The 72,089-nt window shown below is 38.2% G+C and overlaps 2 protein-coding genes across 2 annotated transcripts; both read right to left on the reverse strand.

Moving 5' to 3' along the window:
• Positions 1-2,361: 2,361 nt before the first annotated feature.
• On the reverse strand, positions 2,362-26,946 carry LOC307163359 (uncharacterized protein; the record flags this gene model as incomplete). The annotated part of the gene is made up of 8 exons (XM_079879389.1): positions 2,362-2,479; positions 2,661-2,959; positions 4,896-4,998; positions 15,649-15,953; positions 19,720-19,822; positions 20,126-20,162; positions 26,531-26,691; positions 26,812-26,946. The coding sequence occupies 8 exons, from the start codon at positions 26,944-26,946 to the stop codon at positions 2,390-2,392; spliced, it is 1,233 nt and encodes a 410-aa protein (XP_079735515.1). The 3' UTR covers positions 2,362-2,389.
• A 33,001-nt stretch (positions 26,947-59,947) lies between these two features.
• On the reverse strand, positions 59,948-62,546 carry LOC307163361 (uncharacterized protein; the record flags this gene model as incomplete). The annotated part of the gene is made up of 4 exons (XM_079879391.1): positions 62,479-62,546; positions 61,615-61,751; positions 60,093-60,221; positions 59,948-60,004 (listed from the first exon to the last, which is right to left on the reverse strand). Exons 1-4 carry the CDS (start codon positions 62,522-62,524, stop codon positions 59,948-59,950), a joined length of 369 nt encoding a protein of 122 aa, XP_079735517.1. The 5' UTR covers positions 62,525-62,546.
• Positions 62,547-72,089: the final 9,543 nt, after the last annotated feature.

Consider the following 72,089-nt stretch of genomic DNA (forward strand, 5'->3'; position numbering starts at 1 on the left):
TGTAGTACATGTTTATGATTAGAAGAACATTAGAACACAATCTAAAAAAAAAGCTTTTTAAAGCAGAAGTTAAAATCACAAAATTAAAAATAAATAATTACAAAAGCAGAGTATACATTTTAACTGGTAAGATGAATCTGAGCTTAGTAATTGACAGTATATTAGCCTACATTTGATTTACCCCATTACAATAGTCACTTTACAGTTATTGCTATCATAAAAATATACACACAGGTTTAAAATTCTAAATAAGGCACATCTAATGTCCAAATAACAAATATTTTAGTATATATATATATATATATATATAATGTACTTTATTATGTCTTTCAATTCAAACACATTTAACACAATTATACAAATTGACAGTTCCTTTAAAGACGACATATTTTCCCCCAATAAATATTCCTTATTTTTCCTTCAACTCTTTTTCTTTTGTGATAATACCCACCAACACATAGCCTAAAAACACACATGATTAGGCAAGGCAAGGCAAGTTTATTTATATAGCACATTTCATACACAATTAGAACAATAACCAAAAAATACATAGACACTTTAAGGGGGAAAAGACAAAAAACAATAAATAAATAGTAATACAAATTTAACATTAACATATTTATATCAAACTCTTATAATGACACATAATTCCTAATAGTTATTCAAGTAATATTATTTGAATATCAAATATTCAATATTAAATAAGTAAATAAATAAAATAACAAATAACTAGACATAAAAGGGAGGGAGGGTTATATAAAAATGTAGTTAATGTAGGCTAATATATATTCCTTTATTTTATGGAATATTCTTTGATTTTAGAGTTGCACATATCTTTTCAAAATGTATACATTTGCTCTTAATTTAATGTTATCCTCTCCATAATGTACTTTAGAAACTAAATCTACTCATTTAAAACTGGGGATTCTTGCTTTCTCCAAAAAAATATTGCATTAAAAGCTGTAATTCTCAGCATTCTAAATAAGTATACATCATCTTTATTAAGTAGCATAGGTCCTATACCCAAAACTATATTTTGTATCTTTATATATTTAGTTTCTTAAAAAAAATCTTCCCTGAATTATAGGCTACTTCACTGAAGTACTTCTGTTCGCTAGAAGTTCAGTGCAACTTATCCAACATCCTAAAGATAAATTATTATAATTAGAAGATATTTCTAGTGTTATAAAATATCGCATATTAATTTTCCAAGCAAAATGTATATTTTAGTCAGAATTATTGCGCTCCTATTTGGCGCGCATGCGCGCAGCAGCGCTCGTTCAAGATGAAGATTAGCAGCAAAATGGATACATTTGCATGACTTTCGAACATTTACAGATGGAGAATATAACTGTAAAATGTAAGTTTTGCACTGAGGGGGAAAAAAACATGTTACAAACGCATAAAACAGCACAAAATATACGCTGTTTGATGGTGGATCGATTTGATCCACGATCGACCTCTAGGGCTGCTTAAGAAACGCGTGCACACGCAATTATCTAGACTAGATAAACCTGGATCAAATTAGTGAGATTGCGTGAGCTTCAATTACCTTTTATGGAACCACTTTAGCCCCAACTCATTTCTTAGGCTCATTCAAGTCCGGTTTTGGAGTTTAATCCCCGCTTTTCTAAGCGTCTTTTATGGAACAGCCCCCTGATCTAATTTCATGGCTCTTTTGCCACAACAAATGTGCTTTACAAACACACAATTATAGCAGCCAGAGAACATTTTATATTACTAAAAGGTCAAGGGTCAAGAGTCCAACTAAAGCAAACGCTAACCACCATCATGGTGACTTTAAAATACAACTATTGATTTCATTAAAACAGAAATTAAATAAAGTCAGTCTGGTCAGTAATAAGTGAAGCTGGTAATGCTGTTTGTGGAGTTGTTTAATCCTCCTCTTCACAGATTTAATGTGCTGCCATGCATGTCACATTTTTTCACATCATCTGTCTGACGTTGGAGCTTGATGCCAAACAAACGTTGGGTTTAGATGTCAACCTGACTTTCATTTTCAACCAAAATATGACGTCTGACTGACGTTGGATTAGTTGGAGTCCAACGTCTTCCTGACATCAAACTGACGTACTGTGCCTGCTAGGAAAGTGTCCAGTAAAGCATAATGATATGCGGGGTCTCACACACAGAGCCTAGGGGCCCGACCACCTTAATCCGCCCCTGCCTGTGGCCTAGACTTATAAAACTGTGTGTGTGTTAAATTGTTTAATATTATTTATTTATTGTACATTAGTCCTTGTATTATTGTACTTTTAGTCCTTCATTTCCCACTGTTCATTGTGTCTGCTTCTCGTTGTCTTGTAAATTTTGAAACAGTAAAATGAATAAAAGCAAGGATACCAGTGCTGTGAGGTGTTTATTCAGATCAAACAGAATTCATCATACATTTCAAAAGCCACATACAGATCACGGCTATAATTACAATGAAAATGACCATGCACACTCCAAATTTCACCTAGAAGAATAAACAGAAAGTATTTATTGTGAAAACTTCTGTGACCTTTATCCTAATTTTAAATTAATTTAAATCATTTTTGTCATAATATAGTGTGTAATCCTGTGATTTTCACATGTGAGACATTAATGAGTATCCTACAACATGATTCTGTATGTGAGGTCGTGTCGATCTACTGTACCTGCTCGGATTGTGGCGTTCCGTATCTCAACTCCGTAACAAAGTGCTCACAGTTGTTTGTAAATGCACCATATGGAATTATCTTATCCACACGGCTCTTTGCTTCTTTCAGAATATCTTCAATGGGACGAGGCTCACGCTGATCATCCAGAAGATTGTTGATACGGTATTTATCTCCGTCATGCGCAACCTCAAGTTTCTCTCTCTTCACTTTTGCCTCTTTTGATATTAATGAACGCACATTGCTGGAATTCCCACTGCTGGAACTCCCACAGCAGGACCCAGCATCGGCATCGCCGGCTACAGAGAAAGAGATGGAAAATTAAAAGCAATCATGACTCATGAGACTTGAATGGAATAAATGTTTAAGACTCAGTAAAAGTTCAGCTCAGTTGAGCATGTGCACGGTCACTTCCTGGTGTTCAATAAGCCAGCTTGGGCATTTCCTGTAATGGTCACCAGCTGGAGTGCCTTTGAGAGCCACCAGAGGGCACTCCACATAAGACTATTATCACTCACAAACTACATTTCCCATAACTCACTGCCTGGACTCATCATCACTTATCACTGATTGCATTCACCTGTACCTCATTCACTGATTGCATTCACCTGTGTCTCATCATCCTGTTAGTCTCAGTCTATTTATACCATGTTCATTCATTCACTCACTGCAAAGTCTTGTTTAAAGGAGAACTCCGGTCAATTTTAACATTGAGCTCATTTTTTTGTACATTTGGAGTGCTGTCAATACAGAGAACAACGACAAAAATCGGTGTTGCCTACACCGAGTTATTCTATTTTTAAAATTTGCACCCTGTTGACTTCAATAGGGCAAGTAGTAAGCCTGCTTTTTAGCCTCTTAACATCCTTTAAGTGTCATTACAAGTGCACAGAAAATGTGAGTGATTCCTTCCGAGTGAACACGGGTGGATCTGACTGCAGTAGATGTTAGAGATATTAATAAAAACGAAGTTAATTCAGCCAGCGCTCATACCTTTGTTTACATCCTGTTTTCGGTGGAAGGCCATAGTAATCGATTGTCGAGTTCACGCGCATAGGTTTAGTTACCAATGATCACGCGCGTGAACTCGACAATCGATTACTATGGCGTTCCACCGAAAACAGGATGTAAACAAAGGTATGAGCGCTGGCTGAATTAACTTCGTTTTTATTAATATCTCTAACATCTACTGCAGTCAGATCCACCCGTGTTCACTCGGAAGGAATCACTCACATTTTCTGTGCACTTGTAATGACACTTAAAGGATGTTAAGAGGCTAAAAAGCAGGCTTACTACTTGCCCTATTGAAGTCAACAGGGTGCAAATTTTAAAAATAGAATAACTCGGTGTAGGCAACACCGTTTTTTGTCGTTGTTCTCTGTATTGACAGCACTCCAAATGTACAAAAAAATGAGCTCAATGTTAAAATTGACCGGAGTTCTCCTTTAAGTGTTACACTGCAATTCTGAGCTGTTTCTTGTCTTTTGGTTTATTTGGATTTCTTGCCCTGTTCCCTGGATTACTCTTTTGCCTCTGGTCCCTGCCTGTTTTGTTTGTTTCTTTGTTGGTTTGTTTGGACTGCCTACCTGTGTTTTGACCTTTTGCCTGTACACTGGATTACACCTCTGGATTACCCACAATAAAGCTGCGTTTGGATCTAAACCTTTGTGTCTCGGAGCCAGTTCATAACATTTCCTGTTAGCTGTCATTCTGGACTCGCTGTAAATCCACACTAAACCATCAATGGTTGATCTTTTAATGTTGTGTTTATATTGTAATGCAGTTAGCACACGTACGTTATTTGCCAATAAACCAGATTTTTTTTTTTTTTTCCCAGGACTTCAAATGTTGTTTTTAATGTGATGATCAAAACTTTATTTCCTCGTCCATCTGAGATGAGTGCATATTTAACTGCAGTGTGTTGATGAGAAACTGATGGTCGAACAGAACTTTGCTGAGGAGGAACACTGAGGAACGTGTCTTTTTATGTTGTCTTGTGTTTAAATAACTAAATTAATGCTAGGCCTGAATATATTTAAGTGACTATATTCTGATTATGAACTAAGTATTACACTAGTGATGCTGTTAAAGCTACAGACACACACCAGAGGTTTTCCAGCGGCTCATATTATTGCAGAAGCTCTTAAGATCGTTCCCGGCATACGGTCAAACGGCAAACATGTAACGGCAGTGTGTAAAGCATGTAAAGCGTGTAAAGCATGTAAAAACACTCACAGGCTGAGCCCAGGTGAATCACATCTCCATTGCCGACATACACAGCCCAGTGGTTAAATATTCTAGGTCTGAGGAATTCAATGAGGTCTCCAATCTTCAGAACCTTATCATATAGGAGAGACATCAGTCAGTCAGGCGTAATATTTAAAAAAGATACAGAGACATTTAAATCTGTCATAATATAATATCATACTGTTTATCTAGAATAACACAATACCATTGAACTTGTGAATAGATAAAACAATAAGAAAGTGTTAAGTTAGCCTAAAAGCAGCTTCTGTACACATGACATGAGCTCGTTTCAGAGGTTTATAAGTATTTAGCTTTCTGTTCCCTCAGAGAACAGGGTTCATACACATTTTAACCAATACTTTTCCATGACTTTTCGGCACATTTCCATGACTCTGTATTCCTGAAAATGTCAGTCGACATTATAAGAATAAAAATATGTGTTAAAGTTTACCTTCAGAGGTTTAACAATAAAATGGATGAGAATTAATGTGCTTCAATACAAAATAAACATTTATTTAAACACACACAAAGTGCGAGATCTTTGAAGGACACAGGATAAAATACATGTAACAGTGTCCTGAAAAAACACAGCTACTGCTAATTAACAACTAACTGGGCAGTAGTGGAGACTGAACAGTGAATCCACAACTAAGAGTTTAATCTTTTTTAACCCCACTTAAGTTTACAACGCATATGGAGGACATAACCTTCCCTTTTTAAACACACACACACACACACACTTTTTCATTTCTGCAAGCTTTTCATCAATTTGCTTGTCAATGTTGAACAGAGCAGCTCTTTTTTCCTTTGCTGTCCGACAGAAACTGTTTGATTTGGAAATGAACGTTAGACTACTTGTTTTTCCTGCTTTCTCTGACAATTCATCAGCAGATTGTTCGAGGGCAAACACATGGTGGCCCTCTTCTTTTTCAGACCTTGGAGTTCGTCACTAAGCTCCTTCCGCTTTAAGTCTACAACATATCCTGTTTGACACTCTTTTGTTCATCAAGGTAGCCATGATATCTTTGCCTGGCTCCTCCTGCTGACAGAAGCAGCTCTTTTGTGATGGCTCCATTAGATACGCCTGCAACAGACCTGACATGGTCAACAATGAGCCTTTGAGCTACCAAAGACAATTCCTTCTGATTCTCCACAATTAGCTCTTTATTTATTGAGAATCCTCTCTCTACACTTCCCTGTCCATGAGACAGGACAAGTACAACCTTCACTACATCCCACAGTCTGGAGAAAGAGGGGTTGGTCCCCATTGCCTCATACAGCAGTGTGTCCACACGCTCTGCTTTGGGGTCAAAATCCCTGAATTTAGTCTGCAAGTTAGCCCAATCCCAAAACTCCCAGAACTCTCTCATCACATCATCACATACAGTGTTGTTTAAATGTTTAGCCTCCACAATACTGCGTAGTACTATCATCATTTGCCTAACACACTGTTCCTTAGATTTGGCCATGTGTCTCGGGTCAAAGCATTGTAAGCATCTTACTAAGCTGTGTTTCACAGGAGCCTTTGTCAGCAGCTTGTCAAGAAGAGTCATCAGTCCACTGTCCAATCCTATCCTATAGTCCCTATAGGGACTGCTTATCTGAAACCTTTTTAGTGGACCTACTTTAGTGTAGAGTCTGCAGTGAACCCAAGGTCAATTTGAGAAGCATCTTTGTGCAGGTTCTTCTGTATATGGGTCATTGATGAATAAGGTTTTTAAAAGTGCAAAAAAATATAATGGAGATATAACTATATTTGAAACCATTTTTTAGTTTTCCTAGGTGTTAACAATAAGATTTTGTGGTTTGGACAATCAATTAACACTGTTTTTGTCATTTTTTACAAGATGGACAAAATTTGTCACCAAAAAAGTCATTCGGTTTAACCATGAATATATCTACAATTATTAATTTTCAGATAATTATTCATGAAAAAAAATGATTTGACATTGATGTTGAGATAGTATATAGTGTGTACCACAGAAGAAATATTAAATAAAATTATCACTGATCTCATAAATGTAATCATTTTATTGGACTACTCTAAACACTCCAACATATTCAAGTAAAACATTGCACAGGGAAAGGAGAAAAGGGGAAATGTAAAAAAAAAAAAAAAAAAATCCTAATCCTTATATTTGTATTATTGTAGTTCCTTTAGTTATTAAAAACAATATTATTCCATTTAAATATTTACTATATCAGTTTTACCGAATGACCAAGGCCGGTTATACCGAATGACCATGTCTGCTGCCCTTGACATTATGAATATTTAAGATAATAAACAGACACAAATAGCTTCAAAAGCACATTTTATTGTTAATGAAATCGGCTATTAATGTAAAAAAAATACTTCAAACATTAAAAATTTTGATAGTTTTATCAAGGGTAGTTTAAAGCCACACTAAGTAGAAATTGTGTTTTTGTCAAACAGCGACCCCTAGAGTCGCTGTGGAATACTTGCACTGTCGTAAATATATTATAGTATAACGTGTGTGTCCTGGGCACTGACGTCAAACTGCATCCGGGCAGAGTGGGGAGGCTGTGCGTGGGGTTAGCTACACCCAGCTAACACCTATAAAATGTGCACAAGAAGCCGTGAATACCTACTCTGTAACTGGCGAGTACATGGTCGGCGCCATAAAACCGAGCAGATCCCTCTTAAGGGGTTTAGGGTGTCTAAGGCACTGGCAGCAGGGTGCCGGTTGGTGTGAGCAGCGAGGAACCCACTAGTTTGAGTCAATGGTGCAAACACAAGATGGTATGCGGATGAACCACAACTATGGTCAACGGATGGCGTCAACAGCAAGTAAGATGCTACTGCGGGGCAGCCTCCTCACCAACCTTGTTTGTTGCACGTCTGTGCACCACGTGGTAATCGGCGTGGAGGTCCAGAGAGGCAGTCTGGTGGGGGCACGACGCCAACTGCCTTTTTCACTGTGCAAGGCGTCTTGACTGGAGGCGTATGTGGAAGCCCTGTGGCGATGAGGGGAACGCAACATCAGTAGGCTGAAGTAGCTGGGAGCTGATAGCGGAAACCTTGCACACAGGCGGCTCATAGCTGATGGTCGCAGCATCGCTGAATCCTGAGTGCCAGTGGGCTGAGGCAGCACTGTGAGTGTCTGGGCAGCCCTTTTTAGGGAAAGCACTGCCTACCCCAGAAGGGGAAGCCCCTAGAAAAGGTGGGGTAAAAAAAGCGTGCTCAGAATATATCCTGGCTGGTTTACCGCTACCAGCGGGACTTCACCTCAGCGGTCGAAACAGGAAAAGTAAAAAGTTGATTGTTGCGTCATGGAATATCCGCACTATGCTAGACGGAGTTTCCAGACCTGAGCGGAGAACAGCTCAGATTGCAAAAGAACTACAACGATATAGAGTGAACATTGCTGCCCTTCAAGAGACCAGGGTTGAGGGTCAGGGTCAGGTGCAAGAGGAAAACTACACCTTCTTCTGGGTTGGGAAGACAGAGGGAAGGAGAGACGCTGGTGTGGCTTTTGCTATCGACAACAAGATCAAGCTGACAACTCTGCCAACATTCGTCTCTGAGAGGATGATGGTTATATGTGTACCAATTGATAACAACAGGCATCTGACCATTGTCAATGTGTATGCCCCAACCATGACCTACCCAGATGAGGAAAAGGAGGCATTCTACCAGGAGCTGACAACGATTGTAAGCAGAGTCCCCCCACAACACAAGCTGTTAATTGTGGGTGATTTTAATGCAAGGGTGGGAAGTGACTGTGAAACCTATGCTGGAATCATTGGAAAGTTTGGCAAAGGTAAAAAGAACACCAACGGAGACCTCCTGCTTAACTTCTGTGCTCAACAAGAGCTCTGTCTCACGAACACCTTCTTCAGTCAGCCAGATAAGAACTTCTTCACATGGAAACACCCACGCTCTGGACACTACCATCTGTTAGACTACATTGTTACCCGTAGGAGCGGGCTTCATGAGATCATGTGCACCAAGGTCATGCGTGGGGCGGAGTGTTCTACTGACCATTACCTTGTGAGGTGTCAGATTAGGCACAAGATAACCGCGCCAAGGAGAAAAACTAATGGCACAACCCCTAAAAAACTTGACCTTGGAAAGCTTGCAAATGAAGAGCACTGCAGAAGACTGGCTGAAACTGTGTCATCTGCAGTAAATGGTGCAAAAGTCAAAACAGTAGAATCAGAGGACATTGAAGAAAAATGGCAGGCACTGAAGAAGGCAGTCTATTCTGCAGCAGAAATGACCTTAGGTCACCCACAGCGTAGGACTCCTGACTGGTTTCAGGAACATGATGAGGAGATCCAGAAGCTGCTGGATGAAAAACACCTCCTGCATAAGCGACATCTGCAGGAAAACTCTAATGGGAGTAGGGCTGATTTTGCTGAGATCAAGGCCAAAGTACAGAGAGAGGTGAGGCGAATAAAGAACGACTGGTGGCGTAGGCAGGCAGAAAAACTGCAAAGCATGGCTGACAACCATGATTATCATGGATTGTTTACAGGGCTAAAGGCCATCTATGGTCCAAGGAGCAATGCAGTGGTACCTGTCAAGTCAGCAGATGGAGGAAAACTCTACACTGAACTATATGAGATTCAGAGTAGATGGAAAGAGCATTTCTATAATCTGCTAAACCAGCAAGGATCCGCTGAACCAGATGCCTGTAAATGGCTAAAGGGACACCAGAGTCGTGATGACCTCTGCTATGAGATCACTATGGAAGAGCTTGAGAAAGCCCTAAAGGCCACAGCAAGCCACAGAGCACCAGGGGCCTCATGTATAAAACTTTGCGTAGATTTCATCCTTAAAGTGTGCGTACGCACATAAGGCAGAATTTGCGTACGCACAAAAGTTTTCAGATTTATAAAACCGTCCGTACGACAGAACCTGCGCAGAATTCACTTTATAAATCCCAGTCAGCGGAAGATTGTGCGCACATGCGTCTCCTCCCCGAAATAACCATATATGGAGCTTACAACGCCTAGTTTTACTATGCAGATCCTCATCTACATATCATTTGCATATGATTATTCATCCACGTGATAACGTTTAACGGTACAAGACACATTACATTAATAAAATGTATTGTATTTGCCTATCCTTGTCTTGTTTTTGAATACATAAATCAAATAGTGTAAAATTTAATCTTATCCACTGGCCGAATAGTATTTTTAATTGATTTATATTTTTAATGGAAACAGATAGGCCTTGGGCATTATTTGCACGAAACTATTTTCTCAGACAATCTGGTATCATGATAAGCAATTATCTCTGTGGTTAAAACATTAAAGCACGCTACAGGAAAACGTGTTCAAAAACATCGCATCCACAACAAACATTTCTATTGATTGAATTTGAATATAAAAAATGTTGTAACTTCTCAGTAATGATTTCATGTTTAAGTGTTCTCCATTAATTTGAATGGCATATTTAATCTAAATGTTTATATCATAAGTAAAACATAGTTTATATCAGAAGTATTTTATTTATTTAAGCTGTTATTTGCGTCAGTTTCACTAAACGGCCCAACGCGCTCGCTGGCGCGGACATTTAAGAAGGAATGGATATTTGCTTCAAGTGACAGGTTGGTGAGCGAAATTATATTTGTATTATCTTGTATTTCTTTAGATTTTCTGTCTAAAAGTGATCTTCTGCAAGACACCAGTGCAGAGCTATAATGAAATAGAGTCTAAATTTGATTAAAATCAATGAATCCATCAAACTCCATCATAATCATATCATAATGATAATTCAGGTTGATGCAATTTGATTTATTGGGTGATGTAATAGGATAATTTAAAAGTTTTTCATTTTAAATAGTTATTGCTATTTGGGCCAGTTGGTGTCGCAAAAACACATACTCTTCTAAAAGAGTGCGTACGCACGGTCAAGAGCATCCTTACGGTGCGCACTTATTTACGCCAAGTTTATTTTTTATAAATCCCGATATGTGCGTGGAAAATTGCGTACGCATATTTCTATGTCCATTTTGTGCGTACGCAACGTTTATACATCAGGCCCCAGGTCTAGATGGAATCCCCTCAGAGGTGCTCAAGAAAGGAGGAAGAGTACTCAGATAGGAGCTCCTGAAACTTTTTAACAGCTGCATTGTCCATGAGTGTGTACCTCAGGACTTCAAGGATGCACTGATTGTCACAATCTACAAGAGAAAGGGAGACCGAGCAGACTGTGGAAACTACAGAGGCATTTACTTGTTAGCCATTACAGGCAAAGTTCTGGCTAAAATCATACTCAGTCGGCTCAAAAGCATTGCCGAGCAAGTCTTACCAGAGAGTCAATGCGGCTTTAGGTCAGGGAGATCTACCACTGATATGATTTTTACTCTACGGCAGCTACAGGAGAAAGCAATGGAGCAACATCAGTCTCTCTTTGTGGTGTTCGTAGATTTCTCAAAGGCATTCGACACGGTCGATCGAGAAACTCTTTGGAAAGTCTTACCGATCTATGGATGCCCCGAGAAGCTTGTTAACATCATCAAGCAGTTTCACACAGGGATGAAAGGACAAGTCTTCATTGGTGGGGAACCCAGTGAAGCCTTCGAAGTTAACCATGGTGTGAAACAGGGATGCGTGCTTGCACCCACGCTTTTCTCGCTATATCTCACAGCTGTGCTAGATTCAATGGGCCTTGATCTGCACAAGGGGATCTTTATTCGCACTAGAACAGACGGCAAGTTTTTCAACTTAGCCCGACTTAGAGCAACCACCAAGACCAGAGAACTATGCATCCGGGAGCTGCTCTATGCAGATGATTCTGCTCTCGTGGCTAACAACACTGAAGACATGCAACATATAGTAGACCGGCTTTCGTGGGCAGCAGATTTGTTTGGACTGAACATTAACATCTCTAAGATCGAACTTTTGTACCAACCACCACCAGTGTACTCCAACAATATGAGAGAGCCACAGCCAGTGACGGTGCATGGAGTGCCCCTGAAATCTGTCAAGGCCTTCACATATCTGGGCAGTACAGTGACCTACACAAACTCCTCAGATCTAGAAGTCGAGAGGAGAATTCAGTCTGCTACCAAGGCTTTTGGCTCTCTCGAGAAACGCCTCTGGAGCTGTCACGACATCTCGTACAGCACAAAAGTGAAAGTCTACAATGCTGCTGTACTTCCATGTCTGCTCTATGCCACCGAGTGTTTAACGCTCTACAGCAGGCATATCAAAATACTTACACGAGTTCAGCTACGTCATCTACGTGCCATCTTACACATTAGATGGCAGGATCGAATCCCAGATGTAGAGGTAATCCAACGAGCTGGCTCTGTCAGTGTTGAAGCCCTTATTACATCATCACAACTGGACATGTGCGCCGGATGAGTGACAGCCGACTGCCCAAAGCAGTTTTTTACGCAGAGCTAAAAGAGGGCAAAAGAAGCCGTGGTGGTCAAAAACTGCGTTTCAAAGATGAGAACCCACATGAGAGCTTGCCTACAATAGCCTCCAATCCAGACAGTCATCGTCGATACACGACGGACTGCCGATGATGATGATAGTATAACGTTTTTACATGATTGCAGCTAAATCACAAGTAAATAGTCTATAGTCTAGGCCTACTGTATAATTTAATTTGTGTTGTTTTTATTGTAATGTAAACATTACAAAATGCCAGATAACATCAATAAAGTTAAATGTACGGCGCATTATTTCATAACATTGGCCGTTATGATGTCATTAGACATGATTATTGCAATTTATCATAATAGTTTGCAAATTGTGCTCGTTTACACTATTAACAACCTCTACATTAGGCTTATTTATGTCCTGATTATGTGAGATATTGAAAACTTTCTCATGATAATCGCAGGAATCAACATCAACAGCGTCGTCTGATATTATCCCTCAGGACTACGTGATAAATACACCTCACAACACCTGAGTTCAGCTGGCAAACTAATTTGTGAGGCATAGCTATCTGATTTATCAAAACGATTCCATTTACACCTGGTCACATAAATGTATTTTTTTGCGAAACGGATTTAAATCCGATCTTCAATTCTCACGCTAATGCAGATTTAATGGAGTGCACGTCACCGAAAGCAACAGATATGAGCTGCATTTGATTGATCATCAGCTAAAATTTCAAAATCAAAGTCCGCAATAAGAGAGAGCAGCAACAGCCCTGGTAAGATCACTTCGTTTACTTTTAATGATGATGTTTGTGTGTTAAGCGTCTGCGACTTACTTTCACTTTGATTTGCGATAGTTTGCACGTTGGCTTGATGCAGTTGCTCATCTGCGGTGAAGCGTGTTCCAGGAGTGTCGTCATATCTGGATATAACATATAGCCTATAACACGCTTTTTTTTTTCTTTTTTTTTTTAGCATTTTTGGGAGGAGTACAATTTACATATGTGGTTTCAACAACCAGATGCATTTACACTTGTCCAGTTTCGTCTGGAATGCGTCTCAGATCTCCTCCTGAAGTGGTTTGAGGGATCGGATTCAAATCCGTCTCGAATGCGTTTCGGAGGGCATTTACACCTGGTCTTTTCAAATCGGATAGCTATCCGATCTGAGAAAACGCATGAAGTGGCCAGGTGTAAACAGCCCCATGACAAAAACATACGCACGAAAGCCGGAAAACAAACGCTGGTTGGCCTCTCACGTCCACATTTGAGGAAGTGGTGGGGGAAGTGACGTATGCCGTAAAGCAGTCGAATTTTGTAGTTCTTTTTGTGCTCGGGTTACTACCCGAACCCCGAAGTTACGCAGTGCCAGTAAAAGTGATACAGACCCCGTCAGGCTATGGCAGACGTGTCATTCAACCTATTGTAAGTCGATGTACCATCACAAGGGTTTTGGAAATATATTATGAAGGTTGAAAAGTTACATAGTGTTGCTTTAATGTTTTAAGGGTAGTTGATAGTTTTATCTATAGGGTATTCAGCGTGGTTGCTAGATTGTTGCTATGCAGTTGCTAAAGTATTTGGGGTGGTTGCTAGGATGTTGCTATGTGGTTTCTAATGTACTCTGGGTGGTTGCTAGGGTACTCTGCTTGTTTGCTAAGAAGTGGTTTGGCCGCGGTCAGTGATGCTACTCCAAAGGCTGCTTGCCAGTATGAAATAAACCAACCCCAATGCCTCTATGACATTCGGATTTGAAGATATCCCTCTCTGTTTGGGTCGCTAGGGTGTGGCTTAATAGCTTCATGATGATCTTGAAAGACTGATTGATTGCCTGAGTAAAATGAGCCCACCCCCTTGTCTCTATGACACTGTGCTGCAAAATCATGTTCAATACAAAATCCCTATGCAATTTACCATAGGATAAACATGCACAATCCAGGTTTTTTGGGCATTCCCTTCACCATAATATGTCTATGGGGTACTTTCAGGCACCTATATTATTGAATATAATAATATAAATAATAAAAACACTTCTTTCGGCGAGCATCTGTTCTTTTTTTAACAGGATCAGCATTGATCCTTGCCCAGAAGTGAGCGGCTTTTTCCTTATTTGATAAAGGCATCTGCAAAGGTAAAATTTAGTCAAAATTATATAATAATATACTTTGCACATTTTCTATTAATAAAATGTTGTATTTATTTATTCCAGATATGTACAAATATGACCAACATACATTGCTGTCATTCGATACAACCAGTAAGTCATTTCACGAGTTCACACTTACATATAATTTGAAGGGGTAAAGTTTAATGCGTATTTGGCGTGCTGTCCGGCGGGAGGGCTCCGAGCTCGGAGTTCGGCCCGAACCCAGAGTACTCCCCCCGTATGTAAGTGTTTAGGACTAGAAGTGTGGAGAAGGGGTGGTGGAGGGATGCTGCAAAACTGTCAATGGAATGAGGTGAGACTGCTGAGTATATATACACCTCTTACCATTGATTGCTGAGTGCTCTCCACCTGTGTTAATTATCTGAATGTGCTCCTCCCGAACCTTGTTAATAAAACATCATTTGTTATAACCAAAATTTTGGTTTAACCGAATGACTCTTTTGGTTATAACGAATGACAAAATCTTCACTCAATGCTAACAGGCTGATATCTAGCTGCCTAGCTTGTTAGTTAGCTAGCTAGCTACCAAAAGGACTATCAAACATTTTATATTTAGTAAAAGTTTTTAAAATATTACAACATTATCCATGTTTTATAGCAGTTGTACCGAATGACCTGATATTTGGGGACATGTGTATGAGCAAGTGAAAACATGAATTTTTCTAATAGTTAAGAGAGAGTTAGTTACTTTGCTTCACAACCATGCGGTCCTTTGCAGGTGTCTGAATGATCACATCCTGTCACATAATATTGACCTCATGATTTGAACCAAAATAGAGCCCTTTATATTGGTTACACCGAATGACATCAATGAAAATCATTTTTCCGGACATTCTTTCTCATAACAAAGCAACGACTTCTACACATGATTTTAATACCATTTTTCACTATGTTGATATATAATGTTATAAAATCATGCCAGAATAAAAAAAAATATTAATTTATTCAATTTTAAGATATTTTAATCACAAATGAAATTGCTGTATTGGCCTTCGGACAGTTAAACCGAATGACCTTTTGACACTTCAAAATCTTTAAAATACCTTTATATGTATTAAAATATAATTAAAACCTTTTGGATTCAGTAAAAGAGTTCAAGTTGTACTACCTTACATACTTTGGATGTTATATATTTGTTTTTTTATTATTATTAAGGCCTTTGGACAAAAAAATGACCCGTCAGGTCATTGACCCATATACTGTACCTGATCAGATTCTGACGTTCTGTATCTCAACTCCAGAACAAAGTGCTCACAGTTGTGTGAAGGCAGATTGAGTGGACGTATCTTTCCCACAAGGCTCTTTGCTTCTTTCAGAATATCTTCAATGGGACGAGGCTCACGCTGATCATCCAGAAGATTGTTGATACGGTATTCATCTCGGCCAACCACATCCTTAAGTTTCTCTCTCTTCACTTTTGCCTTTGATGTTTCTGAACCCGCACAGCAGGGTCTCCCACAGAAGAACCCCAACAGAAATTTGGCAAGCCAGAGAAAGCCGGACAAGTCGGCTACAGAGAAAGAAATGGAAAATTAAAAGCAATCATGACTCATGAGACTGGAATGGAATAAATGTTTCAGATTCAGTAAAAGTTCAGCTCAGTTGAGCATGTGCACGGTTACTGTAACTGTTAGCTGTCATTCTGGACTCGCTGTAACTCCACACATAACCATCAATGGTTGATCTTTTAATGTTGTATTTATATTGTAATGCAGTTAGCACACGTCCGTTATTTGCCAATAAACCAGATTTATTGATTGCAATAAAAACGAAGCTAATGGGAACGCTGGAATAAGAAACACGTCTGTAATTGAATACGCACATGCAACGCTTTTCCAGGACTTCAAATTATGTTTTTTTTTAATGTGATGACCAAAACATTATTTCCTCGTCCATCTGAGATCGTCCACATTTGTGTAAAACCGAACGTTTCAAGATGTAGGAAGTCCAACATTTAATAGAAACACTTTTATTTACAAATAAAAAGACAGTAATTCCCACTCTGACCAGCAGGAGAGGAGCATTTACTGGCTCATATTAGCCGTTTCCAGTCATATTTTCACACTCAGATATTACCCTCATATTTAGTGATTGAGTGACACAGAAAGCGAGCACGGCTCCGTCGCTCTATAATCACTGAAGCTGTCAGTCAAGCTCATGATTTCAGCACACTTGTGAAACTCACATTCTGTTCAGTGTAGGATTGAGTGCGAAACAAACACAAATGAATCTTCCAGGTGATTTGTTCAAACGTAACTCCACACAGAACTAAACATTCCAAGCCCCCATCACCCATCCCGGCTCCAGCCAGTCTACCTAAGAACTTTTATGAGCCTAGCTAAAGGAAGAACTTGTCAATGTGAGATAGCTTGGAAAATAATGATTGGTTCAGAGATGGCACAACTCCGTGCTCTGTCAAGATACCAGCAGATGTTGCTGGACTCCACAACATTCCAGACCCCCTCCTCCTTAAGGACCTCTGAAGGACCAAACCAGAGTTCTCTTCTCTTCAAACCAGAAAACCTTTTTTCCACAACAATACATAAAATCATCCAGAACAGTTTTCGATGGACTTATAATCAAACATCATGCAACTACATAATCCTGTGTTGTTTCTACCACGTACAGTACCAGTCAAAAGTTTGGAAACATTACTATTTTTAATGTTTTTGAAAGAAGTCTCTTATGCTCATCAAGCCTGCAGTAAAAAAAAAAAAAAAAAAAAAAAAAAAAAAAAAAAAAACAGTAATATTATGAAATATTATTACAATTTAAAATAATGGTTCTCTTTTTTAATATACTTTAAAATGTAATTTATTTTTGTGATGCAAAGCTGAATTTTCATCAGCAAGTACTCCAGTCTTTGGTGTCTTATGATCCTTCAGAAATCATTCTAATATGATGATTTGATACTCAGTTATTATCAATGAAGGAAACAGTTGTGCTGTTTAATATATATTTTTGGAATACTTTTTTCAGGATTCATTGATGAGTAAAACGTTAACAGCATTTATTCATAAAAACAGCATTTATTCAAAATAAAAACATTTCTAACAATATAAATCGTTACCATCACCTTTTATCAATTTAACGCATCCTCGTTGAATTAAAGTACTAATTTCTTATTAAAAAAAATAGTTATTGTTCCCAAACCTTTGAACGGTAGTGTATATTGTTACAAAAGATTTCTATTCTAAATAAATACAGTTCTTTTTAACTTTTTATTCATCAATTAATCCTGAAAAAAGTATCTCAGGTTATACAAAAAATATTAAGCAGCACAACTGTTTCCAACACGATCATAAATCAGCATATTAGAATGATTTCTGAAGGATCATAAGACACCAAAGACTGGAGTACTTGCTGATGAAAATTCAGCTTTACATCACAAAAATAAATTACATTTTAAAGTATATTAAAAAAGAGAGCCATTATTTTAAATTGTAATAATATTTCATAATATTACTGTTTTTTTTTTTTTTTTTTTTGTTTTTTTTAACTGCAGGCTTGATGAGCATAAGAGACTTCTTTCAAAAACATTAAAAATAGTAATGTTTCCAAACTTTTGACTGGTACTGTATATGCATGTTTAATAAGATTATATCCCATGTAAGTCATTTAATGGTTATAACTGTTAGATGTTTGAATGGAAGTGTGTTGTGTTTCATATCAGTATGATCGTATGCTCGTGATTCAAAAGATGGCTTGATTGAAATCTGTGTAAAATGTTTCGTATTCTTATAATAGTAATGATATCTAAACTGTGGCCTCTGTACTCTCTATTAGAGCTTAGAGTAAGGAGATCCCAGATAACGCATGATTTACGATGAGACAAATAAAGCCAGTGTCTAATTGGTCCGATCTCTTCAGGAGGTGGGACAAACTTTTGAGTTTAAAATCTTAGACCCGAAACAAAGCTGGCTCTCTATCGCTCTCTATCTCTGTGTTCTCTCTTAAGAAACTCTCTGCTATCACTCTCAAGAGGGAGCAGAACCAAAAATGCAGCGGGAGATGAAGATCTACACCAGACCAGTAACCATGTAGAAGCGCAGACGAAATAACCCACATTAAGATCAGAAGAACATGGGTTAACAGCTTCATTCAAGTCATCTAACTACTCTCGTCTCAATTTTCTTTCTTTTCTAAGTTTTCCTTTCTTTTCCGTTGTGAGTCTCGGTTCTAAGTTAAGTTTTGCGGCAAAGTTTCGTTCCACGATTCGACAAAGCCAGCTTCAGGCAAAGACTTTCGATCCAGCCGCCAGCACACCACGTGATTGGCCGCCCCAGACCCAGGCACGAGGAGACCAGCCAGCGAACAAACTCGGGAAACCCCTTTGACGCCGACCAAAGGAATTCCCAAAAAGGAACGCAAAACGAGCAAGTAACCTCCAGACTCTTAAGCTGAACTGGTGTATTGATATATATTAATAACCTGTTTAAGAAACGATAGAAGGGTTAAATTAATGATTGATGGTTCGTTCAGGTCATGTCTTACAAGTGCATATAGAAACTTGGGATTTCATCATCTCACTCTTAAACTCACTCTTAAAACTTAATCTTTCCTTACTCTCTTTCTTTCTGCAACGCATATGAATGTGTGTGCGTGTGTTTGTGTTAGATATTAGTTTTATGTGTCAGAATAATCAATAAAGCCTTGTTTGTATTTTAAAGAGAAGTGTTACTTGTGTTATGTGCTTACGAATTTAATGTCTTGAACTTCGATCTAAGTTACCTTGCTAACTATAGTGTTTCACTATAGTTCGGATATTTATATCCGTTGCAGAGCTGATAGTTACAGCCAGTTCAAATGAACCGCGAACGAGTCATTTGCTCGGTTGTAATAAGTGACTCTTTCGAATTCCCTATAAATTAATTCATTCCTTTGAGCTAAATTGACGAATCACTACAAATTACAAATATCTTACATCAGTGATTAACTAAAGTGCATATTTAACTGCAGTGTGTTGATGAGAAACTGATGGTCGAACAGATCTTTGCTGAGGAGGAACACTGAGGAACATGTCTTTATGTTGTCTTGTGTTTAAATAACTAAATTAATGCTAGGCCTGAATATATTTAAGTGTCTATATTCTGATTATGAACTAAGTATTACACTAGTGATGCTGTTAAAGCTACACACACACCAGAGGATTTCCAGTGGCTCATATTATTGCAGAAGTTCTTAAGATCGTTCCCGGTGTAACCGAATGAATGAGATGAGTGTATGGTCATATGGACAATAGCATGTAAAGTGTGTAAAGTGTGTAAAACACTCACAGGCTGGGCCCAGGTGAATCACATCTCCATTGCCGACATACACAGCCCAGTGGTGATTTCCATACGGTCCGTAGATTTCAATGAGGTCTCCAAACTTCAGTTTCTTATCATACAATTCAACAATAAGAAAGTGTTAAGTTAGCCTAAAAGCATCTTCTGTACACATGACATAAGCTCGTTTCAGAGGTTTATAAGTATTTAGCTTTCTGTTTCCTTAGAGAACAACTTGTGTAGTTTTTAAACTCTTTCAAGCTCTGTTACCGTAGTAAAGCTGCTTTCCAACAACCCTTGATCAATGAGCAAACAGTCTTTTATTTCAGAAACATCAGCCCAGAAAAGATCTATAAGCTGAGTGATGCTGTCTTTCACTCTCTCCATACGATTGAGTTCATTACAAGATACTTACCCTTTCCATGGCGAACTCCTTCTGCTCTTCTTTAATCCTGTTAGAAACACATGAAGCTTTTAGACACACAGGGGCAGGTCCTTAAATCATGAATAGTCAGAACTTTCCTTGCTGTCTCTTGCAAAGTACTAGAAAACACAGCCAATCTTTGGGTCAGTCCAGCTAAACGAAGCGAGCGAAACACAGACGCTCCAAGTGTGGAAATGCCCTGAATGTCTTTTATTCTCATATACATTTATTTGTGCACTGTGTTAAATCACTGTATATCCTCAGAACATTAGCATCAACTGTTGTTTAGTGGGTTTATGCAGAAATAGGCATTTATAATAGGCATTTATTCTTCTAGTAAGTAGTAAACTCAGAGTACTCGTGTCTCTGCACTGTCACTGTTAGAACACACTCTTTCTCTGATCATCTCTGGCAGTAAATGCCCGTCACAGGAGTGTTAATGTGTGTGTTTCTCACGGGTTTCTGTTTGCTCACACCCTGATTCTCCTTAACACATTTAACTGATGATGATGAAGATGATGATGATGATGATGATGAAGAAGATGATGATGACGATGATGATGTACAGAATCTGTGCTGAGAGTCAGATTTTTGTAATTGTAATGGGGTCTTGTAATTTTCATTAAAAAAATTAAGGTGATAATTAAAAATCTTGTGTATATTTTATTAAGAAGATTGTGGTTCAGTGTTGTATAGAAAATAAGAACATTTCACTAATAAAACCAAAAGATTCATTTTCCTATTTTTTTTTAGGGAAACAAACACAGTTTTGTGTGGAGGACGAGAAATGACTTAAGTATAAATAAATAAATAAATAAATAAATAAATAAATGCAGAATTAAATAAATAAATAAATAAATGTTGAAATAAATAAGTAAATAAATGCAGAAATACATAAATGAATAAATAAATGATTAAATTCTGAAATAAATAAATGCAGATATGCATAAATGAATGAATACATAAATAATTTTGTCAAAAGTATAATTTTCAATTTTTTGTACCATTTGTTTTATATTATACTTTTGTCTTCATTGGTTTATGTATTTCTACATTTATGTATTTCTACATTTATTTATTTTTACATCTATTTCTGCATTTCTACATGTATGTATTTATGTGTACGTATGTTAATAAGGTAGGCGGTCCTAACCTCTCCCACTGCAGGATTGGTTCAACAGGATCGGTATCGTTACGGCTGTGCTACTGCGGATACTGTGTGTAAGCTTTCACTTCAAAGAAATTCTCAGAGCTCAAGAAAATGGTTAACTATCAATTTTGTTATCCTGGGATTTATGAAATAAATAAATAAATGCTGAAATGATTAAAATGATAAATAATTGTAATATTCACCTGTGGAGCACTCTGCGGGAATTATGAAATGTTGAGTTGTGACACACTTTATGGGTTTTTGATTTATGTATTGGCTAAGATGGGTTACATAAAATCAAGAAATATTCCACTCTAAAAGTGATGAATAAACAGTGAGATTTTAACATGTGCTTATATATAATAATCTGTATCTGAAGACGTCTAAAACATGTATGCCGTTATCCCTGCGTGTGAAAGGGTTGATCCAGAGATTCTAAGACTTTGATTTATGTTAAATAAGATAAAGCTTTTGTTCATTGTGTTGAATAAGAATGAGATTGGGGGATCAAGTTAAATAGAAATTGATTTGAACAAGCACATAACAGACATATCACAGTGATTTTAGTTTCTAGTAAAAGACAGAAGGAATTCTTTACCATTTTATTATTATTTTATTAATAGACTGAAGTCTGTTCAGTGAGACGCCAGCAGAGAGAAGAGTTAGTGGGTGATCGACTCTTCTGCACGGAGAGAGACTGATTCAGGAACATTTCACTTCAGACTTTTCCTAAGGACAGTTTTGCCAGGCGTTATGAGGCATGTTGCTTTGTTCATCAATAACTGCTATAATAACAGTTTGTTTCTGTGTTGTGCTAGCAGAATATTTAATCATACAATATACTTAAGTCAACTTAAGTAAAAAGATTTTTTATAAAAAAGCATATTTCACTAAAAAAATTAAATACATTGTGTCATAGACTAAATAATTTAGGGGATTGTACATGATTTATTCAGGTAGATTGCATGAAAGAAATCGAGCCTTAACTACTCAAAAATAGCATGTGCAATATTGTTACCATATTTTTTTATAGTAAGTAGCACATGGCATTTTTGATACTTATTTGTCATTGTCAGTGATATTCGTTAAGTTATAAAGGTAGCAGATCGCTTTTAAGACCCGCATACAACTTTCCTGTTCTCCTTTGCTCTCTTTTATATCAAGCTTTTCATTTCATTTTCTCACTCTCTGTGTTTCCCTGACCTTGTTCTTGTTTCCTCTCAGATTGAAGAATTTAGTTTCAGGGTTTCATTCAGTTCAGTTTGTTAGGAACATCCAAATATCAACCAATGAATCAGTTTCCTAAATGACCAGAAATTAAATTCACTATCACAATTGAATATAAATTCACAATCTATATGTCTAATAAAGGTTTATATATAAATTTTTTATTTGATAATTGATGTCAGATATTTACAACTGTAATGGTATCCTTTAAACTTCTCCTTTTGTGGCCCGTAAAAGAAAGAAGGGCATAAGGCATTAGAGAAACACAGGGGTGAGAAAATTATGACTTTAATTTTAGGGTGAACTATCTCATTAATTTTACTATCCCTCCTCATTTTAGTGAATTGGTTCATTATATAGTTCATGTACAGGAACAATTCACTGATTCGTTAAAGCCCATGTTGCAGGTTTTTTTCTTTTTTCAAAATTAATATAACCTTGTATGAAAATACCATATGAAAAGTAAATGCAGGATTAAAAATTGTTTTGCAAGACATAAGGGCACAAATTTAATAGAAAACGTGACCGTTTCCTTGACCGTGCTGAAAAAGCGCTTTTTTTCACCATCGCGTCATTTGACGTCACATGAGGGAGTCGTTTGGCTCTGCGTTCGCGCTCAGTGCAGAGTAGGTTGGTGTTCAGTTGGAGCGGTCATGATTCAGTGTGTTTTCGGTGCTTATTGTATTTCAATTAATCATCGTCGTGGTAAATGATTGTGAATTATGGCCTGTCAGGACACCGAGTCCACAGGTTTCCGAATAAGAAAAAGGACGGTGCAATCTTCCGTGCCTGTGTGCGTTTTGTGCCGGGTAAGAGACGGGACTTCACTTCTGCTTCTGCTTTGAAAAACGCGGTAGTGTGTAGCGTTCACTATAGACCGAATGATTATAATCCCGGCGATATGTGCACACTGTCCCAGCTCCTTCATCGGGTCGCCCGGTGACGGTCCGCCGTCAGCATGTGGTTCGGCCGCCAGCGGGAAACATGACGCTCACGGATCCGTCAGAGTCAGAGATCACTTATTGTAGGCTACATCTGTTTTACAAAATGTGCCTTGTCTTAATTTAATTCATTAACATATCCTACATAAACTTGTAATGTAATGCATTTATGTGTTTAGTGATGCAGCCGACACTTATTATTATTATTATAAATATATTATGTTCTATAATTCATTTTCAATCTGTACAAACCGACTTTAATGTTTGTGTTGGCTGTTTCTACATATAAAGTTTTTATACAGTAAGACAGTTGTGATTGTGATCATTTTCTTTATTCATCGTCACCAAATGGGTCAATTCAAAGCCTTTATAAAGTCCCTCTTCCTCTGGAAACTGTCTCCTAATGGCTGACACACACAACACATGCAGGTATGGGTCTAAGTACTAGCTTTGCTATTGCCTGATACATGATGATAATAATCTGTACAGTATTGTGATCTGAGCATAGTGTTATACATATCGTCGGCTAACGTGAATATATCTATAAGCTAACACTGTTCTCTCGCCCTGTTCTCCTCACACCACAACTCACCGTTGTTCTGTCTAACCCTGGCCTGTCCTGCTCACTTGGCTTCATATCAGGCTCATAATTATATGATATCATCATATATCAATTATATGAATTATATATACAGGGTTTCTGCAGGGTTTGATAGTCAAATTTAAGACTTTTTAAGACCTTTTTATGACCATTATGATTGAAATTTATGACCTACGCGAATTACTAAAAATTCATTAAAATTCCTTTCAAAAGTTTTTTTTTTTTAATTGACTTTCATTGAAAGTAATAAGATGTATTATTTAAATGCCTAAAGACAGCTCCAACGCCTTCTTACCCAGTGTGCAATATGCTTGATACTGGTTATTTGCAACAGGCTTGAGCCAACTAGGCTACTAAACACACCATCTTTGAGCCATGGCTCGTTAAATGTACACTTTCCCATTGTGATAGACCGGGAGATTTCAGTTAGGGCTGGGCAATATGGCCAAAAACAATCATCACGATAATTGTTTTATATTAGTCAATATCGATAATTATCACGATAAATGTCAAATCTTTATTTCTTTCAAGTTTAAAGGCAGACTGTTGCTTCTAAGTGAAAGTTGTAGAAACCAGAGCGTTAATTGTGGTTTTAAACTAACTTTACTCTTTATTGTCAGAAAATATAATGACAAACACTTGCTAAAACAGGTGAACATTTCACAAATCTGAGGTCTAGGACATTCAAACATTTGTCATTTGTCCTTAACAAAATAAATATCTTTATTGATATTTACTTGGAAAATAATTACTTAGTTTCTGCATGTGCTAATAGGGGTCAAGTCTTGAAACAGGTTTGTGTTGCCTAACTTTGATGGCACGTATCTTCAGGAAATGTATGAAAAACAGTAGCCTAAATACATTATTAAATACTGTAAATATTCCATGAGTCCTTTAATACATTATCAGCACTAATAATATAATAAAATTCAATATGTATGTCCCACATGGTGCAGTTAATATTACTAGGCTAACGTTACAGTAAATCCATGGTAAATGATGGGAGATTGTAGACGGAAAAGCCTTCTGGCTGTATCGTTGTGCAGAGATTCTCCTGTTGGTCAGCGCTGTTTCATCTGCCTTTAAACTGGTTTAAATCACGGAGACAGTGTGTTCTTCGCTGAACTCAAGCACTTCTCACTGGATCTTGTGACCGAGACCGATCAGAGTAAACGCATCAGCTCTATTGAGCTCGCGCTGCGCTGCCGTTTGGACTTTGAGCCGAGCGGGTAAATGGTCCGTGTGGCGCGCGTTTCAAATGAGCGTTCCGCTTTTGTCGCATTTAACCTGTGCATTTAACATTATGCCGCCAGCGCATTTTCAGGGGGAAAAGGCAATGGTAGAACCAACGAATGAACGAGCATATCAATTTAAGACGTGGCTAAATGAAATTTATGACCTTGTATGGAAAATCCGGACGTTTTTATGACTTTTTATGGCCTAAAATTCTTATTATTAAATTTAAGACGTTTTATGACTTTTTATGACTCCGCGGAAACCCTGTATATATATCATACGAGTAAACATTTAAGCTACAATTCCCCCAGCTTTCTGAGCTGTCATTGACCGCTCTCCCTCACGTTACGTCACTTCCGGTTCGGCGGTTTTCAAATGCGGAAGTAAAAATTTCTCACAAAAACGACTCCAGAAGCCTAAATAGCGTTTTATAAGTATATGTTTATATTTAAATCTAGTTCCTACATTATTTTTCTATACATTGGCTTACTGGGTACTCTAACCTGCAACATGGGCTTTATGCTGTTTTCCAGTATTTATTGTAAATTTATGGGCAATTTAATACTGTCAACCTAGTAAGATCTTTATTACTAGAGTAAAACTAATCATAATTTTATTATTTAATTATTGATATAGAGGAAGACTTTCCCTTTAAATGGCTACTTTTTGTTGAAAAAAGCATGTTTAATACTTTTATAGAGCGTTGTGAGTTTAACTGGGTCAGGACGTTCATAAATGGATCAGGTTTGTTTGGATCGGGTTTTCAAGCGGTGAAACACTTCAGCAATAGAACAACTGTTAGTTATTTCAGTATCATTTCAAAATGTCTTCGTTCAGCCCTTCACATGTGCTCTGATCTTCCTCTTTCACATTTACATTCTGCTTTTGTTTTACCTCTAATATGATATAATCACTTCATCCTGCTCAGATGAACCCCAGTTTCCTGTTCTCTTTAACCGCAGAGCAAAGCTTCACTTCTGCTTCAGATTACACTGAACACTCAGTGAAAAAAATGTTTTATGACAAACGAAAACTCCACGTGTTTCCATGTCTGTGTTTCCCGCCACTGATCAGTCATGGACACTAATCACGTTCATCACAGCTGCTCATCCTTCAGTTAATCGCCACTGTGTGTATAAGTCCCTGCCTGTGTTCTGTCTAGTGTCCCGGTATCATTCTCTCCTGTATTTCTGAGTTGTTTGAAAAAAAAAAAAATTCTGATCAGGATCTGAATCTCTTACCTGCAGACGATGGCTTCAGGGTGGATCTGTGTCTGTTCACTTTCACTTTCTGCTGCGACTTTATTCAAATGTGAGAGGAAGGAAGTGACACAGAGACCTACGACAGTGGAAACAGGAAAACACACACGGTCTATGCCTTTATAAGGTAAACCGCTTGACATCTGCACACAGAAACAAACATGATCAACATGCGCACTATCAGCCCTCATCTAATTACATCGGCACCAGTTCCCTAAAAACGGCACTTCCCTTCACTCAGGGTCAATACTCTCTCTCAACACTTGCCTGAAGTATCCTGTCATCCGGCTCTGTTCCCGTTCACCATCTGCTAGTGATGGAGAGATGAAGCTTTGTGAAGCACTGGGGCTTTCCCCCTTCGACTCGAAGCTTTTCCACACGCTGCACACTAACGACATCTAGTGGTCAAAAGGTGGAAAAGCTGCATTTCTGTCCCAGAAGACCAATACATTTTTTTAATTGTTTCATTTAATAAATCATTTTGTGCTCTGTAAACCACAAAGAAATACAATTAATCCTCCTAATTCATCTGTTAGTGTTGATGTAGTTCTTATACAAATATGAACAAACAACTGTATGAATTAATTTATGAATAAAAAAATAAAAAAATGGAACTAATTCACTTGTACAGAAACAGTTCTTATGAATCTGCTTTGATCAACAAATGCAGCTAAACTTTAGTCTCAGTCCTCAGGCTCATGTAGGCATATATAATCAAAAAAGAAAAGAAAATTGTGTGGAATGGTGAAGTGCTTGTGAACTGTTATTCCCGCTATTTTTTTAATAGTTCGCGCTATTTTTGAATCTGAACACGAAGCAGTCACGTGAGTGTGTGTGGAAACGAAGCTTCGGACGTCACAGATCACGTGATTGTAGCGCCTCCTTCAGGTCACCAGGACACACGGCCTAATGGGCACCAAGGTAAGTCATACAAGAGGATACGTGGACCAGTACTCTAGATTCGTAGGGAGCAGCAGTGAGAGATTAAATGAACAGACAGACAACAAAGGTAAGTTAGAATAATGTTGCAAGATTTATATTAAAGGGAAAAAAAATAATGAATTAAATGAATTAAATTGTCTCTCTTTCAGGAAAGACAGAAATGGCAGAAAAGAAAAATGGGCAGTTGACTAACAATGAAACCACGGATTATTAATAAATTCAAGAAAAATAAAACAATTAAATAAAATGGTTTCTGGGTTTTCTCTTTTCCCTTGTTAGAATTATTAGTTATTTATCCCTTTTTTAATATCTTTCTTTTTCTTTTAGGCGTTAGCCTATTTATTTCCTTTTAATCTCTTTTTGAAAGCTAATTTATTGCAAATTTCCTCAAACTCTTATTTCAATGTTTTCTTTTTACATATTTATCTTTTAGTTTTATAGTTCCTTATTTGAACTAATTTTAGGTTTTAAGTTTCTTAATCGAAATCCACAATGGATTCGTTTCTTTTTCTTTTCCCAGTTCAACTCAGAAATAAAAATAAAATTAAAATAACAATTATATCTCAATTATTTCACACAATAAACCCTTCTCTTTAAAATAAAAATAAAAACAGGCAATGAACAATGAACAAACGATCAAATATCTGTAGATTCAGTAGTGTTTTTTCCAAATACCAGTCTCTGAATTCAAAAGAGAAAAAATATCGTCCATACCCCAGTAAACGTTAGATGCAACAGTTCAGGCCTACCGTTGTGGTGAAAGGGGAAAATAGAATACTGTCGATTGAGAAGAGCAGAGAAAAGAGTTCGACGTCAGTTCACTCTGTCATCCTGCACAGTTCTTTTCCTCCGTCCGGGGAAAACTAAGCAGAGGGTCCGATGAAATCGTTCGATGTTTTCGTTTTAATCAGGATTAGCTGGGAGGCTCGCCATCTTGTTCCACACAGTGATGAGCTCAGTCCGTATCATCGCCGTGTCCACGATAAAAACACTCAAAACTAACTCAAAATCACTCATATAGTTCAATTCAAATAAAATAAATATACCTCTAGACGTTTTGTCTAGTTTTACATCAAAATCACTGTTAATTTCACTCAGAATTATCTCTGCCGATTTCTCTGTGCAGATTTTTTTAATTTTTTTATTAAATTTTAGTTAACATATTTCTCATATCACAAACAAGTATATATAAAAAAAATAACCCACATAAACATATACATACATATACAGTTCAGAGAAATAATAAATAAATAAATAAATAAATAATAAATACAAATACAAATAAAAATAGTTAGCCACAGAGTACAGAGATAGTAAATTCATCTTATACAAACAATATATAAAGGGTAAATTGATTGCCATAATATCAGGGAAGCTTACCAAATATTTTTTTATAACACTCTATAAATCTATTACTTTTCTTATTATCTATCAGGGTAAGAGAATTGAAAAGTGATTTAAATTCCACTAAAAATAAAGGAAATGAGGGTTGAGACCCTAAGAATTTCTGTTTATGAATGAAAAATTTCCCCAGTAATATAAAAAAATTAACCACAAGAATTAGAGACTGATCCTTACTATTATCATAGTAACATATTACATCCTTAAGAGAAAAGTTATAAATTATCATGGGGGGATGGAATATGAAATACTTTAAATCAGACCAGAACTTCTTTGTAGAATCACAATGAAAGAAAAGATGAATAAAAGTTTCATCAGCGCGTCCACAGAAGGAACAGGAGTTATCAATATATCCACATATTTGGATATTATAGAATTTACAGGATAAATTTTATGTAAGATTTTAAAATGAACTTCTTTTACCTTGTTGGAAATACAGAATTTATGCGGTAAAAGCCATGCTTTTTTCCAATTTATATCAACCAGCTGTGAATTCCAGTAAAATTTTCCTCTTGGAACAACCTTGTTTTTACTTTGCAAAATTAGATGAATATATTTATTGTTACATTTTTTATCAAGTAATTTAATGCCGTTCAAAGACAATGTAGGTTGAGCATATGAGGTATTTACTTTATTAAAAAGAACATGACTTCTAATTAGAAGGATCAAACAAGAAGGGATGGCTTTAATGACCACGTTGTATTCCTTAAAAGGAATGGGAAAACTGTGCTTTATCATCAAGTTCTCATATGACAGTATGGAGCCATGTTCATCAAACAACGACAAGATATTTACGATATTTCTTTGGAACCACTTTGGATAGAAGAGAGAAGAATTTCTAATAGTTATATCAATATTATTCCATAAGAAAGTTCTGTGAGGAGAAAAATTGTGGACAAAACATAGTTTCCATGCAAGAAGTGACTGCTGATGAAACTTAGATAATGCAACAGGAAGTTTGTTTGGATAGTAATTACATATCAAGACAAAAGAGAGGCCACCAATTTTTTCAAAAATGTAGTTGGGGATAAAAAACCATACAGAATTAGGGTTTGCCAGGCATCTTTTAAGCCAGTTAATTTTAAAAGTATTAACAGTATCAATGAAATTTAAAACTTCAAGACCTCCTTCCACTCTGCTATTAGATAGCACAGCTTTTTTAAGTTTGTGAGTTTTATTTCTCCAAATAAAATCAAGGAATAACTTATTAATGTCATTGGCCATGGATTCATTAACAAAAAGAGAAAGTGAAGGGTAAACAAAACGAGACAGACCCTCGGCTTTTGATAAAAGCACTCTTCCATATATCGTTAAGTCTCTTTGGAGCCAGAGGTTAAATATATTCTTAGTTTTTTTAATTCTCTCATTAAAGTTCAAATGTTGTCTGGCTGAAAGATTCCTGGATATATAAATACCTAAATATTTCACTACATTCTTTACAGGAACACTTCCTATCGAGGTATCTTCACAATCATGCACACGCAATAATTCACATTTAGATATATTAAGCTTTAACCCTGAGGCAGCAGCAAACTGTTCGACTAGCACAATAGCTTTTGGCAGCTGATCTTTATCTTTAAGGAAAAGTGTTGTGTCATCTGCCAGTAGCGAAATTTTAATTTCCCTATCAAATATGGAGATGCCTTTAAAATCAGAATTGCATACAATGTTCCTGGATAACAACTCAACAACTAAAATAAAAAGAAAGGGCGAAATAGGGCAACCTTGTCTAACACCCCGCTTTATATCAAATCTAGGAGATGTGTTGAAATTTACTATTACAGAGCTATTAATTCCTTTATAAAACATATCAATCATATCTACAAATGCCGTTCCAAAACCAAACAACTTAAGACAGTTTATAAGAAAACCATGTTCAATGGTATCGAAGGCTTTATAAAAGTCTAAAAAAAGGATGAAAGCTTTAGAGTGTATTGAGTCTGCATAGTCCAATAGATCTACTACAAGTCTAATATTGTTACTAATATGCCGTCCCTTAATAAAACCTGACTGGGGTTCAGCAACAATATTATCAAGTCCGGTCTTTAATCTGCTTGCAAAAACTAAAGCCAAGATTTTATAATCAATAGTCAATAAAGTAATGGGCCGCCAATTATCTATTAGCAAAATATCTTTATCAGGTTTTGGTATTAAGGAGATAACCCCCTGTTTCATCGTTGTGCTCATTTCTCTCTGACTGATACATTCTTTATACATATAAAATAAATTATTTTGAATAAGGTCCCAAAAATGAATATAAAATTCAATTGAAAGGCCATCAATACCGGGTGCTTTCCCTTTTTTCATTGAAAAAAGTGCTGTTTTAATTTCATTCAAAGTAATCTCTGAGTCACAAAGTGTTTTAAAGTCATCCTTAATAGCAGGCACATCCTTCATTAATTTAGAGATGAAATTTTCACATTCGCAATCATCAAATTTGGAAGTGTAAAGGGCACTGTAAAATGAAGAGACAAAGTTGGAAATATCTGTTTTATCTGAACAGTGAGTTCCATTAATATCAAGAACATCCAGTGATTTCCTCCTTCCATTCCTTTTTTCCAGAGCAAAAAAGTAACTGTGCAAACAGAATAATGACAGATCTGTGGGGAGTCTGGGGACCCTCCTGTTTTTTAGGGCCGACACGATGGGCAATATCGATCCCCTCCTCCAGGTATTCCTGTAGCCCAGGAGCAACCTTTCCAAATACAGTAATCACCACCCTTCTCACATCCTCGTTGGCCTCCTCTTTTAGCCCGTGCAGCTTTAGCGCCCATCTCCAGCTATAACGCTTGCAGTCGGTGACTCCTTCCCTCAGGATTCGGTTTTCTTTTTTCAGATTTTCAATCTCTTGCTTCGTGTTTTTCAGTGTTTCTTTATGTTGCTCAACGTCCACCACAAGTTGCTGAACAGTAAATGAGAGTTTCTCAATTTGTTTAGAGGTTTCAGTTGTTGTCAGTTCGATGACTGAAATTTTATGGAATGAGTTGTCAATTTTTTTCCCTAGTTCACCACAACTTTTGGCTAAATCTTGGATAGCAGCCAAGATGTCCGCATGGCCATTCTCTTCATTGTCACCGTTACCATTACTGTGCTCGCGCTTCTTCTTCTTTGTGACAGGTTTCTTAGAGATATGAGGTGAGGTGGAAAGAATGTCACCTGGGCTAATGTCAAGTTTATTCGATACATCTTCTTTACCTGAGTCTTCCACAGAAACTTCTGTGGTGTCGACGTTAGAGTTGTCTTCCATTGTTTTCACCCTCTGGCGTGCGTTCCTGTGTTGACAAAACTTTAGCCTAGCTTCCAGCCAGTTGTGACTTTTCCCTTTTGCCGGTTCTTTTTTTTTTCTTTTTTTTTTTATGTAGGCTATGGTGAGCATATTTTCACAACACTGCTGCCCCGTAGCACCAAAAATGGTTTCACCTTACTTTCAAGCCATCATTACACCAGTTTCAAGTCAAAGTAATTAGGTTGTGTTGTCAAAAACCTCCACTTTTCTGACAGACGAGTTCAAAACAGCCTCCTCAGACCAGCGCCATCTTGGCCAGTCTGCAGACTGTGCTTACATCTCATCTCCCCGCGTGCTCTGACGTCATCCCCTCATTCACGTTACTCTCTCCTGGTAGGTCGTCAGTGACTACACATCATATTCTCTTAAAGGCAACATAACATTCAAAATACAGCATACATTTTTCATATTCACAACATGAGAAAAATAAGAACAAAAAGAAAACACTTTTGAATCATTAATGGAAAAAGTTTTAACTTTACAATTCTGAACTCAGTTATTAATTTACTTTTCTTTTAATTCAATTTACTTTTGGTTATTTCTTTTAGTACCCACTCTGGCTTACTATTTATTTTTTTCCTTTCTTAATTTTTATTTGTAATCACTCTGGGTTACATGATTATGGCAAAAAGAATCAAGCTCCGATACACTGCTTCATCACTACCATCTGCCATCATCGCTGACGCTCTTCCTCATCACTCTCCATCCCGACCCGATCTCCATCTGGAAAGGACAGCGCTGTTATACATCAGCTAAGTCTAATCCTCGTTTCATCATAAAGTCACAGCTGCTGGTATCCGTGCCTCTGTTCAATAAAGCGTTGTTATATTTCAGCTGGCCTGTCTGTCTCTCCACCGCCCTGACAGAAGATGCAGAGCCCCACGGAGACTACAGCAGTTGCTGATACTCACAGAGACGGAGTAACCCATCATCTCCTGACCGGTTTCCAGGATGGCCGTCGATCGAGGGATACGTGAAAGATTTCCTCCAGCTTTCACACTTGGTCAACTGGACAGATGACGTCCTTATTCGAGTGTTCGGGCTTGGACTGGACTATCCCCTGTACCAACCAGCTTTAGTAAAACCACAATCACTCATCCAATATCTGGATCGTGTGCTGTCGGTGAGTGGATCAGCCTTCACCGTGGGGATGAACTGACACTGAATCTCATGAATGAGTCTCTGGTATGAAGACAATAATTCTGCTTTCTGCAAATATATGTAAATGTAAGCGTGTTGATTTGTGTGATGATGCTGACGTGGAGCTGTGAAGTGTTCCCAGATCCAGGAAAACTGGATTCCTCATGACTCGAGCTCTGCCTGTACTCCAGATCCGCCAGCAGAGGGCAGTGATGATCTCACATGCAGCGCTGAGGAGTCTGGGAAATAAACCAGTGACTCCTACACTCATTATTACTGGCCACTGCTCTCACCTGTCATGAGGTGTTGTTTCCATGACGACCAAAGCATTGCCATTATAACCATCACAGGATATAATTAACCAATAATGCTACATCAAACATAGTCACTAAGTGTCGTTTTACAATGATATAAAACCACTGATGTGTTTGCTGTGAGAGTATATAGGCCTCAAATGTTTTGTGATGTCTTTTATTGGAAATTTGGTTCTCAGATGAGTTTTCTCCTGCATAAAGCGGCATAACTTTCTCTCTCTGATCATCTCTGGCAGTAAAAGCCTGTCACAGGAGTGTTAATGTGTGTGTTTCTCACGTCAGATGTGTTTCTGTTTCCTATAAAGTCACACCCTGATTCTCCTATTTGACTGATGATGATGATGATGATGATGATGAAGATGAAGATGATGATGATGATGATGATGATGAGGTACAGAATCTGTGCTGAGAATCAGGTTTGGTCGGATAAGAGGAAAACACAAACTCTTCTGTGTGGATAATAGATGACGGGGTCTTCTTCTTCAGTGTTGAGTCAGAGATCTGTGAGCTCAGTCATGTGTTCCTCAGTAAATCATCTCTACATGGACGTCTCTCTGCTCAGGGTCAGTCACGCTGGAACAGATCCTCCACAAACACCTTTACTACATATTAGCACCTCACAGATATAACCTGAATAAACATATTAGTACATGTGTTACTAAGCTGTTGTTACCTAAAACTACAATATCTTTCTGAGATTGTATGATGTGATAATATTTAATCTGACTATAATGACTAGAATAACCAGCCCTATGTATTACAGTCGACGAGTTATAGAGAGTCAGACACAGGTCTGGGGTCTGCAATAAACCAGCGAATCTCTGCGATGGGTTTCTTGAGTTCGATAAGGTGCGATGTTGTATGAATAGCACTTCTGTTTAAGTTGGTTCTGTTCCCTGTACTTCTCATTTTTCTGGCACACCTTTCCCAAATTCCTCCACACTTGATTTGCTGTCTCTGAACAAAGAAGTTTCACAAATGAAGGCTGCCACCTCCATAGTTGATCCTGTACCTACTAGTTTGCTTAAAGCATGCTTTCCCTCGGTTAGCTCTGTTGTTTTGAGTATGCTTAAAGGGATAGTTCGGCCAAAAATGATATTAAACCCATGATTTACTCACCCTCAAGCCGTTCGAGATGCATATGTCAATCATTTTTCAGACGAACACATTTTCAGTTATTTTAGAAAATGTCTTAGATCTTTCAGTGGTTATAATGTCAAGTTATGGGGTCCACTCTTTCAAGTCCCAAAAATGTGCATGCATTTTTTCACCTCAGAAATATTGCTAGATTGCGTCCCATGTTAATATGTCAAATTTATTGTGAGGAGGAAAACCCCTTGAGATGTGACATCTCGTTTTCGAGGGGACCATCACACCAAAACCACCCATTTCATCCCCAATCCAACCATTAGAAATTAGACAGACAATTAGAGTCATTCATATAAACAATTATATTCATGTCAAACATGAGAAAAACAGTTGCAACTGGTATGCAAATGATTAAGAAGAGACATATTAAACTGGTAAAAGGAGGAGATCGATCTAAAAGACCTAGGTAAAGCATTCCAATCAGAAGGGGCTTTAAATTTAAAGGCTCTCCTCCCACTTTCTTTGGATATCTTTGGTACAAAAAAGAAATGTTATCATTTACTGTGGCAGAAAAATTTATCAGTACATTTGTTTTCTCGCGTATTGATTATTGCAATGCTTTACTAGCAGGAGTCCCGAAAACGACCCTAAATAAATTGCAATATGTCCAAAAGCTGCCAGAATCCTGACAGGAACCAGGACCAGAGAGCACATCACCCCTGGAATCCCTGCACTGGCTCCCTGTCAGGTTTCGAATAGACTTTAAAATACTCATGCTTGCTTATAAGGCCCTGCATGGCCTAGCGCCCCAGTATCTATCTGAACCTTTAACTGTTTACACTCCCAAGCGTGATCTCCGTTCCTCCGACTCTTGCCTTCTGACGGTTCCCTCAACTCGTCTGCGCTCTATGGGTGACCGGGCTTTCTCTTCCCTTGCTCCAAGTCTCTGGAATTCTATTCCAGATGAGATTAGACATGCTGAATCTTTTAGTGCTTTTAAATCTTTGCTTAAAACTCATTTTTTTAGACTTGCTTTTAAGTGATTTAGCAATGTATTGGTTGATTGTATATTTGTATTTTGTATGTTAGTTGTATGTTTAGTTTTATTGTTTTGATGTTTTATTTTGCTTGTTATCTACTTTATTCCTGTCTGTGTAAAGCGCTTTGAGAAGTAACATTTAAAAGCGCTATATAAAATGAAGTTATTATTATAGGGAGTTTTAAAACAGCTCAGACGGAGAGCAGGAAAAGAGTTATATTCATCCATTATAAATACAGAAAGTGGAAATATTGAAACAAAGTTAGGGATAAAAAAAAGACTGAAATAAAAAAAGGAGAAAAATTGCAGTTGAAAAGAATAGAATTTAAAAGAATTACACATAGGAATCTTAAGAGTGAAAAGAGCGCTGATAAGAAACTGGGATGAGGAGATAGTTCCTGACAGAGACTTATGGGCAGTGAAGACAGACGATCACTCCTGCTTCATAAACAGCTCAAGAAAAGAGGAATTTTAAGTATGAATTTATGAAAAGAATAGTGAGAGAAATAATAATAAAACCATTAAACACTAGAAATAAAGAGACTAAAGAGGAATGGAAACAATAGAAAGATCAGCAAGCAATAAAGCTCTTAAACTCAGAGATATCTGAGAACTAGGAGAGCATAGAAGCAAAGCAGAGAAAGAATGATAGAAGAGGACCTTTGACTTCTGATAGGAGAGGAATCCAGTCGGACAACAGAAACCCAGAGAGAATTACTGGAGCCAGAGTTAACAGATGCGGCCAGAACACAGACAGAAGAGAAGAACACAGACTGTATGATTAAAACATCTAAACATGTGAATTTAAGTGGAGAAGTTATAACATTGATTAAGTTGATATAGCTATAACACAAGCTAAAAGCTTTTGACAATGTGGGAAGTTTAACAGGGAAAAAGAGGAAATATTGGCAATGAAAGGAGATGTTAATTAATGCATCTAAAGAGCAAACTCCACCATTAAGTGTATGGCTATCAATAGAGGATGAGATGCCTATAACAGATAGAGTTAAAATCACAAAGTGGATAAATTAGTAACGATCCTGAATACTGTAACTAAAAAACAAATAGAAGAAAATGTGAGAATAGTGAGGAAAACAGAATAAATTAATATAGAAACAAAAATGAATCCTTTGATAGCACAAATAAGATGGATGAAGAAAGGACATATAATACTGTCACGATCAATGAAACGGAAGCAAGGATGCAAGTAAAACTCTTTATTAGTGAGATGATGAAAGTACAGATCCTCAGGCAGGCTGGTGACGCAGGGACTAGATGGTCAGCTATCCGCTGGTGAAGTGATGAGACGGTGATGTCGGTGAACGGGGAAGTAATCCAGATAGTGAATGACAGTCAGTTGAAACAAGGAACAGGAACAAGAGCACGAAACTGAAACGCCGACTGGAACAGGACACACACACACACACACACACACACACACACACACACACACACACACACACACAAGAAGGAAACAGTGAATTCATGAACCGTGACAAAATCCTCGTTTTCAAGCGAAACTGAGAGATGGAAATGAGTTTAGTATACTTAAAACACTTATTATATTTGAATTCCCTATTATCTCTGTAAAGACACTTTGGAACGATCTACATTGTTAAAAGCGTTATATAAATGAAGATGACGTGACTGAAAACAGAATACAAAAGCCTGGCAGAACATAACGCAGGAACTTGTGAGGATGAAAATAAAAATAGTATACAAAAGACAAGTTATATTTAATATGATAAATGAGGAAAGATGACCCCAGAGCAAAGAAGTCAGGTGATGAGTAACATACAAAACTCAAATATAAAAAGACTTGAACAGAATAAAATCATCATTTAAAAAAAAGAAAAAAGAAATACAGCTCGATGAATAAAAAGAGCAATAGATAAAAAGTTAACATACACTAAGTGTATGTTATTAAACATAAATAGTGTGAAGAAATAAGAGACAGGGGCTTAGTCCTGGTAGGAGTTATAGCTGTATTAACAGCACTAGAAAGGCTAAAAGAAATAAATGCTACACAAGTTATTATTATAATGGATAGCAAAAAGGCTGAGACAAGTTTAAATGAAAACTTAGACATTTGGAGACAGAACAGGTTCGTTAAGTTTAACAGAAAACCTGTTGACCACAGTGACTTATGGAAGAAGATTGATGATCTAGTCAGGAATTTGGACCTAACAGTGATTTATCAGCATGAACATTCAACGTAAAACACAGAGACAGCTTTAAAAAACAAAGAAGTAGATAAATTAGCAAGATAATGAGATAAAATAAAGAAAATGAGACAGTTGTATTAGGAAAATACACAATTGGAAATATTCTGTAAACCTAAAAATGATAATATAGATAATTATATTAATAGGGGAAGACAAAAATTATAAGACGTGATTATGTTAGAATCACACCAGAAAGAGTCGACCAAAGGTGTTGATTGGAAACAGCTGGACCTTTAAATCCTAGGTCAAAGTAGAAAATAAATATATTAGTAGCAGTAGGTAGACTTTGGGTAAATACCGTGACAGACACTATTGTAAATCCCTTTATAAAAGCAATAGAGGAGTTACTGACAGCATGCTTTACACCCGAGAATATTAGGGTTGATAATATAGTTTGTTAGAGGACAGTTAGAGGTTATCTAGAAAACAAACTGTTTTGCACTTGCGGTATACACCAGAAAGTAATGTAACTGGAAAATGTGCAGTAGGAACTTTAAAAAGTTTCTTTAGGGCAAATCATAAGGACATAAGATGGGATGAAAAGATTGAGGACTAATGTCTATCTTAATGTAAATCAAAAAGATAAAGAGAAAAAATAAACAATATAATGACAAATGTCTGGTTGTATAGATAAAATTGGATAAAAAGGATTTAAGTACTAAGAAAGATAAAGTATTAACAAAAAAATAAAAGGGTTGATAAACACACAGTATGGTTATTAGAAAATGAGCTTTGGAGTAAGAATGTGATTTTAGTGGAATAAGAAAGGAAGGAAAGTAGAATTACCTTTAAAGGGGTCATATAATGGTACATGCACTTCTACAAGTTGATTGTACTGAAGTGTGTGTTGGCACTGCCTGTACACAACCATCATATAAAGATAAAAATCCATCCAGTGTTTTTTTTAAATCTCCTTATATGTTTGACCCTCTCTCAAATCAAGCCGTTCGATTTTGTGACGTCACACGGTCCGATGCCCCTCCCACGATTGTTGATTGACAGCAGTTTTTCGACACAGACCCGCCCTCGCTCGTGAGCGAGCTGTCAATCATAGTCCGCATTGTTGATACGCTGGAGCACTGTCTATGAGCAGGATGGCTCTAAGCGAGTGTGGTGTTCTGTTCTTGGGTGTAATGAGGAACACCGCATCATGTTGATGTTCCTAAACCCGAACCGCTGGAGACGCAGTGGCTGGGTTTGTTTTCGAAGGGAATATTCCCCACGATCAACAGCAATGCTTTCATGTTTGCGCGAATCATTTCTCACACCAGACTGCTTTACACACGAGGGTCAGTATAAAGCTGGATTGCTAAGAAGCTGCTCCTGAAAAAAGGATCAGTACCAACTATTGGTGTTCCTGCTGCACCTCCAGAAGAAGTGAGTGTAACGCTTTATTAACCTTTATATTAATCTTTGCTGCACGCTTCACGGTGTTTACACTCAGGGGACATTACAGCATGTTTTCTATGTACGACGTTCTCAATATAATTCATAATCCCACGTTTATAATTACGTCACACAGGGTAACATCACCTCAGTTCTAAACATTTGATTATCGTTTTATTTCATCTCTTTAGTTGGTTGCACTGATTATTTACAGCCATCTAGACTATGATATTTACACAATACAGTTTTTTGATTTGGTTTTTTATTTTTTTTTTATTTTTTTTTTTTAGCTGACGCTTTTATCCAAAGCGACTTACAATTGCTATATATATGTCAGAGGTCGCACGCCTCTGGAGCAACTAGGGGTTAAGTGTCTTGCTCAGGGACACATTGGTGTCTCACAGTGGATTCGAACCCGGGTCTCTCACACCAAAGGCATGTGTCTTATCCATTGCGCCACACCACCCCGCATGGTTTATTTTGCTTTACCTTTACATTGATTTACAGGGAGTGCACTAATCACATGTTTCTTTGTGTTGAGTTACCTGGACCTGTTGGGGGCGGTCCCTTCCTGGTTGGGCGAAAGGAGTGGCTAAGGGCTGAGGAAACCTATATCCGGAGCCAGCTCATTAGGCCACACCATGTCTCAGCATGTGCCAGGGGGGATTCTGTCCTTAGTTAGCTCTTGAGATCTCAAGTGTTAGTTTGTTTACCCCTTCTACATATAAGCTCCCTTCTGTGTCTTTGTGGGAGGGTTTTGTTCAGTTAATTTTGTGTTACTAGTCTATGTATTTGAGTCTATATTCAGTTACTTTTTGTTGACCTCCTTTTAAGGCCTAGTTATTAATTTTGGTCTTTATGTAACTTCTCAATATTTTGGGTAATAAAACCCCTTTTTTTTTTAAAACAGTCTCCTGTGTCCTCTTGCCTCACTGCCTTGGTCCCGACAATAATGAACACCGCCTTATGGTTATTGTGTTATTGTGTTACAAACGGTGTCCGCACAGAACAGAGGGGCGGAGTCAGCAGAGCTCATTAGCATTTAAAGACACATGCACTTAAACGGCGTGCTGAAAACAGAGCTGTTTTTGACCAGGTAAAATTAGTGTTTTCTTACAATACTAATGAGAATTTTTAATTAAAGTATATTACAAACTTTTAATTTAGACCCTAAAGAATCATATTAGCTTGTACAAAAATGGCATTATATGACCCCTTTAAGGAAAAAGACATTATACCAATGGTGTAAAATAACTCATTAAAAACCAAGAGGAAAAAATAAAGAGAATATAAATTACTTTTAACATGCTCTTTTATTTAAAAAGAATGAAACAATATAAAGAAATAGGTCTCTTACCCATGTTTGTGATAACTAGAATGGAACAGAACAAAAAACTCATCCTAGCGTGTGTGTGTGTGTGTGTGTGTGTGTGTGTGTGTGTGTGTGTGTGTGTGTGTGTGTGTAGAATGCAGATTTATGGGTAATAAAACTACTGATAGTGTGTCTCTGGATGGAGCAAAGCTAAAGAGAATAAAATAAGCACAGTTGAACGTGAGTAAAAGTGTTCAATTACGTGTCATATATGATTCAAAGCTAAATATGAAATGAGACTGGACATGGCAGAGCAAGTAAATGAGGCTGTAAGCAAATAATGTAAATTTGTTGGCAAAGGCTCGGATATCTAACACCGTAAGTATACGAATTAAGAAAACCCTTGACAGAAGGGGAACATGTGTTGGTAGATTTTTAGAAGGGGAATAAAGCCCAATTTAAAGAGAAAAATCAACAAAAAGGATGCAACCTTTGTGAGAGAATAAAGAGATTGATTGATTCTCGGGTGCTGCGCTAATCACTCCGCCCAAGTAGCAGTGCTTCGCCTTCTGAGAAAATAGTTCCCAGTATTTAAACGTTTAAAAAATGTCTGTGTCTCATATGACCTTGTTATTTGTACACACTGTGACTATACAAATCACAACATGTAAATAGGAAAATGTTGGCTTTATTTTGTCACTTATTGGGAGCAGTATGCTAGCTGGAGCCATTTAACTCCAGTCTTTGTGCTAAGCTAGGCTAGCGGTGGGTGCGTCAAACACTTAAAGCACGTCATAAAGCATAAGTGCATGTCATTTACCTCAAATTTTTAATTGTATTTATTTTAAAAAGAACTATATTCTCTTAGATGCTGTGAAGAGGTGGAGCCCAAACTCTACAGACTCTGATGATGCAGCGATGGCAGAACACCTGAAACACACTCCAGGAAGAGCTGGGGATACAACAAATGAGTGTTTAAGGGATAGTTCACCCAAACATGAAAATTGTCATCATTTACTCAACCTCATGTTTCAAACCTGTATACCTTTCTATGTTATGCTAAACACAAAGATGTTTGGAAGAATGTTTGTAACCAAGCAGATGTCGCTTCCCATTAACTACCATACTCATTTTTTCTCCAATAATGGTAGTCAATGGATGCTCTATTTGCTTGGTTACAAACATTCTTTAAAATATCTTCTTTTGTGTTCAGCAGAACAAAGAAACTCATACAGGTTTGGAACATGAGGGTGAGTAAATTACAACATTTTCATTTTTGGTTGAACTATCCCTTTATATAATAATTCAGTATTTTGTAATTGGTATTTTAGTTTGGTTATAACAAATAATAAAAAATAAAGAGAAATTTTGGCTGTTCAAGATCAATAAAATGTTGTGCTAAATCAGAACATGCTTCTTTTTTGCTTATGTCCACAAATAATGTGTTCTTGTTAGTGATGTACATGTGATTAAAACGTTTTATTGACCTTCAGGTCTGACTGGACCAATTTTGGACCTTTTTAGAACCTTGGTCAAGATGTGTAAACTTCAAGACTTGATTGCCTTTCACGATGTTACACAATAGGTGTGTGATTATTTCATACGCAGGCTTATATAGCGGAGAGCGGGGCACAAAGTTACGCTTTTTGACTTTCTCAGTTTGTGTAAATCTACTTATGGTTCAGAGTATTTATTTTTTCCCACATTAATTTCCCACATGTCTACTACAATTATGTGGTTTTGTTTCATTAATACAGTATATACTTTTTTCTTGATATACCCCGAAAGAATGGAAGTGAACTGTGACAACATGCCCGATAGGTGGGGTACACTGTAACATGACCATATGACAGCTTAAAATGTTATCTGATCTAATAAAAAAATATATACAAAACAAACTAAAATATTTTCTAAATAAAATACAATTAAAAAACTTTTTCATATAAAATAATGGCAATTTTTAATAATTAAATATAAACAAATTTTTGAGTTTTGACTACGAACACATGAAAACACAGCTATACAACATAGTTCAAAACAAATAAATAGTAATTTCTGAACATTGACTCTCAGTCTTTAATCACCTTTTTCTCACGTTTTCTCAATAGAATTAATAAAAGTATAGAATATAATAGCATATTTCTAATAGGGGCTCATTGTAACGCAGTGTGACAACATGCCCCGCCTGCACAACTGGGGTTTAAACCCGGCTAGTGTCTTCTGCTAATTCTCAACTGTTAAATAACATCTTGGAGATTAAAATAATATCTGATTTGTCTCATTTTAAATAAACACAAAAAATAGAAATGAAAAATTAACTTAAGTAAAAAATTACTTTTGCTATGGTTTAATAAATGTCTATGGATATCTTCCAAAAAAAAAAAAAAAAAAAAAATATATATATATATAATGAGTGCAGTTTTTATATTTATGATTTATGATTTAGTTAAGAAACATCACACGACCAAGAGTGCAATAATCAAAGACGCATTATAGAAGTTTAAGTTTACCGTGAAGCAAACGTACACGTTTTACACAACATATATATTTTACAAAATAAGTTCCTCTCTAAAATTGCTATAAAATCTAAGCCATATGTTTAACCAAGTTGTGTTCCAATTGTTGTTCACAGCTTAGTCACCTCCCGTTTATTACTGCAGTTCTCTTTTGTTTGGCCTCCCACATAAAACCCTTCATAAACTTCAACTGGTCCAAAACTCAGCTGCTCGTACCCCTTCTGTTCATCACATCACTCCTATTTTACAACAGCTCCACTGGCTCCCTATCATTTACCGTATCAACTATAAAATACTTCTCCTTACTTTTAAAGTCATTCATAATTTAGCCCCTTCATATACCCACACACGCTCGTACTCTTAGATCCTCTTCTTCTATTCACGCCACTGTTCCCCGTGTCCGCTTTCAGTTCCTCTGCTCCTCTGGAACTCGCTTCCACCGGACATCCGTAACACTGATTCTCTCACACTTTTCAAATCCAAACTCAAAACTCATGTTTATAGCTTATATCCATTGATCACAACTGCATCTTCTTTTTTAATTGTATTGTATTTCATTGTTTTTATTTAAATATTGTTATTGTTGTTGATGATGATGTAAGGTGACCTTGAGTGTCAAGAAAGGCGCCTATATAAATAAAATGTAGGCTATAATAATAATAATAATAATAATAATAATTTACATAGTTGCCCTGTTGGTGGTTTAACTGCTTCTAATGAAATGTTTAGCGGACCTAATAAATGTGTTTTAAAATGTAAGCCACATTATTCACTGTGCAATAATCAAACATGCGTATAAAAAACATTTAAAATTAGTTGTCAAAGAAATGTTTGTTAATCAGCGATTCAGCAATCGATACAGAGGAACTTGTCTAATGCTTTTAAATGTTTCTACTTACTTTTCTTCAGGCGGAGAAAAGTTATATTCCAATTGTGGCCAATAGAGAAACATAACAGCAATAAAACATCAGAATAAACATAAAAAAATTATATAAAATTATACAGAAATACAGGAAAATCAGTATTGCATTACCGTATAGTTTGCCGATAGTGCGGCGCGGATCATAATCCGCGGGTCGGGCCAAGTAATAAAAACATAACACTCCAATTAATCGAGGGTGGATGCCACATAAATCATTATTGATTTTAATAAAGACACGGAACTCTCATCCAGTGTTATAATCGTTTACGAAAACGAACGAAAAAACGAAAACTAAAACTGTAATGTGTGTTTAGCAAAACTAACTAAAATAAAATAAAATTATAGAGTAAATGTCCTTAGTTTTCGTCTTTGTCAAGGTCTTTATTTTTTAATGCTATTTCGTTCAGCTGCATTTCCTTTCCTTGCTCTCCCTTACTCTGTCACTCACTCACTCACTCACACACACACACACACACACACAGTGCACACCGCGTCTCCATGAAAACGAGTGTTCGTTCGACGTTGAAAGCAAGATCGCGAAAGGTTGGTATCTCTATCTCGTGAACACCTTTATTTAAAAGTGGTATAAAAATATTTAATATATTTAATTATTTTAATATTAATATTTAAATATTTTGTCGGTGTGTTAATGTCGACCCGAGAAGCGATTGCCTTCTTTTAACTAGTCGCAAGTTTGAGGTAAAATGCACTTTTTGGTTGTGGTTGTCGATGTCAAAACACTATATAAGCTGTAGCCTAATTCAAATATTAAATAATGTTATGTCATTTTTTTACTTTTACACTGAATGTTTGCTGCTTCAATCGTCCTGGGCTGCGTTTCCCAAAAGTATCGTAAGCCTAAATTGATCGTAAAAACGATCGTACGACTGATCTTAATATTACGGTCTGTTTCCCAAAAGCATCGTAGCTTAAGTAGCACTTGAAAATCTTCGTAGATCTACGAGTGCTCTGGAGTAATCGTACATCCCCAAGTGCATCGTAAGAAGACAGATTTATGAGGACACCTGCAGGACAACCGGCAGATTACACCTTTAACTTTATTCAAATGCAATGTGATTATAATATAAGGTTTTGATTGTACTTTATTGTACACTTTATTACTCTTTTTTGTTGTTGGTTAAATTAATGTATAAATTAAATAATTAAAAAGGTCAGAAAACAAAACAAAAAAATTGAAATAAATTAATTTAATAATTTTAATCAAAATGAAATAAATGAACAAAAAATAAATAAAACAAATCCTTTAAATCTGTTAAAAATTACATCTTTTTTTTTACGTTTTTTTTTTTTTTTTTTTTTCAGCCATTTTGTCAGTGCCTCCGCCTGTAGGTGCTTTATGTAGACTTGTCTTGATTGCTAATCCACAACAGATGACAATTATTAGGTTAAACGTTCAGAATACGATTCCATATAAGGTTATGTTTCAGAACTTCACGAATGGACAGCGACTCTTAAGTAGCACGTAGAGCGCGTTCTCGCGCGTTCATGTTAAGTTCATTTTTGGGAAACACTCGTGGAATTGCTGCGAGCGTTCGTAATCTTGCACGTAGAAAGCGCTCTTAAGAGCTAAGACACATCGTTATCGGGAAACCCGGCCCAGGGCTGCGTTTCCCAAAAGCATCGTAAGCCTAAGTTGATCGTAAAAACGATCGTACGACTGATCTTAATATTATGGTCTGTTTCCCAAAAGCATCGTAGCTTAAGTAGCACTTGAAAATCTTCGTAGATCTACGAGTGCTCTGGAGTAATCGTACATCCCCAAGTGCATCGTAAGAAGACAGATTTATGAGGACACCTGCAGGACAACCGGCAGATTACACCTTTAACTTTATTCAAATGTATGTGATTATAATATAAGGTTTTGATAGTACTTTATTGTACACTTTATTACTCTTTTTTTGTTGTTGGTTAAATTAATGTATAAATTAAATAATTAAAAAGGGGGGGGGGGGGTTGTGTTGTGTTTGGAAAAGGAAAGCAAGTCACTTCCTGATAGATCTGTGTGTTTTAGGTAGAGAATTGTGTGTAGTGTTTTGCAGAAAGTGTTTAATGCAATTGAAAACTGAGTCAAAGGCTGAGAAATAGCTTATGGTTTTGAAGATTTGGCATGTAGTTTTGCACTTTGAGTGAGAGGTTTCAAAAATCGTGTGACATGAAAAGATTTTGTGTGTAAGCAGTTGGTAAAAACTGTAAACGATGCCCAATTGGCACTAAGGGGCCTAAAGTGTGCCAAGAAAACATCCCCCACACCATTACACCACCACCACCAGCCTGCACAGTGGTAACAAGGCATGATGGATCCATGTTCTCATTCTGTTTATGCCAAATTCTGACTCTACCATCTGAATGTCTCAACAGAAATCGAGACTCATCAGACCAGGCAACATTTTTCCAGTCTTCAACTGTCCAATTTTGGTGAGCTCGTGCAAATTGTAGCCTCTTTTTCCTATTTGTAGTGGAGATGAGTGGTACCCGGTGGGGTCTTCTGCTGTTGTAGCCCATCCGCCTCAAGGTTGTGCGTGTTGTGGCTTCACAAATGCTTTGCTGCATACCTCGGTTGTAACGAGTGGTTATTTCAGTCAAAGTTGCTCTTCTATCAGCTTGAATCAGTCGGCCCATCTTCCTCTGACCTCTAGCATCAACAAGGCATTTTCGCCCACAGGACTGCCGCATACTGGATGTTTTCCCCTTTTCACACCATTCTTTGTAAACCCTAGAAATGGTTGTGCGTGAAAATCCCAGTAACTGAGCAGATTGTGAAATACTCAGACCGGCCCGTCTGGCACCAACAACCATGCCACGCTCAAAATTGCTTAAATCACCTTTCTTTCCCATTCTGACATTCAGTTTGGAGTTCAGGAGATTGTCTTGACCAGGACCACACCCCTAAATGCATTGAAGCAACTGCCATGTGATTGGTTGATTAGATAATTGCATTAATGAGAAATTGAACAGGTGTTCCTAATAATCCTTTAGGTGAGTGTATCTACATTTCAATACAATGTTCTACAGTGAAAGTAATCTGATGTAACAAGTACATACATAAGTGTGTTGTAAAATATTTGAGAATATTGTTTTTATACTCAGAACACACAAATACACGGTAACAAATATATTTTATTTTTCCCACAAAAACAATGTACACAGTGTACATCCCCAACCAACACAAAGCTGCACATACAGTGGTCTACATACAACAACAGAAGAATTTACTGTATACAGTTACAGTAAAAAAAAAAAAAATCCATTGTTCAAAACAGATCATCTGACCGTTGACCTATTTAGGCCTATACTACAGCAAAGCAGTGATTGGTTAGTGATCAGTTAAGCAATTTGTGTTTGCACATGTGAGGAGTGTGTGTGTGTGTGACCTGGTGAATAAGTGTAGCATTTTGATTGGTTGTGTTTGGAAAAGGAAAGCAAGTCACTTCCTGATAGATCTTTGTGTTTTAGGTAGAGAATTGTGTGTAGTGTTTTGCAAAAAGTGTTTAATGCAATTGAAAACTGAGTCAAAGGCTGAGAAATAGCTTATGGTTTTGAAGATTTGGCATGTAGTTTTGCACTTTGAGTGAGAGGTTTCGAAAATCATGTGACATGAAAAGATTTTGTGTGTAAGCAGTTGGTAAAAACTGTAAACACTATAACAAGGCTTTTGAACTAAAATTTCAAAACCATAATGTCATTTATCTAAAAGCAAACCCATTTCACTCAACTATAAACACTATTCCCTGTTTTGACACATGAGTCAGATTTGTTGAACTGTCACTGCAAAACTCTACACACAAATCCCTTAATTTCTCATTGCTTAGACCATGTTGTCATATAGAAAGCACTAGCATTCAAAATTGTTCACTCAATCAGCACAGCTTAAGCTCAGTTAGCACACAATTACCCAGGTGGAAACACTAAGAGTCAAAATTTAACACACATCAATCAGATCCTTCAATAGATAGATAAGAGGGCCCAAATCAGTTTGAGTTTTGGAACAATGGATCCAGAAAGACATGAAGGAAGAGATCGAGGAGGGATAAGCAGGAGGAGGAGGATGAAGAGCAAGAAGACAAGCAGTCTCAGATAAAAATTCAAGCCACTCTAGTTGCCCATGTGTTTGTCTTAGTCAATGGTTTGACTATGAGGGAGGCTGGGCTACGAGTAAGGCCACATTTGAGTCGCTTTACCGTCGCCTCGAGAGCCTTCAGGGAGGTGTGGTGATAAACAAAATTCTATCACTGAATAAAAGACAAACAATATCCAATAGTCTTTGATGAGGTGTATTTTCTTGCAAGAAAAGGCCAGCAGTCGTACAGTCACACAGAGCGACACAGAGTGTGACAGTGAAGGGAGGGCATCCTTTCTCCTTTATAGTCTTGACTCCCAGAATGTTATCTTTCTAGGCTAATTTTGGTATTTCAACCATACGTGAAACATTCTTAGACGTGTTCATCATATTGTCTCCTTGAGTGGAGGCCCTCCTGTTACGTCCCAACACTCTTTACCATTCCAATACTATTCCATATTAGAATAAGGTTTGTGTGTGCTCTTTTACTGTCATATGATGGTCACACACATCTTACTGTAAGTAAATTTAAAAAAAATTAGAGGAGAGAGTAAAAAAATAATAATATATATATTGTGTGTGTGTGTGTGTGTGTGTGTGTGTGTGTGTGTGTGTTGTACTGTGTAGTACATGAATGAATAAAAATGTGCCAATGTATCCATTGGTCCAAACTGATCTTGTCGTTCTCTTATTTAGATGCAGAAGAGCAAGGACGACACCAGCCCCAGGGTTTAGCCATGCGAGCTGCACGGACAATTCGCGCGAGCTCATGGCAGACAGTGGAGGTCGGCCCGCCGCGATGGACGAGCCAGGAAGAGAGATGTCGCCAAGCCTCGCCTCGGACCACGGACCCTACAGAGACTTTAGCCAGGTGTGTGAGCCAGCAACACCGTGTGTTGCCGGGCGAGAGCTTGTGGTTTCTGAGGACATGGAGGGAAGCCCCGCCCACAACCCCACCCACAACCCCAACGCTGCGGATGTGAATCCCAATCTCCCGCCCAGTTCTGAGTTTCCTGTGACTCCACAGTTTGAAAAGATGTATAAACCTTGTGGAGATTTGGTTTTCAAATTTAATAAGATTTCTTGCTTAAAAAATATTATTCATCTAGAAACAAATGCTAATTATTCTATACAAAAATTGTATTACAAAGAATATATTAATTCTATTTTTAATAAGTATATGAAAATGTGTACAGTTTCAGAAAAAGAACAGTTTGCTTTTATGATTTTAATAAAGAAAGATGGCTCAATTGATAAGGATAATTGGGACAACATACCAAATAGCACTGAAAAATGTCCACAAATGTATAAGCCAGAACAAGGGGGTAAAATACACAGTGAAGATAAAATATTTGAACAACTAAATGATATTTTATATAAAAGTGATTGTCCGTATTCAACAGTACTGATATACTCTTATTATACACTCTGTTTTAAAAGGATCAACAAGGAGTCCTGCCAAAATCAAGCCATTTATATTAAAGACAAACTATATGAAAAGCATGGAATGATAATGATTATTGGCTGTAGTGAGTCCTGGGGAATTAGTGGCCCATATATACAGCATTTACCTTATAAGCCTCTTAAAGATTGCACTTACACTTATGAATCCCAAACATTTAGAAGCAATTATACAATTGTCTCCAAGAAAAGAAAAAAAGAAATTGTTGACATGGAATTAATTGACCCGATTTACAAAAAAGTTATTCATGAAATTCAAAATAAACCATTCTCAATGTATTTCTCAAAGATTACAGGCAAACCAAAATATAATCTTAGCCCATTTTTAAAAAATATTAACTATCCTAAAAACAAAGAAAAACTTAAAAATATTGTATCAAATTTATTTAGATTTGATCAGATTGAAATGACTTTTGATGGTTTTAAAAATCATGGTTTTGTAAAGTTTAAGAAATGTAAGAAAAGACTATATAAACTTTTATCTTGTGATGCAAATCAGGCAAATGCATCTAATCTTTTTAATTTTGAAGAAATCTCTAAATATCTGAGTGAAGTTTTTTTCCCTTGGTGGGCTACACAAGTGGAAAGTGCATCCAGTAAATTTTTAATTGAGCAAACCAGTTGCTATCTACAAACAAGAGAAGTTTATCATATCCATAGACACATGAAAGACATTAAACATTATTTTGATATTGGTTATGTCAGTGGTTCTCAAAGTGTGGGGTGAAAAAAACAAACAGCCGTAACAGTTTGTTATTAACAATAACAATTAATTAATTAATTAAGTTTAACCGTAATTAATAATTAATTAGTTAATTGTAACTAAATCCAAGTGCGTGAATAGCGGTTAGCGCTCTGCCTTTATAAAGGGCAACAAAGGCAATTATTCCTGTTTATCATTGCACGTTTTTTTAAATTTTAAAAAAATATTTCCGCTTTTATATATATATATATATATATATATATATATATATATATATATATAAATAAAAATAAAATAAATATAAATAATTGTATGTATGTATATATATATAATTATATATGACAGATTAAAAAAAAAACATTTTTAAAAACATTTTAAAAAAAATCTGTTTTAAAAAAACAGATTTTAAAAAAGGTTTAAAGGGAGGCAAAACCACTGGGTTAGGCTATGTATGTCAAAAAGCAAAACATCTACTCTGATGAAGTTTGTTCGCTTTTTCATTCCAAGTGGTGTGAACTAGTTGAGGAAGAATATGAAAGGTTTATATATGAGAAGTTCAGTGATTACTTTAACAGCTTTGCTGGTAATTTAATTTGCTGTGTAATTTATTTGTATTTTCTCTTTGATATAAGACGAGATGTTTCCATCTAAACTGCAGATTCTCCATCTCACTGCCTGTTGATTGTCATTCTCAACAAACACACAGCTGCATTTATTTAATAAATGTATTCTTATTTCCCTTTGTCTCCTGTTTTCTGTTCCTGCTTGAGATTGAATCTCTAATGGAGAATTATCATCAACTCTATCAGCCTGAATAGAGAGCTTTCAACTAATAACATAATTATATGTTTGTAGTGTTGTAGTCAAGACCACATAAACGTCTCAAGTTACGACTGTAACCAGAAGCAAGTCGATTACAGGAATGCAGGAAGTATGGCAGGGCGACGCAGCGTCTCGTTCCCTTCTCAGGGAACTATGGTTACAGTCGTAACCTGAGACGTTCCCTTTCGAGGGAACTCGCGCTTGGTCGAAATGTTGCCATGGGAACGAGAATACCCAAACAGCCAGACTTACAAATGCCTGAGTGTCAGCCTGTTGTCAAAACTAACACTAAGCAGTAAGCACCTGAGACCCTGGGCAGCATCCAGGTCCAGGCTATAAGATCTCACGAATGTGAGCGGTGAGGACCAACCCGCCGCATCGCAAACCTCTTGGAGAGAAACCCCAGATAAAAGGGCTTTAGTGGAATGAGCTCTGACCACCAAAGGGCACGGCTGGCCAGAGGACTCATAAACAAGAGAAATAGCCTCGACTATCCACTTGCTAACTGTCTGCTTAGAGGCGCGAAGACCTTTCTTGGGTGATCCAAAGCAGACAAATAGCTGATCGGATGATGCTCGCACTGGACACGAGGTTCAGCTTTTCCTGGTCCCAAGAAGTAAACGGGGGAGGACAGAAAGTCTGCAGCACAATAGGCCTCGGGATAATGGTGGGCACCTTAGGGACATATCCCTGTTTAGGGTATAAGGACGCCTTGACCATACCGGGTGCAAACTCAAGGCACGTGGGAGAAACCGAAAGGGCCTTGTAATGTATCGAAGACAGGAAACAGCATGTGGTTGAACTGAACTATCTTTACTTGTGTGTGTCTATCTAACACAGATGGTGACGCAATGGCGCCTCACAGTGTTCACACAATCACACTACAACATGTACACATAATACATGACATCTCCCTTTTTTTTCTTTTTTTTTTACATAACTTGCACACAACATAAACTTGAGTTACTCTTAGACTTGGCACTATACTGAATTACTCCTGGTACCTACTAGGCACTCTGATAGGCCTACCAAATCTTGACAGTCTCTCATTACCCACTGCACGAAATTGACGATTTCCTACAGGTGAACTCTTGGCATTCTCAGAAGACCAACAACTTGCACTGGGGTTATTGTCCACATTGTTTTCCTGCTCTGAATTCTGCTCAAAATCTGGTGAAGGAACAGGTAAGTCTTCCACAGCTTCAGTTTGAGGTGAAGGACACACTGTCTCCTTTGTTTTCAGCAAACCTCTTCTATTCCTTCTGAAGATGCGACTGTCTGGTGTTTGAACAATGTAAGATCTTGGTTGGCGATGGAGATGTAGTTCACCTGGTCCTACACTGTGAGTGTTTTACACGCTTCATCTGCTGAACTCAAACCTGCACACACTCTCTCACACACACACACACACACACACACACACACACACACACTCCAGATCAGATGGAGGACCTGCGCCTGCACACACTCTCTCACACACACACACACACACACTCCAGATCAGATGGAGGACCTGCGCCTGCACACACTCTTTCTCACACACACACACACACACACACACACACACACACACACACACACACACACACACACACACACACACACACACACACACCAGATCAGATGGAGGACCTGCGCCTGCACACACTCTTTCTCACACACACACACACACACACACACACACACACACACACACACACACACACACACTCCAGATCAGATGGAGGACCTGCGCCTGCACACACTCTTTCTCACACACACACACACACACACACACACACACACACACACACACACACACACACACACACACACACACACACTCCAGATCAGATGGAGGACCTGCGCCTGCACACACTCTTTCTCACACACACACACACACACACACACACACACACACACACACACACACACACACACACTCCAGATCAGATGGAGGACCTGCGCCTGCACACACTCTTTCTCACACACACACACACACACACACACGCACACACACACACACACACACACACACACACACACACACACACACTCCAGATCAGATGGAGGACCTGCGCCTGCACACACTCTCTCTCTCTCTCTCTCTCTCTATATATATATATAAATGAACTAAATGAATAACTTTTTTACAACAAAAGTGAACATCACCTGGACTATGACGCTATTTTCTTCTAGAAACTGTTGTGGCAAATAAACAATAAACAATTCTGAATAAGAGACAAATGTTCAGCCAATGATTATAATGGTTTATTTCTTGCAAGAAAGGCTCAGAGTCGGTCAGCCGAGCTGTAAACACAGAGAACACACACACAACTGAACCGTTCTGTGCCTTTTAGCACATGATTTATTATAAGAAAGATCATTAATATGAATAAAAATGAAATTGTCCAAATATAATACATTCCTCCATACATATTACATCAGACATGTTAGTCCTCTCGGTTTCAAAACATATCTTCACCCTTTATGAAGAAGAAATACATTTAGCTGCTTTATCAAGGCATAAGCATCTCTGGTTGATTCAGCAAGCTATAACAATACAAGCAATAAAGAGTACAATAAATCCCTCGTCTCATTCCCTATCCTCGTACACGCATGATACAGTAGATCACACTCATTTGACCAGGGTAACACTAAACTAATTCCACATTCATTTTTCATGTTTGACTTTTTACATTAAATTTGTCAGCAAGGTAGTTGAAAACATTTTCCTCAAATGTAAAAACTATTTATAATCAATTTATATATAATATAACGTCATATAATATACTGTATAATATATTCTATAAAGCATTTAAATACATATGAGAAATAATAATCTATTATAAATAGATTCATAATAATCTAAATAATAATGATAGTTTCATGTATGATATAATATCGTATGTTGATAATATTTCTTATAATCAAATATTTCCAGAAAGAAAAAGCAATAAAAAGCATCTGATGAATATTTTAGCACTATTAATATCCATAAGTTTAGCAAAGATACTCCTGCATTACTGAGGCTTGTCAAGCATTGAGCAGATCATGATCATTATGGTTTTGCACTGATATATAATCTATAATATATATCATATATATCTTATAATCTCTGGGTTTGACCTCCACGGTTGGGTTTGACCTCCACGGCACAGAATCCAGAGTCTTCACTGTGAGACTACACACACGACCTGAAACAGAGACGCTTCACATCAGTGCATGTCCCGTATATCACTGTTATTACTGTTATTACTGTACATCTCGTTCTGCTCACCCATTCAGACTGAAGATGAAGATGATGAAGAGGATGGACAGGAGGATGAAGACACTGTCAGAAGTGCTCCTGTTCACAGCGTTATTCCTGTTCTGCAGTTCAGCTGGAAAACACAGAACATTAATACTGACGGCTATTGCTTTATCATTTCATAACCACTTCATGTTGATTGTCAAGTGTGTTCTGTGTCTGTCTTTATAATAACTGCATGTTTATGAGTGACCGGTGTGTGTCAGACTCACCTGGAGAACCACAGGGATCTGATGGAACAGAAAACACTGATCAATCACTTCATCTACATTTATAACTGTTTTGAGATTTTAATATCTGAAACAACAGATTATTAATCTAGTTAAATAGAATTAAACCTATAATATCATATGTTACACTTGTGATGGACTACCATTCATGGATCAAAAGTGACAGACATTTATGTTGCAAAAGTTTCTATTTCAAATAAATGCTGTTCTTTTGAACTTTCTATTCATCAAAGGATCATGAAATATTATCTTGTTTCCACAGAAATATGAACTGTTTTCAACACTGATAATAATCATAAATGTTTCTCAATCCTCATATTAGAGTGTTCCCCTTCGTTACGGGGAACTCCCGCTGCGTCGAATACAACGCTACGGGGAATGCCTTCGGCATGCGTTATCTGAAGCCACTATACAACTATTCCAATCTGGATTGGTGCGCGTCATGACGTTGCATGTGACGGTGACCCGGACGCTATATAAGGGTCACAGGAACAAGGAAATGACAGCTTCTGTTCTTCAGCAGCGTTCTGTGTCAAACTGTACGTCTTATTTGGTGTTGTCTGTCAAATCTACTATGGCGAAGGCAGTGTGCGTCTCCTTGATTTAAGAAAAATAAAAGAAGCAAAGATGGCGCACACTTGCTTTGTGGTGTTGGGTTGTGAGCGGAGCTTGCACGGACAGTTCTCGAGAGCACTGTCTATTTTGTGCAAACTGAAAGCATTCTGTGACTGGGAATCTCGCGTTTGCCGAGGCAGCGCGTAGACTCCGAGTTTACTCTGAAAATAAATGCTCCGCTCCCGCCTGAGCCTGTTTAAAAAGAATAAAAACAGGCTTGCGTTCCTAGTGCATCAGCTCGCGTCTGTCGAGGCAGCGCGTTGTCTGTTTGCATCGGGTTCGCACGTGGAGCAGTGTTTACGGGTCTCGCGCACGGTTCAGAAGCCCGCGTCACTGCGGCTTCTTCCGACCGTGTTAAAGACCCGGTGTTTGATTTATCTGATTTTGAGGAGTCAGATACTATCAACACTGAACCACGAATATTCACCACATTATGAGGAGTTGCTGGAGAAAGACTGGGGCTGTAATAGAATTAAATGAATGGTCATTTAATAAGCAGGAAGAGACTAAGAAGAGTGCTTCCTGCAAACCCAGTCAAAATCCTCGTGTCAGAGTCTTTCTTTTTTCAAACGATCTCCATACTGAGGTATTGAGATTGTGGAATAATTGAAGAAGAAAATTACTGGGGAATTTAATGATGCAGGGGGTAGAAGAATGTTTCTCCCAGATATCGTATTACCTCTGATGACTTAGACACGTCCCTCCAAATTAAAAAGAATATAAATATTATATCGAATTTGGTAGGGAAGGCTTATACGGCGGCATGTCAAGCTGGTGCATGCCTACATGCCCCCATGGGACAGCCGCCAGCTCCTCATATTCTGAGAGGTCACCTCTTCCCCTCCCCCTCCCCCTGTACAGGGCTCGGGGTCAGAGGAGACGTTCTCATAAAAATAAAAAAAAGCCCCGAAGTCAGGTCTGAGGACTGCCTTTCGGGCTAAGAAAAAAAAAAAAGGGAGGTCAGTCTTGAGGGACTGATCCCCCTATTAGATTATTCATCGGTTACTTCCTGCCAGTAAACTGCTTCAGACCACCGATAAGCACATTATATCACCTGAGACTAACCCAGAGAAATTGATTCCTCTTGTAGATTATTTAGACGCCTGGTCAGGCCTTCTGAATATATCTAAATGGACCCTGGGTATAGTTAAAGAAGGATATAGGATCCAGTTTAAAGTGAGACCACCCGATTTCAATGGGGTATTTCACACACTGGTTTTCTCAGATCAGTGCCAGGTGATGGAAAATGAAGTTGAATCCCTTTTAGCAAAAGCAATAGAAATTGTCCCTAATCAGGAGAGGGATTCAGGTTTTTTCAGCCGTTACTTCATTGTTCCGAAAAAGGATGGTGGACTTCATCCTATTGTAGATCTTAGAGTATTGAATAAATCTTTGAGGAGATTTAGATTCAAAATGCTCACTATACCCATGCAGTATCATTCAGCAAATCAGATCTGAAGTCTGGTTTGTGACAATAGATCTCATGGATGCTTATTTTCATAATTTCATCATCCATTATCATAGAAAGTTCCTTAGGTTCGCTTTTTGGGGGGAAAAGCTTACCATTATAGGGTTCTTCCTTTCGGCCTAGCTCTATCCCCTTGCACCTTCACAAATTGTATGGATGCTGCCCTTGCTCCACTGAGACTTCAGGGGAACTGCATCCTAAATTATATAGATGACTGGCTTATTCTGGCAGAACTAGAGACGCTAGCAATCCAACATCGAGATGTTGTTTTGCGTCATCTTCAGTGCTTGGGGCTAAGGCTCAATGTCAAGAAAAGTTCTCTGTCTCCTCTTCAAAGAATAAAATTTCTTGGAGCTGAGTGGGACCCGCAATCTATGCGAGTTCACTTGACCCAGCCACGTATTCAAAGTATCGTGGCTGCAGTTAGAGCTATCAGGTTAGGCCAGGCCATCACTGTCAAACATTTTCAAAGAATTTTGGGCCTTATGGCAACCGCATCAGTAGTGATTCTACTCGGCTTGCTTCATATGAGGGCCCTACAGTGGTGGCTCAGGACCAGGGGGTTTTCCCCAAGGGGCAACCCCTTCCGTACGATTAGAGTTACGTCCAGATAACTTCGTTCTCTAGTCATATGGAAAGACATACGGTTCCTGTCCCAAGGCCAGGTGCTTGGAGCTTCGTGTCCCAGAAAAATTCTGACCACGGATGCTTCCCGCATGGGCTGGGGTGCGGTCATGGAGGGCCGGTACACCCGCGGGGTCTGGAAGGACCATCACCTCGCATGGCACATCAGTTGCCTGGAGATGCTGGCAGTATTCTTTGCCCTTAGGCATTTCCTTCCAGACCTCAGAGGCCATCAGGTCCTTGTTAGGTCTGATAATATATCGGTGGTCTTCTACATCAACCATCAGGGGGGCTTGAGGTCTCGTCCTCTGTGCAAATTGGCCCATCATATTCTATTATGGTCTAAGGACAAATTTCTCTCTGTGAGGGCCATGTATATACCTGGGGTTGATAATGTGGGAGCAGACACCCTGTCGAGGCAGGGGCCCAGGCCAGGGGAATGGAGGCTCCACCCCGAGGTGGTGGAGCTTATATGGGAGAAGTTCGGCCAGGCGGAGGTAGATTTATTCGCTTCTCATGAGAATTCTCATTGCCCGCTCTGGTTCTCTCTCTCGCATCCAGCCCTGTTGGGTCTGGATGCCATGGTACAGACGTGGTCGAGGCGACGACTGTACGCCTTTTCCCCCGGTCGCTCTGCTCCCTGGAGTTCTGGAGAGGGTCAGAAGATTTTGAGTAGATTTATTCTCGTGGCTCCACTCTGGCCTTCTCGAATAGGGTTTTCGGATCTTGTCAGTCTCCTGGCAGACCCCCCATGGCAGTTACTGCCTAGGGGAGACCTTCTTACTCAGGCAGAGGGAACTCTATTTCATCCGTCTCCCCAGTCCTGGAATCTTGGGTTTGGCCCCTGAGAGGCCCAGAACCCTTTAAAATTTTGATCTGGTGGCCGAGGTCATCAGATCATCTACCTCCAGAACTCCCCGGCTCAGGAAGTTTTAATTGAGTTAGCTGGACCCAGCCTTTTACTGCCCTATGGCTTCAGTACTGGGATTCTTCTATACTCTAATCGGGACCTCTCGTCCACGCTCAGAGCCGCTATAGCGCCTACGGCCTCTGTATGCTCTCAGGGTGGTCCACCCGGGTCGTCCCATGACCTCCATATTTCCCTGTAGCCTTCTAGGATGAATCCTGCTATCCTTGCAGGCTGACAGGTCAGTGTAAATATGTTTAGATTAAAAGAAAATCTACATATTTGGAAATCTGTTAGCTTTCTAGTATGAAATTTCCCCGGTCACCAATAAGGGTACCGGAGGCTATCTTATGATTTCCTCTGGCTCTTCATCCTTCGTTGCTATAAGTGTGACAGGAGAGCCTTCTAGGCTTTTAGAGTTATCCACTAATGGTGCCTTGGAGTCAGTGTCCTGCCTTTTTAGGCATATGTATATATTGGACCTCACTTCTGAGGCTGTTAACTCAGCCTTTTTCTTACACCAAAAAGACAAGAATAAAATTCTTAGTATAGTGGGATCTATCAATTTTACCCTGTCCTTAGCAATGATCTTCAATTAGGTGATCAAAATCTGGATGAACTCTGTCTCTGCAGGCTATCATATTAAATTGCTTAGAGCCTCTATTCGGCTCCGCAGAGTATATCTATATTAAATGGGAGTTTGTTAGCTTTCTTTGAGATATTTCTCCCCGGTGACCAAGGTACCGGAGGCTATTCTAAAAATTCCTCAGGCTCTTCATCCTTCGTTGCATGTACGGTGTAAGCAAGAGAGCCTCTTAGGCTTCCAGAGATTATCCACTAAAAAGGTGTTAGGAGTTAAGTGTTCTGCCTGTCATTAATCAGGCCTATCTACTTGGACCTTAATATCGAGGTTGCTGATGCGACCTTCCCTTTGTACACCAAACAAGAAAGAATAAAATTCTTAGCACAGTTGGATCTTTCACTCTCCCTTGCTTTAGTGCTCTTGAGTGTGCCAGATGCTTCACACCCAGGGCGTTTGTTCTCTGTGGGGGCTAGCTGGTACTCGTTCCCCGTAGCGTTGTATTCGACGCAGCGGGAGTTCCCCGTAACGAAGGGGAACGTCTCGGGTTACTGGATGTAACCCTGGTTCCCCGAGAGAGGGGAACGAGACGCTGCGTCCCCTCTCCCCACCTTCGGGACGCCCTGAGAACAGCTGCTTTGAACCTTTTTCGAAGCTGTCATTTCCTTGTTCCTGTGACCCTTATATAGCGTCCGGGTCACCGTCACATGCAACGTCATGACGCGCACCAATCCAGATTGGAATAGTTGTATAGTGGCTTCAGATAACGCATGCCGAAGGCATTCCCCGTAGCGTTGTATTCGACGCAGCGTCTCGTTCCCCTCTCTCGGGGAACCAGGGTTACATCCAGTAACCCGAGACGATTTCTGGAGGATCATGTGACACTGAAGACTGGAGTAATGATGCTGAACATCCAGCTTTGATCACAGGAATAAATTACACTAAACTATATATTCACATAGAAAACAGATGATTTACACTGGAATAATATTTCACTGTTTTTACTGTATTTTTGATCAAATAAAAGCAGCTTTGGTGAGCAGAAGAGATTCAGAAACTAGTGTAAATGAGTTTTCCCTCACCATTACAGTAGAGCATCACAGACTCCTGCCGAGAGAAGAGCGAGAAACACTTGATTTATAATATTTTAGCTCACACATCACTGATATATGATGAACTGTACAGAATTCCTGACCTTCAGAGCCGGACAATCCATCTGGAAAATCACCTTGGTGTGTTTTCCTCTCAGCACGAGTGTTTGTGGATCAGCATGACCAACTCGGGTCAGATCCGTCTCTCCAGAATCATCCACCACCGTTATATCCTACACACACACACACACACACACACACACACACACACACACAGTCAGTCATGTGATCTTCATGATAAACATTACACTGATTTCACTCATTAAATCTCTGGCTGACTGGTTCTCATCTGCATATTTATGAGGTTAATGAATGTGATTGGACAAGTGCCGTCTGTGACTGTGCATAGCTCATGAATATGTAAAGAGGTAAGCCTTGTTCTTGTCTGTGATTGGTCTAGTACAGTACTGTATGAAAGAGAGACTTCATATCATTAAGCCTTCATATTCAGTCTTGAAAACAGCTTCAGTCATTCTAAACAATCAATAAAACATCAAAACACAAAACATGATGAAGATTACATTAAAAAAAGCATGCTTTGGTAAATCATAATTTATCAAAAGTTGAAATTAGATTCATAATTATAAAATTAAAAACTCAAAATTAGAGATTTAAAATTCAATATTATAACATAAAACTGTGAAAATGATGATGTCATTATTTTTGACTTATCTTATAATTATGATTGTCGTAATTTTCCCTTTTTGTCAAACTTTCAACTTCAATCATATTTTTTATTTTATCTCATAATTATGACTTAATATGACATTTATTTTATCTTATAATTATGACTTAGTATGACAATTTTCTTTATTTCATAAATTTGACTTTGTATCTCATAATTGACATTTTATCAAAATTTTGACATTTTATCTAATTAAATTTGACTTTGTATCTCATAATTGACATTTTATCAAAATTTTGACATTTTATCTAATTAAATTTGACTTTGCATCTCTTAATTGACATTTTATCATTTTTTTTACATTTTATCTAGTCAAATTAGACTTTTTATCTCACAATTGACAATTTTTTTCATAATAATTTTGACAATTTATCTCATAAATCTGACTTTGTATCTTATAATTGATATTTTTTTATCTCATAATGACATCTTGCTATTAATAATAATCAAATTTTTAGATTAGTTATATAGATTTAGATTATTAAATATCTCTTTGCATCTCTTTTAATCTCATAATGGACATTTTTAATCTCATCATTGACATTTTATCTCATAATTTTGATTTTGCATCTCATAATTTTAAATTTGCATCTTATAATTGACATTTTATCTGATAAATTTGACTTTGTATCTCATAATTGCTATTTTTTATCTCATATTTGGCATTTTTTATCTCATTATTGACATTTTATCTCATAATTATGACATTTTATCTCATAATTTTGACTTTGCATCTCGTAAATTTGACTTTGCATCTCATAATTTTAAATATGCATCTTATAATTGACATTTTATCTGATAAATTTGACTTTTTATGCCCTAATAATGTAATCTCATGTCATTATTGTGATCTGATGTGTCAGGATGAGGCTCAGACTCACGTCAGCGCTCCAGTGTGTGTCGCAGGTCGGATCGGGAGCGTTGCTCAGCTGACAGGCTGTCGATCCGTTGCTGAAATCTCTTCTACAGCAGCTGAGAGCGACCCGTCCTGACGGCAGAGCCAGCAGAGCCGGCAGGCCTAAAGAAACCACATCACAACCCTGAAAACATGGTCTTAAACCGCATCACAGACAGACCACGTGCCTCATTCTGACCTCGTGCGGTTCAGACACAGCGAATGTTTACTGTCTGTGGGATTTCACACTATATTCTTCTTCACTCTGTGATACAGCATCTGTAGAGTCACATGATCGCACGTGTGTCAATCCTCTTCACACTATTACTGCATCTCTGTAGTTTTACACCCTGAGTGACGGCCTGCGTTACATGAAGTGTGATTTATGATGCACACTGCCTGTGTGACACTCAAGTGTGTGTTAGGTGTTGTCCAAAGACTGCGGTTTTAAAGTGAACGTTTACATTCATGCTTTTGACAGATGCTTTCATCCTAAATGCTTTACATTCCAGCCGCACATCTGATCAGTTGAAGCGCTGCCTGGGAAGCAAACCCTTGAGCTGGTGTTGCGAGCGCACAATCTCTGCTATACGCTAACATGTGTTCAACACCTGGAGATCACAGATAACACCATCACTCACACACACACACACTCCGTACAGTCTGTTCCACTCGGTGAGAGCGGGTTTGGCTTTTTAAGTGGTAAAAGGAAACAACGCCATCCAGGAATCCCAACGATTACAGGAAGTTTTAAACAATAGCTTCAGGCTTCAGTTTACTTTCACTTCTATTGAATAACAGACGAGAGCAAGTTTTTCTAACTAGATAAGAAAGAACAGACGGCACTCACATGCCCACATTAGAGCGAAGCTTCTGATCATCCTTGCGTGAGACATTGGGAGATCGCTGAACTCTTCCAAGACCTTCGGGGGTGTAAAGGGGAAAACCTGAAGGAAGAGGAGGCGTGACTTAAACACGTGATGACATCTCCCTCATCTAATCATCTATCTACACTCAAACTAATGAGTATTTGATGCTCTTCACTTTATTTCAGCAGTTTATGTGGATTTAACAGCATTGTATCAGGTTTCTGGTTGAAATGTGACTTGAAACTTTTACTCTTTGACGAATCCAACCAAACAGGACTTTCATTCCCATCATGCTTTGCAAAGGGGCTGAACTGGGAGAGTAAAGTTGAAATAAAGTGTAATTTTAAGCATTTTTTAGCAAGATGAAAAAGTGACTAAAAAATACTATTGTTCTTAAATGTATAATAACTTTTGAATTGCTAATCCATTCTGTGTGCTTTAAAAGTCCCGTAAATAGGAGATTCACGGCTTTTCCGGGTTTCCGTGTTTTTTGGACACTCAAGAGGCTCCGTAGTGAACGTGATTACATCATCAGGTTTTGATCAGCATTGATTCGTCAAAGAAACCATGTGGATTGTGGTTCTCGTAGCCGAACAGGAACGATTGTTGATGCTTCGTCCCGCCCCCTTGCCCAGATTGGTTGAGACTATCATCTACTTTTGCACCACCAATTAGCATCTTTCTTTGGAAAATTGAACTGACGCAAAGTGAAAGTAGTTGCGCGCATGAAAACAAACACAAAATAACAGATCTGCATGACAGCACTCTCTGAGAAAGCATTACACATTTCAATAACAGATATGACACAGCGGGACTCATCTGACGAGGCTCTGGAGTTTGTGTTCTCAAACGAGTCGCAGTGGAGTTACGTCCGACGGAGATATCTGGCGTAGTTCAGTTTCGTATCTGTAAATACTACTTATAGTTTGTGAAATTCATTTGCACTGTTTGTATTTTTATTACACAAGACAATTTTCACAATAGTTACACCACTTGCTGCACTATTTGTGTTTGTTGTTCATGTTCAGACTGAATACACACACACACACACACACACACAAACACACAAACACACACATACACACACACACTATATACAGGGATGGGCAGTATTTCAGATGCATGTAATTAAAATACGTATTTGAAATACAAAATACTATTTTGTTTTTTGTATTTTAAAGCCTTTGGAAAAAATCAAATGTAACTTGTATTTAAAGCAACACTAAGTAACATTTTTTACCTTAAAATAATGTTTCCAAAATGGTTTCGGTGGTTCATCAAGTCGTAACAGGGTGAACGGCACTTCTGGATCCGCTCTGCAGCCCTATATCTGCTATAACCGCACTCTGCAAGTTTGCCAAACCGGGTCGCGTTTCTGTAGTTCGAATAAGACATGAGAAACTACAAATCTGACTTGCTTTATGTCAAGCGTTACAATAGTCATTATTTAGTTTTTCTTCGTTTCTGATGTCGCAATACATCATACTTTCATAAAAACATGCAAAATACTCTACTCTAAAGCCGGTGCTGGATAAACAGCGAGCATGCGTGCGAAATTATTTACGACAGCGGTAATGGACAATTCCTCTTCCAACCTGTAGGGCGACCGAAGAGGAGAAGTTCCGTAATGTTGCTTTAAATATAAGATGAGTATTTTTGTATTTTCAAAATACATAAAATACTTTTTGCCAGTCAACCTCTTTATCAGGGTATTGATTTTGTGCATCTACTAGTTCAGACATTCACTAGCTCAGCATTGGGTCAGCGATCTTTTCTTTTCTTTTTTTCTTTTTTTTCTTTTTTTTTATAAGGTGAGAATGTCATGATCAATTCTACTTGTTGATTAAAGTTAAAATAGTGCATTATTCACTTCAGTTAACATGAAAGAATAAAAGAAAGAATAGTTCATTTCTATCTGTGTTTAAAGCATCACTGCATGTTAGGGCTGGGTGATATGACACTATCATAGCGATGATATAAAGTGTGAATTGATGGAACTTTTTCTAAATCGTTTACATAGATGGGCCAATTTGTGGGGTAAGCAAATATCCGTGCAGCTTTTAGTGGGCAGGAATTACTGGAACGTTGGAGTGGAAAAACAAACACTGATGAATGATACACCACAAACATCTTCAGCTTTTAGTTTTATTGTACATAAAAATAATAATAAAAAAGGGGTAAATAGTGTCAAATGAATCTAAATTAATTCTAATTTTACATTTTAGATACACTTTCTAATTGTAATAAACTTAACATAAAATAAACATAAAATTACTTAAAAAGCATTGGACAAAAACAAAACAAAAAAACTCAAAAGAGTTGAAATTCAGTTTATGCTGTGGAATCAAAACTGATATTGAGAATTGTGAAACCATGATATTGTTACTGTGAAGTAAAATTGAGATTTTGGTCATATCCCCCATCCTTACAGTATTCTTTGCTGGATAGCAGAAAAGGTTCCCACAGTTTTACATACAGTATGAAGTTTTTACAGTAATAGTGTTCACCACAAGTAATAGACTACATTTGTAACCTGAAATAAGTATAAACATTGCTGCTATTTTGCATAAGTTTATTTGTAATTAAAATTATTAATTATAAAACTGCAATAGCAGAACAGGCCAATCTCCCTCATCCAGAATCCCAGTATAACCAGTAGCGAGTGCAGCCTTACGGAGAGACTCAGGAAGAGCTTCTGAATGTTAGTGGAGACATTTCTGTAGTTGTTGTGGAGTTACACTGATCATCTCATCATCATGTTGAACTCCTCCACAAGTGTCCACAGTTCCTGAGGTCTTTATAAGACAGCGGTGACATGTTCTGGTCAATAGTGTTCAGTGCTCGTCTGTGCTCAACCACAGAACAGCTTCAGGCTCTGCTGGATCTTCATCAGTGCGTTAGAACTGGTCTCTGTTGGCGTGTGTGGAACCAAATGTCGGCTGGTGTGTGTAAACGTGCAGATTAAGGGCCTGTAATATTATAATAAGATCCTCTTCATACGTCAGAAGGAGAGCGAAATCTGATCAGCTTATTTTATAACATGCTTGCAGAGAAAGACTCACCAGAACACAGTTACTGGGTTTCACTTCACGTTTTCTGTGTTGGTAGAAGCACTAGACCCGATTACAGCACTTACACACGGAGAAACTCAGATTTGCATGATATGTCCCCTTTAAATCTACATTTACACTTTTATCCAAAGTGACTTACATTGCATTTCAAGGTACACATTTACATTTGATCAGTTCTTGCTTTCCCTGGGAATCGAACCCATGACCTTGGCGATGCAAGTGGCAACGCTCCACTATTTGAGCTCCAGGAAATCTGGTAAACTCATCCATTCTCAGACACAATACATGTAAAATTGGGAATTTAAATGAGCTAGATGGAAACTCCAAGTTCTCCTGTTTAAAATGATAAGTGGCACTTGATGCTGACTGATATAATGGGTTAGAAAGACAAAGAAAAGTACAGGCGAGTCAGGCGCCACAAAAATGCTCTAGGACTTTAAGGGTTAATGTTTAATGTTGGTATTTTAAAGTTTCTGTTATATTCATAGTGGTAAGGTGTATATCTATCTATCTATCTATCTATCTATCTATCTATCTATCTATCTATCTATCTCACACAGGCTCCAGGTGCTCTTCATGCTTCTGAACAGCAGATGGCGAACTTCACTCACTAAAATCACCTGAAGTGCTTCTCGTTTATTATTTGTGCTTTGTTTCCTCTTGTCTTCAGCTACACACTATTATGATGTGAGTGAAGAAAATGAGGATGGAGGAATTGAAGGAATACACATTTGTATAAATATATATATAGATATATATTGCAAGATCCTTGATCACTCAAGCATCATTAGTTATTGAAGAAATTCACAATAAATGTTAAAGCCAGATGTCCTGTTGAAATATGTGGACTGAATCCTCATCACTCCACTACAGGTCAACTCTACTGCACAACTCTACAGCACAACTCTACTGCACAACTCTACAGCACAACTCTACTCACAACTCTACAGCACAACTCTACAGCACAACTCTACTGCACAACTCTACAGCACAACTCTACTGCACAACTCTACAGCACAACTCTACTCACAACTCTACACCACAACTCTACAGCACAACTCTACAGCACAACTCTACAGCACAACTCTACTGCACAACTCTACAGCACAACTCTACAGCACAACTCTACTGCACAACTCTACAGCACAACTCTACTCACAACTCTACAGCACAACTCTACAGCACAACTCTACTGCACAACTCTACAGCACAACTCTACAGCACAACTCTACTCACAACTCTACAGCACAACTCTACTCACAACTCTACAGCACAACTCTACAGCACAACTCTACTGCACAACTCTACAGCACAACTCTACAGCACAACTCTACAGCACAACTCTACTGCACAACTCTACAGCACAACTCTACAGCACAACTCTACTCACAACTCTACAGCACAACTCTACTCACAACTCTACTGCACAACTCTACAGCACAATTCTACTGCACAACTCTACAGCACAACTCTACTGCACAACTCTACAGCACAACTCTACTGCACAACTCTACAGCACAACTCTACAGCACAACTCTACTGCACAACTCTACAGCACAACTCTACAGCACAACTCTACTCACAACTCTACAGCACAACTCTACTCACAACTCTACTGCACAACTCTACAGCACAACTCTACTGCACAACTCTACAGCACAACTCTACTGCACAACTCTACAGCACAACTCGAGTGCACAACTCTACAGCACAACTCTACTGCACAACTCTACTGCACAACTCTACAGCACAACTCTACTGCACAACTCTACAGCACAACTCTACAGCACAACTCTACTGCACAACTCTACTGCACAACTCTACTCACAACTCTACAGCACAACTCTACTGCACAACTCTACTGCACAACTCTACTGCACAACTCTACTGCACAACTCTACAGCACAACTCTACTGCACAACTCTACAGCACAACTCTACAGCACAACTCTACAGCACAACTCTACTCACAACTCTACAGCACAACTCTACTCACAACTCTACTGCACAACTCTACAGCACAACTCTACTGCACAACTCTACTGCACAACTCTACTGCAGAACTCTACTGCACAACTCTACAGCACAACTCTACTGCACAACTCTACAGCACAACTCTAGTGCACAACTCTACAGCACAACTCTACTGCACAACTCTACAGCACAACTCTACTGCACAACTCTACAGCACAACTCTAGTGCACAACTCTACAGCACAACTCTACAGCAAAACTCCACTGCACAACTCTACAGCACATCTCCGCTGCACAACTCTACAGCACAACTCCGCTGCACAACTCTACAGCACAACTCTACTGCACAACTCTACAGCACAACTCTACAGCACAACTCTGCTGCACAACTCTACAGCACAACTCTACAGCACAACTCTAATGCACAACTCTACTCACAACTTTACAGCACAACTCCACAGCACAACTCCACTGCACAACTCTACAGCACAACTCTACTGCACAACTTTATCCACTCACAGAGACTCATGATGATGAAGTTGAAGATGAAGATGAAGATGATGATGAAGATGATGATGATGATGATTAACATGAGATGTTCTCAGATCTGATTCATTGGCTTTGAGTCACAGACACACAGCGGCTCCGGAACGTTCTGAGAACAACATCACATCTGTGGCCCTGAGAGAGAGTTTGAGTTTAATGTTGCAGTGATTCAGTTTCCTTCAGTTCTGTGAGAATATCCCATTATCTGATGGATTCCTCTGTGCCTTCATTAATATAAACATGCACATGAATGAATGCTCTGCTCAGACTGAGGCGTGTGTGTGAGAGAGGGTGTGTGTGTGTGTGTGTGTGTGTGTGTGTGTGTGTGTGTGTGTGTGTGTGTGTGTGTGTGTGAGACAGGTTCTCCTCATATGGTCCGTGCTTCCGGCTGTTCCGAGTCTGTCCTGCAGGGCGCGCCGCTGCTGCGCGTTCACGCACCGGAAGTGAGTTGAGTTTGCAGAAGTTCTGAGTCTCTGCAGTTCAGCAGGTCATTAGATTCACTTCTGCACTTTAAAGTTTAAACTCTCCTGCAGCACATGCACGCGCTAATGCAGATCTACACACACATGCACGCGCTAATGCAGATCTACACACACATGCACGTGTTTATGCAGATCTACACACACATGTACACGCTTATGCAGATCTACACACACATGCACACGCTTATGCAGATCTACACACACATGCACGTGTTTACCAACAATTATATGATGAAGATGCTGTTAATGAAGGTGTTGAGTTTCTGTGTTTGCTGTTAATGAAGGTGATCACAGGTGTGTGTGTGTGTGTGTGTGTGTGTGTGTGTGTGTGTGTGTGTGTGTGTGTGTGTGTGTGTGTGTGTGTGTGTTGCTGCAAGTGTGTGTGTGTGTTTGGGTAGCTGCAGGTGTGTGTGTGTGTGTGTGTGTGTGTGTGTGTGTGTGTATGTGTGTGTGTGTGTGTGTGTGTTGCTGCAAGTGTGTGTGTGTGTGTGTTGCTGCAGGTGTGTGTGTGTGTATGTGTTGCTGCAGGTGTGTGTGTGTGTGTGTGTGTGTGTGTGTGTGTGTTGCTGCAAGTGTGTGTGTGTGTGTTGCTGCAGGTGTGTGTGTGTATGTGTGTGTTGCTGCAGGTGTGTGTGTGTGTTGCTGCAGGTGTGTGTGTGTGTGTGTGTGTGTGTGTGTGTGTGTGTGTGTGTGTGTTGCAGCTTCAGTTCCGCTGATGTTCACGTCAGTGCATTAGACTGTGATCAGAGCTTCTCTCTGCAGGTCAGTGTGTGCGTCACAGAGTGTGTGTTGTGCGTGTGTGTGTGTGTGTGCGTGTGTGTGTGTGTGTGTGTGTGTGTGTGTTGGGGCACTCGGGCAAGCAGATAGACATCTGTCCCCATGGCAACAGCCACACACTCCTGTATGGACTTCCTGTGAGAGACAGACTCCGGCGGCTCTTTATTTCTCCGACTCTCTGGAGATGTAAATATGACATGCAGATTTGAAGAGCGCTTGATAATAATGAGAGAGAGAGAGAGAGAGAGAGAGAGACACAGAGAGAGACACAGAGAGAGAGAGACAGAGAGAGAGAGACAGACAGAGAGAGACAGAGAGACAGAGAGAGACAGACAGAGAGACAGACAGAGAGAGAGAGAGAGAGAGAGAGAGAGAGAGAGAGAGAGAGAGATGTCCGCTATGAGCCCTGATCATAAAACCAAGCATTATATATGATCTTACTAAGACATAATATTGGTAGATATTGATATTGATTGCTACAATGTTATAAAGATCTCATTGATTTGCATTACAAGCATCCGAATTTCATATAAATATAACAGTGCATATTCAGTCAAACTGAGCAAAAAAAATAAAATTCCTCCATATTCTTACTATATCAGACAATATGAGCCATAAAAGCCTGATGCATCAAATATGGTACATGCAAACTTTTTTATTTTTGCATTTTAAAGGATTTTCACTAGGGCTGCAGAATATATCGAAATTATCGAAATATCGCAAATGTATGTATGGCAATATGCATATCACCACGGCTTGCAATAACTGGGGTCATGAACAAAAGACAAAGAGAAAATCACTCACTCTTGGCTGAATAACTTTTGTAGTTTAATAAGAATCAGTAAATATTTAATTCATACAGTGAAAACTAAGCAGTGTTTTATTTTTACATTTGATTATTCAGTTTCTGTTGTTAAATAACCCTAATGTAGGATAACCTGAACCCCTGAACCCCTAAACCCTGTGGTTTACACTGATGTTAAAATAACACTTCTTACGCTCCAGTAAAACACTGATGTTCACTGTCAGAAGCTGTAGGGATGTGTTATTGTCACAAAAAGAATGTGAAACATGTATGTAGGTTATATCATTTTATATATATTTTAAAGATAATTTAAGGTTTTCACACTTTAAGCATTATCATATTGCATAATGAATATCACATTATTGAAGGAGTTATCGCATATCGCACTTTTCTTCAATATCGTGCAGCCCTAGTTTTCACCCTGATTTACCTCACATTAGAGAAGAGAAGATGATCCGCAGGGTTTGATCTGAACCGTCTGTCTCACTCACTGTCACACCGACTTTTTGGGACTTTATCTTATTCCCCGTATGCCCCAGAGTTAGATAAGTCCACACACACCCTTCTCATCTCCGTGCGTGCCGTAACTCTGTCTGACGCACCCGCCGCTAGCCTAGCTTAGCACAAACACTGGAGGTAAATGGCTCCAGCTAGCATACTGCTCCCAATAAGTGACAAAATAACGCCAACATTTTCCTATTTACATGTTGTGATTCGTATAGTCACAGCGTGTATGAATAACAAGGTCACATGAGACACAGCCGTCTTCTAACCGTATACACACTGGGAACTATATTCTCAGAAGGCGAAGCACTGCTACTTCTGCGGAGTGATTATGCTAGCTGGAGGCATTTACCTCCAGTGTTTGTGCTAAGCTAGGCTAGCGGCGGGTGCGTCAGACAGAGTTACGGCACATACGGAGATGAGAAGGGTGTGTGTGGACTCATCTAACTCTGGGGGATACGGGGAATAAGATAAAGTCCCCAAAAGTCAGCGTGTTCCTTTAATTAAAAAAATCTCATGCATTCATGCATTGTATACGGAAATGAATTAAGTCAATTAAGTTTGACTGTTGAATTGACTGTATTCTGAATGAAAGACATTAAATTATGTGTAAAAACTTTCTATAATTGATTTAGTTCATTAGATTTTTTTTAGATCTCTCTCTCTCTCTCTCTCTCTCTCTCTCTGTCTCTCTGTCCACCTATTCATTTGTTCGTTCGTTCGTTCGTTCGTTCGTTCGTTCATTCAAATGCATAAATGTGATGTAAATGTAATGGTTCTGTAAATGTGTCACACAAACACTCTATCACAGTCGATCAGCTTTATTTCTACAGCTTTATAGAGTACAGATCGTTTCACAGCGATAATCAGGAGAATAACAAGACAAACTCAGGTTCAGCTGTAAAGCATCTACAGAAGATCATAGAGTCATTATTATTCAGATCAACTCAGTTCAAGTTTTTGAATAAAATTATGTTCTTCCTCAGTGTTTCTGTCTTGTTTTCCAACACCAATATTTATATATTCTTAAATCAAGATACATTTACTGGAGAAGAAGCAAAATGCCTGAAGATATTAATGCTTGTTTAATAAAAAATTATCTATAAACTGAGTTTATGATTTAAACAAGAACAAATATCTGCCAATGGGGTCAGAAAATACACTTAATTAAAAGGGAAAACTAGATGATTTTTCTACTGTTGATTTGCATTGGGAAAAGACAGACTCTGTGGAGAGAATGAAACATGCGACACGTGTGTTAGCGAGGAGGCTTCATACGTGTGTGTGTGGGAAGCGTGTGAACGTCATTCATGTCACAGACACTGACTCATTGACACAGAAGATGTGTTTCTGTTTTTACAGCAGTAATTAAAGGCTGTAAAGATCCTCATCATGAACTCTGGCTCCGATACAGGACTAAATAAACCCATCAGAA

Source organism: Squalius cephalus, assembly GCF_949319135.1.
Source record: "Squalius cephalus genome assembly, chromosome: 8".
Lineage (NCBI taxonomy): Eukaryota > Metazoa > Chordata > Actinopteri > Cypriniformes > Leuciscidae > Squalius > Squalius cephalus.